At 35.4% G+C, this 72,089-nt stretch overlaps 2 protein-coding genes across 6 annotated transcripts; both read left to right on the plus strand.

Moving 5' to 3' along the window:
* Nucleotides 1–11,272: 11,272 nt before the first annotated feature.
* Nucleotides 11,273–31,503, plus strand: LOC107794854 (DNA-directed RNA polymerase IV subunit 1). 5 transcript variants are annotated; one of them, XM_075240384.1, is made up of 22 exons: nucleotides 11,273–11,613; nucleotides 12,438–12,497; nucleotides 14,314–14,396; nucleotides 14,941–15,030; nucleotides 15,494–15,614; nucleotides 15,717–15,838; nucleotides 16,965–17,000; nucleotides 17,079–17,294; nucleotides 18,682–18,819; nucleotides 18,924–19,019; nucleotides 19,110–20,996; nucleotides 22,795–22,964; nucleotides 23,060–23,126; nucleotides 23,202–23,320; nucleotides 23,511–23,656; nucleotides 24,616–24,875; nucleotides 25,061–25,234; nucleotides 25,470–25,607; nucleotides 27,296–27,552; nucleotides 29,706–29,817; nucleotides 30,252–30,456; nucleotides 31,246–31,503. In XM_075240384.1, the coding sequence occupies exons 4-21, from the start codon at nucleotides 14,947–14,949 to the stop codon at nucleotides 30,450–30,452; spliced, it is 4,344 nt and encodes a 1,447-aa protein (XP_075096485.1). In that variant the 5' UTR covers nucleotides 11,273–11,613; nucleotides 12,438–12,497; nucleotides 14,314–14,396; nucleotides 14,941–14,946; the 3' UTR covers nucleotides 30,453–30,456; nucleotides 31,246–31,503. The 5 variants fall into 5 exon arrangements, with proteins under 5 accessions (XP_075096485.1, XP_075096426.1, XP_075096455.1 ...); XM_075240354.1 differs by lacking the exon at nucleotides 31,246–31,503 and adding an exon at nucleotides 14,010–14,049 and having other exon boundaries at nucleotides 11,544–11,613; nucleotides 30,252–30,835; XM_075240325.1 differs by lacking the exon at nucleotides 31,246–31,503 and having other exon boundaries at nucleotides 30,252–30,835.
* A 33,423-nt stretch (nucleotides 31,504–64,926) lies between these two features.
* On the plus strand, nucleotides 64,927–70,731 carry LOC142161947 (uncharacterized). The gene is made up of 6 exons (XM_075218195.1): nucleotides 64,927–65,316; nucleotides 65,464–66,304; nucleotides 68,785–68,903; nucleotides 69,271–69,643; nucleotides 69,977–70,209; nucleotides 70,519–70,731. The coding sequence occupies exons 1-6, from the start codon at nucleotides 64,927–64,929 to the stop codon at nucleotides 70,729–70,731; spliced, it is 2,169 nt and encodes a 722-aa protein (XP_075074296.1).
* Nucleotides 70,732–72,089: the final 1,358 nt, after the last annotated feature.

Consider the following 72,089-nt stretch of genomic DNA (forward strand, 5'->3'; position numbering starts at 1 on the left):
TGCAGTGATGGTTTTAGTTCTAGTATAGTACTACGTTTTGCAATGTTTGTGTTTCTTGTGTACTGTATAAGTAAAACTGTTGTTCAAATGCAATTAAAATATAAATGTTGTTAAACGATAATTGTTATCATTATATACATAATGCACTATTTACACAAACTAAAAACCTAAGTAAATCAGTGAGTCCCGCAGCCTGTGTGCTTCAGTGCTGCTGCTGGCCTGAGTCGCATCCCCTGTCGCCCGGGTACACTATCTGGATCATCATCATCAAGCCGCCTCTTTATGTGAGGATGTGCAGCAGCATCGACACCACAACTGGCAAGATCGGAAGAATAGGCCGTCGGGCCTTCAGCAACCTACAAAACAAGTACTAAACTTAGCATGTGACAAAGTATATTTATATTGTACGTGTTAAGTCAAAAAATATATTCCCACCGTGGTCTCATCGGCCTCCTGAATATACGCATCAGTGGTGTCCTCATCAAAGCATGTAGTGGCCTCAAAGATGGGCTGAGACGATGCCTTCATAAGAAAGTTAAAAATTAATTAATGGCCGCTCATTAAGGAAAAAAAAACAAATTGAAATTTTAAAGTAATACAAACATACCTACGCCTGTGATAGATCCGCATCAACCGCCGGGGATGAGGCATAACTCAACCTGTGCCCCCCATCCACGTCCCGGATGGGCCGATCCTCAGCTGCGGTAGATGGGCATGCAAAGTACTGGTCTACATCCCCGTCGAATGTACCTGTGATCGACATACTCCTGACGGGGTGACCTGCGATGCTGGCAGAGATAGCTGAAGGTTGTACGAAGGCATGCTGCTGGAAGGCTCATCTTGTTGAGGTATATAACCCGACTGATCATTTACAAGCGCCACAACTCCAAAGTCCTCATCATGTCCCTCAACAGGTGGGTCGACAGGTGCCTCAACGCCCCCTTGCTAGGTACCACCTCATCGCCGTCCCCCGCGACCTCGTGGAGCACCCCTACCTCGTGGGGCGCCCCTCCCTCGTGCCCTACCCCTGCCTCGTGGGACACTCCTACCCCGATGGTAGTCCTCTGGCACCGCATACTGAGCCTCGTGGTCCAACCTCACGACATCTCTCGCCTGAAACAGGGTCCGACGAGCCAACTGTGCCACCCGCCGGCCATAGTCAACGACAGCAAGGATGTCGGTATGTTGCTGCATCTCCTGTCCCAACTGGTAGAGGTGATGATGCCCAATAGCCTGTGAATTATTTAAAATATTAATTAAATAACGCAATATAACAATTATACGATATTAATAAGCCAAAAACATACCAGTGCCTCGTGTCTCCCGGCGTATGGTCTGTAGTGCTCGCCAAGTACATGAATGGGGTTCCCGATAATCGGTCGGGTGTGACGGCGGTACCATGATGCATACATATGAATAGTGTCCTCCTGGGTAAATGAGGTGCTGGCGGAATACGGTCAGCTCGGTGCTCCTCCCAAATAAGGACCTGCTGCTCTAGCCATCCCATATATATATCGTCCAGCATGGCACGGTCATCCCACTGATAGTGTATAACTACCCATCCAGGATCCATAGGTATAGGTTGGACTGAATAATTATGTACAAGTTCCAGGCTCGATATTTGGGGCCCGATAATACCAAGTTATCCTTAATTATTATGCGTGTTAATTTCAACATTTTTAGAATTGTGCATGTTAGCTTAATAAATTAAATAATTAATTATGTTTAAAATTGGACTGATTAATTATGTATGGGTTCCAGGCTCGATATTTGAGGCCTGATAGCACCGAGTTATCCTTAATTATTATGCGTGTCAATTTCAACATTTTTAGAATTGTGTCTGTTAGCTTAATAAATTAAATAATTAATTATGTTTACAATTGGACTGAATAATTATGTATGGGTTTCAGGCTCATTTTTTGAGGCCCGGTAGCACCGAGTTATCCTTAATTATTATGCGTGTCAATTTCAACATTTTTAGAATTGTGTCTGTTAGTTTAATAAATTAAATAATTAATTATGTTTACAATTGGACTGAATAATTATGTATGGGTTCCAGACTCGATTTTTGAGGCTCGGTAGCACCGAGTTATCCTTAATTATTATGAGTGTCAATTTTAACATTTTTAGAATTGTGTGTGCTAGCTTAATAAATTAAATAATTAATTATGTTTACAATTGGACAGAATAATTATGTATGGGTTCCAGGCTCGATATTTGAGTTAATTTTACAACATATAGGAATTTGTTACTTTTGTAAGTTTATTGTTATAATTAAATAATTAATTTTGTAAAGTGTAATTGAATAGAGTTTGCAGTTACTACATACATAAACTACATAGAATCTACGTTAAAAGGCTCTACATTTTACTACGCTAAAAGGCTCTATATTTTACAACACTAACAGACTCTATATTTTACTACAGTAAAAGGCTCTATATTTTCTACACTAAAAGACTATTTATTTTACTACGCTAAAAGGTCACTATTACATATAAAAACAACTAACATAAAATACAAATATGAACAACAAACAAAATAAATAATATTAATTTTTTAACAATACAAATAATTTATCAAATTTTAACAATTTTTTGTACCAAAGCTAATAAATCAATCCGGGTATAAATAAGGTACAAATTTAAACACAAACATAACACAAATTAACATGGAAACACATTAAACAATACAAATATGCATGTACTATACGAGTTTCGACATAAACAAAATTGAAATACCTCGATTTAAGTTTTTAAAATTTGATTAAAATCGAATTTTTGCACCCGAAAGAAGGAATCCAAAGTTTGTCTTGTATGTGGGACCTACACTCCTTGCTCTTTAGGTGGTGGCTGTGGCCCAAAATTATTATTTTTTTGAAGTTTGACGCAGGGGGGAACCAGCAGAATCGAAGGTTTTTGGTTTCCTTCGGTTCAGTGGTCCAAGGAAGAAGAATGGACTATATTTTATTGAAGCTGTTCGCAGTATTATACTGCGTTTTAAGTAAAACACAATATAATACTGCGAACAGCTTTAATAAAATATAGTTGGGCCCAACATCTTAGTAAAACGCAGTATAGTACTGCGATTTAGTAAAATGCAGAACTATACTGCGAATTACTTTAACGGCAAAATTTCCATTAAAGTAATTCACAGTATAATACTGCGTTTTACTCATTTATATAACTTTTTTTTTTAAAGTAGTACAAAAATATTTTTTGTCCATGATTAAAAAGGTTTCAGACTCTCATTTTCTAGATGGGTCGGGATCAATATGCTATTTCGGTGAAAAATGTTTCACTAATTGTTCTTAAGAATAGTCACCTAATCGTTAATTTGATGCTATATTTATCTTCCTTTTTCTTCGTTCTTTTCAACCCTTTTTTTATTTTTGGAAAGCAAAATGATATACTACATGATTTAGACCCTTACACCTGCAGAAAAAGGAGGGACCCTTTTCTTATTAAATTGTTCTTTACAAAATTAGGATTTCCATGAAAGGGACGGCTAGGTTTGTATTGGAGTTTACTGCATTATTTCAAAAAGGTTATGCCGAGTTCACGTGCTTCAACAAATGTTCTGCCATATTTATTAAGTACTTTTCTTTTTTTCTGTAAAATAATTAGTAGTACGTATATTGTTTCCTTTTTCGGATTTGACCGGTTAAGTCAAATTTTGGCCTCATTTGTTGTTTTTTTAAAGATCAACACGCCTGAATCTGAATACACGCCTTAATATCAAGATGTGTATTAAGATTAAGATATCTAAATCTGAATACACATCTGAATATTAAGATGTACATTAAAATTTAAATATTAAATGATTAAGACTGTTTGATTTTTAATATCTAAATATATAAAATTTATTTTTATTTGAAAATTAATAAACATAAAATTCAAATGAAATATTAATTAATCTAATATTCTATCAATAAATATATAATTTTTAAAAAATATAGTAGTTGTTGGTAGTGATAGTTAACGGGTGGTGCTTGTGAATGCCGACTAGAGGCAGTAGTTGGTGGTAAGTTTGGTTGATGATGGTGGTTCAGGGTAGTAGCTAGTGGTGATTAGTAGTGGTGATAATTATGATTGAGGGTGGTGGTGGTGAGTGATGATAGTTAATAATAGCGGGCGATGGTGATAGTTGTGATTGAGGAAGGTGGTGGTGGGTGGTGGTAGTTTATAATGATTGGCAGTGCCTATTATGGTTGTTGACGGTGATGTGGTAGTTAGTTGTGGTAGTTGAGGTGGCTAAGTGTTATTTGTGGTTGAGAATGATGGTGGTGGGAGTGTTAGAGATGGCGGGTGGTGGTAGTCGATTATGGTGGTGGTGGTATGATGGTAGTTGATAATGGTTGGCGGTGGCGACAATTAAAAATAAATATGGATGATAGCATCTTAATAAAATTAAGTCTCTGTTATAGATCTTAATCATACAAACCTATTCAAACTCATTAAGTGGTTCTGAAGTAAAAAAAAATAAACATACTTAATGATTAAAAACTGAATAATCAAGATTCAGACTTTAAAAACAAACACATTTAATGTTTGATATCTGAATGATTAAGATTCAGATCTCCATTAAGTGCAAACAAATGTGGTCTTAATCTACTAGATTGATGAGGATGGCGAATACCAATTAAGTACAATACTTTGTACACTAAAATAAAAATAAAAATAAAAAATAAAAAGGGAAAGGGAGAGAGATTAGAGAAAACATTGTAAAAAGAGATGGGAATATGTCATACTCAAATAGATATGTCATAATCTGAATCGTAACATTACGAGCTTAATTCTTAATGACATCACTATCGTTGTTGTTTAGCTAGATTAGACTTACTTTTCTGTTAACTATATAAAAGAATAATTTAAAAATTGTTACTATACTATATTGAATTTTACTTTATTCCCATGGTATTATAGTAAAAAATGTGTAGTGTGAGATGTTAATAAGAATGAGTTAGCACTTAGCATGTGTATTGGAATGCTTGATAAGAGCTATTAGGAAATGAATAAACATACATTAATCAAAGAAAGGAGCTAAGGATGTCCTTGGTATGAAGAAAAATATTTTTCTTATGAGCTTTATTTTTTTTAATTGAAGAAAAATAATTTTCCTATAAAATATATATACACACACAATATCGGTTTACAAAAATAACCTTATAATATTAAGCATAATAACTCATAATAAAAGGACATAACCGGAATTCTAGATATTAGCCTTATACTCCTATTAGTTTTAGGACATAATACTACCTTTAAGAGTCGTTTGGTTGGAATATGGATTATGCCGGTATAAGTTATGTTGGGATAAGTTATGCTGAGATTAGTTATGCTTGGATTGTTGTTTATTTATTTTTTGGTATGTTGTATTAATAATGACACTTGCATAATTTCTAAGAAGAAGATAGTTATACCAGTGCTAATTACCTCACCCTCTATAAGGTATAAGTTATCCCGGTGTTAAATTAACACCGGGATAACTTATACCTGATTCTACTAACCAAACAGAGTATTAAGGTGGTATTAAATTTTTATACCACCTATATACCTTCTTATACCTCATACCAAATGACCCCTTAGTTGTCTACTTAGTATAATTACTTTCCGGTTGTCTGGTTCATATAAAATTGAACAAGTAAATATCTTTAGTCATGTAATCCTATTACTTTTAGGATATACTCTTAAAAATGTTTATTACTAATTTAATTTGAAAATGTATTATAATGTCATATTACCAATTTAATTTAAGAATGTATTTTATTATCCAAATCCATAGAAAAAAGGACAGACTATATTATTATAAAAGTATAAATATAATATTATTATACCAAAATAGCCCTAAAATATTAAACGAAAGAACTCATAGGTAATAAAATTTGTCTATTAAATTCTTATTAAAAATACGTATGAAGGTTTGATAAAATCAATTTAATCAGAATCCTCCATATTGACAATACATTATCACTTTATGGACTGCATAAAGAGTTGAAATTAAGAGAAAAAATTCCCCCACGGTAATATATTTTTATATTATATTTAAATTATTTTTCTATCCAAAATAATATTTTTTATTATTTTTTTGTGTAATATTAAAAAATACTCAATTATTAAATAACAATTAAAAAATATTTAAGAATATAAATGTGTGAGAATGAGGGGAAAAAAATACTAGGTATATAAATTTTAATAAAGAGTGCTTCGATTTTTAATCTTACGAAGCGGCGAAAGTTGGTGTGGATGATGATTGAGGGAAGCAGTCCACGTTGAATAATAGGACTTTCCGTCAGACGCCGTTCACGTTTTCGGCGAAGCTTTTACACTAAAAGACATAAACAAAGTTATTTTGTACCTTACACCAAATAAGATTCTTTTGCTGCTTTTCGCTAAAAGACATGACGAAAATAGAGTAAACAAAAACTAGAATAAGATTGTTTAATTCCCCAATGATAGTGGATTAAGCAGCTGCTTATAATAAAAATAAATAAATAAATAAAATATGGTGCATTTGGTACCGAGGAAATGTCTTCGTAGATAATATTTTAACATAAAAAGCTTATGTTAATTTCACATTTTAATTGACTTAGATGATAACTTCACAAAGAAATGTTGGTTCCCTTTAGTATAGTAGTATCTCGGGGGCCGTTTGGTACGCGGACTAAATTATTCCGAGAGATAATTTCAGAATTAATTTATACTATATAGGAGGTGGAATAAAATAATTTTAAAATTTGATGGGATAAGGTGGAATATATAAGATGAGATATCCTAAATTAAGTATGGGATTAAATTTATACCGTGTTTGATTGGAGATTGATAGATTTATATCACCAATTAAATACGATATAAATTTAGTCCTACATCTTATCTCACCTTATCCTTCGTACCAAATGGCCCCTTAGAATTTCTTCGGTATGTGTCCACGTTTAAATCCAATAACAAAAAAATAAAATAAAAATCGCTCAAAAAAGAAATTCTTACAATAACTAGCCAAAATCAAATATTAAACTCATTTACTTGATTCTTCAACTCGTGAAAAATTGAAAGAAAAACTTGATACAATTTTTTTAAAAAATCATATTAAGTTTTTCAAATCTTCAAAAACTCAAAAGATCAGCTCTTGAGGTTTTTGAATTTTGGAAAACTGAGTTTTGAAATTACTAAAAGAAAGAAAAAAGTTTAAAAGACTCGTTTGTCCATAGATGTTTTTATTTATTTTTTTCGGATTTTTTTTTCAAAGACGTGTTTGAAAATTTATAAGTTTTTGGAGATTTTTCGAAAATGAGTTTTTCAAAAACCAAAAATAGTTTTGACCACTTTTCAAATTTTCTCTATAATATTTTTCAAGTGAAATGCATGTCTAAACATAATTTCTAATTATAAATACTATTTTTTAATTTAACTCCAAATACTACTTTAAAAAAAAAACTACTCCATAATTTTTACCAAACGCCTACTAAGTGGGCGTTTGGACATAAAAGTTGTAAAATTTAAAAAAAAAAGGATTAAAATTTTTTTTCAAGTGAAAATGATATTTAAAAATTAAAGTTGTGTTTGGACATGAATATAATTTTGGGTTGTTGAAGTTTTGTGAGTGATCTGAGTGATTTTTGAAAATTTCCAAAATGCGTCTTAAAGTAAAACTGAAAATTTATAACCAAACACTGATTTTAAGAAAAAATAAAAAAGATCGATAAATAAAAAATTTCTTATGTCCAAACGGGCTCCAAGTATTTTCAAAATTTAGTTCATACATACATTTTACAAAGTTCGAGAAGACAAAAATTCAACGCTTCAAATAAACGCAAGCAATTTTTAGGTAAGTTTTATTTTTATTTTTATAAGAATAAAGAGGGAAATAAATAAATTGATTGTAGAGAAACAAAAGTACTTTTGGCCGACAAATATCAGAGGTGCAGTGGATTAGACTGTTCTTTTAATAGAGAAATTAGATACCACTAAATGATGTGGTGCAGTAGATGAGACTGTTCTTCCCTTAATTAGAGGTCTCGGGTTCGAGCTCTGGGTATAGAAATATCCTTGGTAGGGAGCGCTTCCCCCCGAATGGTGCGAATTCGAATATAGTCGGGCTCCAATGCGGATACCGGACACCGAATTGGAAACAATAAAAGAGAGAGAAATTAGATACCCTAATGATAAGGTGCTTAGCATTGGTGGGCATCAGCGAATCGTATCTAAACCATTCCAAATGTTTTCTTACATCCATTATACTTTACCTATTTTGTACTTTGACTAAACTCTTTTTATTTTTATTTTCCTTCTCTATTTTTTTTCTTTACTTATTTTAAATATCTTTTTGAAGTTGGGTGAACAGGAAAATGGCGAACAAAAAATAAAGAATGGAGAATGATATGAGTGGCCAATTGTAACGGCATATAACAACATTCTTTTTAGAATTTTGGACGTTACCAAAAAGAAAATACTATAAACCTTATCGAGAATAAATTACAGAAAACTTAAGCTATTTAAAATTTAATTTTCCTCGACTTTGTATAATACAATACAACATATGTATCTCATCTTATGGTTCGGCATTAATTTAAATTATGTGTTTTTTAGGTGTAAAATTTAGTTATCTATCAACATAAATACATAAATCGAATTTTTTCAGATAAATAATTAATTTGTGCAAAGCATATTATAAGGGACCGTCTCGTACATGTGATAAAAATAATAATTTAGGAATATGTTTACATTAAAATGATGGGATTAGCTATTCCATATAGAAGATGAAATAACTAATCCCATAAAATATCCCACCATACCAAATATCTTTCATTTTACCAAACGACCCATAAAATTTTTATTTTATCGTAGTCCAACGCAATTATATATTAGGTGTCTCGCACACAGGCATATAATTGTTCAGTTAAAAAATTATAGTATAGTGCTTCTTATCAATGGGGCAATACAAAAATTAGTACTCTCCGGTCCAAAATAAGTAATTTTTTGGTTGTTTTTACACATATTAAGAAATTCACATTTTAACATTATTTAGCAATGAAATTGACCATATTAATCTTTACTATCTCTTCACATAAACACTCCTAACACATACTCCAACATTAATTATTCCAAAGATAATGTAGGAAAAAATAATTAATTCACTCTTAAAATCTAGAAAAATTACTTATTTTCCACAAGAAAAATTAATTATTTTAAACATGAAAAAAGCCAAAAAATCACTTATTTTGGACCGGAGGAAGTACCAAACAATTTGTGGTAAGTTGGAAATATGAAATAGTACTAGGAGTATCAGTTTGCCACAAAAATTGAGGTATAGTAAATCCCATCATGTCACAATTTCACATGACTAAAAAGGTTATATTACCAAGAGAATCAGTGTGAAAAGTAAACTTTTACTTTTTGACACCGAATCCCAACTCATTTACAACTGTTATTGATGTACCCACTTGCCTCTTTTTCCTCTCAATAAAGACACATTTTTCTTGTTTTTCGTATATGTATTCATCTATAATCTTTTCATATCCTGCGTTTAAGAGCCCGTTTGGACTTTCGCCATAAGAAATTTTTTTATTTTTTATTATTGAAAAAATTTTACGTTAGTGTTTGGCTATAAATTTTTTAATTTTCACTTGAAGATAAATTTTAAAATTTTTCGTAAAATTTGAAAAACTTCAAAAAACTAATTTTCAAAATTTTTCACTCAGATCACTTATAAAAATTCAAAAACAATTCAAAATTATATTCATGTCCAAACACAACTCTAATTTTTAAATACCATTTTCACTTAATTTTCTGTTGTTGAAATTTTACAATTCTTATGTCTAAACGCCCACTAAGTAGAAATGAAAATCCCACTCATGGAAATTTAAGATACCAATTAAACTTCATATAATATAATAAGACAATACTCCCTCAATCCCAAAAAAGTACTATTCGGTTTAATTTATGTGAATCTATTTTCTTTTTAATTATGCCAAACAGAGTGATTCCTTTTTAAAGGCAGATTCAGATTTAAATTCTATTGGTTTAATTTTTAAAGTTTTTAGCATTAAACAAACTTCTGATTAAGAATGAAAGAATGAGTACTTAACACGTGAAGCTATTTGACTTATATTCCTTCTGTTTTAATTTATGTGAACATATTTTCTTTTTAGTCCGTGCCAAAAAGAATGACCCATTTTCATATTTGGAAATAATTTATCTTTTATGCAATGATTTATAGACACACAAAATATATGTGCCTCATTTATACCATAAATTCAAAAATTTTGTTTTTTGCTTAAACACTGTGTCCAGTCAAATATGTTTACTTTAAACTTCACACATAGTCAAATAAGTTCGCATAAATTGAAACGCAATGAGTAATACTTTTTAGATTTTGAGAGTCAAACAAGTTGTTATTTGACCATAACCTTTTCATATACCTTTTAAATTTTTTGAATTATTAATTATTATAACTTATAATATTTTATGTAGTTTTTAAATATATAAATTTTATTCAAAAAGCACTTAAAGATTCTATGAATTGTGCGCTTCACCAAGAATTAGTTGAGGTAAGTTATGCAAATAATATGTAATCGTGCTTTATTAGCTATTTTTGTCCGTATTACTTATTTTATTGTTCAAAATCTCATACTCTAGGTTTCTGAATACTAATCACTCCAATAAATTATCTAATAGCATTAATTTTAAGATATATTTGATTAAATTATCGTATTCCTTAAATAGGTACATGACTTTCATGTGTCAAAATGGAAAATATTTTAAACCTTTCTTTTACTAAAGTGACAAATAACAAGACGAAGAGATTTATATATAAGCCTTTAAACAAATTAAAAAAATTTCATAATAAACATATCGGAAGTCCTACAACTACTATTAGTAACTTTTTAGCTTTTAACACGCCTCTAAAGAAAATATAAATTTCTAGTGTGTTCACTAAATTATCCTTAATTAATTATTATTTTAATATATTTAAATATATAAATAAGAATAAATTTTAAAAAATAAAATTAATTATTTCTTAATTATGTAAAAAAATATTTATTTTAAACTAAAATATAAAGGCCAAAAAATTAATTATTATGGATAGGAGAGAATAATACAAAGAATTTTACGTTTTCAAAGTTATTTATATAAAGGGATTGGAAAGAGTGACATATAAATTGACGCAAAAGGGGTAGGACCACTTTTGTGTTGGAGAAATAAAAAAGGGTTAAAATAGTAATTAAGGAAAAAAGCAGGGTTTAAATATATGACAGAATCTAACCCCTATAACTTTTGTCGTAACTGCGACGCCACTCACAAAAACTCGACGGTTACATCCAAAGCCCACTGCATAATCTCGAACTCTGAAACCAAACCCTTAAAAGTTTTATGCCCTCGATTTTCATATTATTTACCATTTTGTCTAGAATTTGTGTAGCACAGTATTAATTTCTCAACCTATTCCCTTTTCTTGAACCTCTCTGCTTCTAGCTCTTCTGTTTACATTAAAGTCCTTAAGATTTTGCCAGAAGAAAACAGTACTAGTCCTTTCATTTCCCCCCCACCCCCACCCCCTCCCCCACCCCCCAACCAAAACAACAACTGCTCAACCCTGAACTCTCAGCTTTTGGCAAAGGTAAGTGTAAAGCTTTGGTTTTTTTTGGTAAAAATCAAAACTTTAATATCAATGTGGATGTTGATGTTATTATAGTGTTGAATGATCATCTGATTTTTTCTTGATCCTTTTTGTTTCTTTTAATGTAAAGATTGGATTTTTTAATTCTGCTGATCACTTATATAGCTGTATATGTGTAATTTGTTTAGTTCTGTTTCTTGTTTTTTTGCATGTCTTGTATAGTTGTGTTATTGATGAGTAATGGGTAGGGCAATGTGGATTATAAGTTCTTTTTGATTTTCTTATTTGTTTGGATTAATGGGTATTTGGTGTTTGAACTTTTTTGTTTATAGAGGAGGGTTTTAGGATCAATAGGGTTTTAGACTTTTTGTCTTATTCTTCTAGGTAGTAAAAAACAAAAATTTGGGCCCCTTGCTTTACTATTGTGCTTGATAATGGATAATTTGCTTTTCAATAATGAAACATTATGAATGATTGTAATATGAATGTATGTCATTTTGTTGGATGATGTTTTTTCAGTAAAAGGTTTCACAATTAAACTGTATGCGGCATGAAATTTCTGTCTTTAGTTGCACATATCAGCAGTGGCTCTGGATTTTCACTAAGGGGAGTCAATATATACACGCACACACATATATATAAATTTGACCTATCTACACGGTATAATTTCCGGTAAAGGGGTGTCAATTGACTCCCCTTGGACAAGGGGTAGCTCCGCCCCTGCGTATCAGTTGATTTCTGTTCTTTTATTAGGAAAAAGAATCTTTTTTGGTTGGTTACTGCAGAGCCTTGATGAAATTTAGGTTTGAATGCATTATTGTCAGGGATAAAGAGGAGAGGTTTCTTGCTAATTTGAGAACATTGGGTCAAGCCTCAGCTAGCAGGTAAAAGGTGTTCTTGGTATCAGTTTCATTACCTGATTTCTTTTCTTGGGTGGAGGTTAAATTGTTATTTTCTCACCCCAAGAGATTTTTTTTGTCGATTTGGCATGATTTTCGTGTTAGAAAGTTGATTACAATATTTACTTTAATGTTGAGTTGAACGGCATGTGAACACAACTATTTTATTGTTAATTTTGGATTAGATTCAGTTTGGGGCATTAATTGTACTAGCATGTACAATATCTTCCCCTATTGGATATATATGGGCATCCGAAGAGGTTTAAAATATTCTTGGGCTACCCCACTCAGGCGTAAGGGGCGAGTTCATCCAATTCAATTAAGAAAAGCTTAACCTATGTGAAATTAAGACATTAAAAGTTTCTGTTTGTTAGACAAGGCCTGCATGCTGTCTTGCTGTTTTGCTAGTGGCATAGAAGAGTTCTTTGCATGAACAAAATATATTTTGTTAAAAACGCTTACTTAAGCTCATCAAGGTGTGTTCTTAGGTCAAAGAGAGGGCTGACATGATTATTAAAGCTATTGATGTTCTGAATTGGATTTATCGGATACCCTTGCATGCTAAAGCCAATTTATTTTTACGTTATCCCTAGAGTTAACAAAATGGCCAGTGAAATAATAGGGTAAAGATTACATTTAGGGTCTAGTATGTGGTCCTAAAAGGACAATATCGTCTAAGCTTGGTTGAGACACTTGACAGAAACAACGAAGTCCAGTTGAGACTGTGTGAATTTCTAAAGAAGGTGGGAAGACAAAATAAATTTGCTTATTGATTCTCTTCAATCAATCAACTATGTCTCAATTCCAAAGTAGTGGGAGTCTGCTATATAAATCCTCTATATCCATCTGCTCTATTCGGGCTTATTTCATTCCGATATAGGATAGTTCGTTTCTTAACAGAAATTAGGTGCTCTCTAAAATCAGAGGTTATTTGACACTTATCCCTACACTGACGTACAAGTACCTAGCCAGACTAGTATACATTAGACCTAATGAAGTGTAATAATAACAATTACATCGTAATCCTAACAAGTTGGTATCGTTTTTATGATTCCTTTCCATTTTGTTCTGGTCTTGCTAAGTGTACATTGATTCCAAGAGTTTATAGGTCTTTTGACTCTACATTAGACCTACTCGTGCTCTGTTTTCACCTTCAGTCATCATAATGTTGCACCTATCGCCTAGTACTTTTGGAGGTCACGTTCAAATAATCTTGGATGACTTTGATTTTGGTTCCTCTCATTTTATCTTCTGTGTGCAACTTGCACTTTTGTAGGATAACTTGTCCAATATTGTATGATCGGATATCCATCTTAACATTCACATTTTTAAGGAACCCTATCTTTTGATTATGTTGGGGTGTAACATAGTTAGTCTCACGACCATTATATGGAACTTACCCTTTAGTTTGTCAGGTATTGTTTGGTAATTTAGCACTCTTATTATATCATCTTCTCTTAGTTAAGAATTTCATGGGAATTGCTTCTACCATCTCAGGTGAAAAAGGATGAGTATAGCAGCACTTTAGAGCTCTAAGGTCATTTAATTGACCTTAATGAAGGAAAATATGCTGACACCATTTCCAAAAATACCACTTTGTGTACCTTAACTAGCAGCTTCATCGTTACCTCCTTACGTGCTTTTGTCTAAACCAAAAACCTATCTTAACAGTATCATCCAATCACCAAAAAGATATGAAAGTTGGTTCTTCTTGTAAAACATTCTCCCCTTAAATGAAAGAAACAACTCAATTTTAGCATCTGGTATTTGGAAATGATTGTTGGAGATCTCTTTATGGCAGGCTGGCAAGTTAACATCCCAGTTTTGGTTTCCCATTGACTGTCCACAGTCCAAGCCCCGGCTTGGCTAGTCAGGCTTGTGGAGGTATACTTCTTTTATGCTCCATTATGACAAAGTGATTGATATCTATATATATTTCACAAAGCAATGTTATTTGAGGAACTAAGTATTCTAGATATAGGACTTACAATATCAATTCAAAATCTTTGATATGCTAATATGTTTTTTACTTCTGGAATTATCTAATTATCAAATCAAATCCTTTGGGAAGGCTGACAAATAACTCATCCCAAGTATGGTTAGATTTCTTTTAATTTAAAATAGTTTTCCCTGTTCTAAATATCAAATAGGCCATTTATTTTATAAAAAATGTCACAAGGGTTCTGAGCTTTTGGGTTTGTTTAATCTAGTGAGATATAATAGCTATGTGGTCTATGATCGTATAAATGCTTCCAAAACGAATGGTATGTTTTCTTAAACAAAGCTTAATGGGCTTGTCTTATTGCATTGGGGTGGAATTGTTTCGAAGGCATTGCTGAAGTATTTTCTCATTGTTAGATGAATTATGCTTACTTTTGTTCTGTTCTTTCTTTGTAGTATATTCTTGAACCACTTTGTTATTTTCCAGAGTTAGATGGAGCATGATCTTATTGAGCAGCAAGTGCCTTCAGGTACTCTGAAGGGCATAATTTTCAATATCTTATCGGAGACTGATGCAGTAAGTATATGTCAAACTTTTGGTGTAATTCAAATTAGAAAGCATGTCTGCTTCATTCTATTGGTATCTTGCAGTGGATCTAGTCCCACTGGCCAAAGTAGCTTGTCTCAGTTTTCTTTTCTCTCTGTTGCAAAATGGTGTGCGTTCCTAAATAAAGGTTTCATATACTAACAATTACATTATAAACACCCTGCTACTTCAAAATCTGCCAGTCCTCAGTTTTATACCTTGAAAATCTCAAATTGATATGAACTATGAAGTAATCTAAAACACGAATTTGGAGCCTGGAGCCCACATTTCTATAAACTGCTATCTATTTCTTAGTCTAATCATAATAGGCTATGTCAAGTCAAACTAAGGCTTATAAATTTGGAATGGATGTAGTTGCTAATTTTAGACCTTTCTGATAAATTTAATTATCAAATGGAGATTGTCCACATTTATGCCTTTCCTGCTTTTCTAGGCCAAATTGGCAGCTAAGGTTATTGGAGTAGTGAATGAAGTAACAGATCCTGCATTGGGGTTTCCGAATCCAATCTTTGAGTGCTCCACCTGTGGTGCAAAAGATGGGAAAAAATGTGAAGGTATGAGCGGAAGCTGATGATTTGCTAATAGCTCATGCATTACTACTTTCACCTACACTGGAAGTAATTGTTCTAATATTTAGTCTACTACATCCTTTCCAGGTCATTTTGGACTAATAAACTTCCCGTTCACAATACTCAATCCTTATTTCATATCAGAGGTTGCAAAGATCCTGAACAAAGTATGTCCGGGATGTAAATCTGTGCGGCGTGATAAGGTCAAGGTCAGGTACTATACACTCAGTACTGAAACTTGATACCATTTCATTAAAGATGAGAACTTTAGCAGCATAGCTTATTTTTTCAGTAACATATGTAGTAGCTATTTGTCACAAAAACATCTTAGTGAATTCTTCAGGTGAATCACATGTAGGGAAGTAATTCCTTTTTCTAATTCAGTTACTAACAGTAGTTTAGTGTTACTTTTGTTAATGCACTTGCTCCAAGTTCCTACTCCACCATTCATGTTTTAGCTGATGTAATTTGGGTTTTGATAATAGTTAGTTTATGGAGATAAGACGAGTTGGCGTATCATCGTTGTGGCGAGGTAGCATGCTATGCTGGTATAGGGCTGCTTATCGGGCGGATTGGGCGGTTATTTACTCTTAACAGTTTGACTTATCGGTTCGGTTTTGAACACCCCTATGCTGGTGTTCTGGCCCACCGCTCAGCACTATACAATGAATAGATGCCATTTCTTGTGCATTTGTATAAACAACTGTGTGCATTTTCACTTTCCTAAACAATGCTGTCAGTTTTCTGTTCATGTCCTGGTGGAACCAGTCACCACAAATTGATTAAAATCAGGTTTACAGGGGAAAAATAGCACCTTGTATTTAAGAAGTCTGTTACATCTTACTGGTTTGTTTGAGGCATTTCGCCTTTTTTTTTTTTTTTTTTACTTCCGTCTTCTTATGAGTACGGTTGAAGTATTTTGCCTCTTCAGACTTCCCTCTTCTTATGGAATATTCACAGATAGAGGTGGTCATGTCCAGTTGGCTTAATAAATTGGTAGCCCTTATTTCTGTTGCATATAATCTCTTAGCAAGAAGGCACTATGTACTATTATCTGGAAGTAGTTCAGAAGACTTGGAATTTGTTACTCCTGTGGAATGGAGAGAAAACGGATATGAGCTCATTTTTCAAGATGACATTTATTACTTTTGTTCTGGTGTAGAGCTTTATCATATGTTTATTTCTTGCTATTCCAATAGGCAGTAAAGATGCGCTATTTTTCAAAAAAAGAAATTCCAAGCTATTATGGTAGTTGGTACTTCACATTCGACACATCGATATTGCTGCTGTTCTTTTTGCTCCCAGGGTGAAAGTTCTTTGCTTTGCCTTTTCCAGGGTGCTGATACGACATCTGCCTGCAATTACTGTGATGTGAGTCTTACTGGCTGTAAATTATAATATTCCCCCCCCCCTAAAAATTTCTTGACCTGTTATCTGTCTGATAAGCAGGGAATTTTAAGAGGTTATCCACCAATGAAATTTAAAGTATCTCCTAAAGACATGTTTGGAAGGACTGCCATTATTGCAGAAGTGAGCGAAAAGAAGCTTCAGCAAACTTCTGGAGGAAGTTTGGCTTCTGACTATTGGAATTTTATCCCAGATGATGCACAACAAGATGCAAGTTTAAATTCTTCAAAGTACAAAAAAGTTTTAACACATGCTCAGGTAACAAAATTTCTTAAGATTAATTTTTTTGGGGAGGTAAAACTTCTAGTTGCTGTTTTTCGTTTCATGATATATTTTATCTTTCCTACTGATTAGACACAACTTGAAGATTGAATAGCCCTTTGACCGATAAATAAGAAATTACATGTGCTGAAGCCCTTTTTAGTTAGCGTATATCTTTTGCCAGGAAGATGCTGCTGTATTTCAGTTAATATATCCGTTAGAATGATGGCACAATATTGATAGTTTTCTAGATCTTTCCCTCTGCATTTGTAGTAAAATCAGAAGCTTTTTGTTGTTTCTCGCTTGCGATGATCGCCCTGTAATGGAGGGTTAGATGAGGAATGTAGATCCAACTTCTGAGTTTAGCTGAATATTTAGCAATATGTATGTTTTTGAACTTTGAAAAAGCAGCGCATTCATTTGGTCTTCAACCTTTTTATTTTTAATTGTCAGAACACCTAACTAGACACCTGTACTTGCACCAGATTTTAAAGCTGGCCCCCAGCTCTCGGTTTTCCCATTTGAACACCTCTACTTGACGGAGTGTCCGTAAAAAAAATATGAATCGTTCCATTTGAGGTTGATGTATGGAGATGAAAATCCAGAATTAGATTTGGCTGATTCAGTTTAATATCTGAAATTTTTATAAATGGTGAGTTTGGTTGAAGAAGGCGCTTGCAGCTAATGGAGTACATACTATAAATTTCTTTGGATTGTAGTGAAGCTACCGTAGTGCTTGGATGGAGTTGAGCTTTGTAGTTTGAAGAGCTTAAATGGAGAGAAAAAATGATGAAGAGATTGATGGGACCATTCCCTACTGGTGATGATTTTTTGGTAATGATTCTGGGATTTTGGATGATTGTAAAAAAAAAATAAGCAACTGATTTTGGTGATGATTTGGGTTGTTTTTCGGTGGGCTTTAAGCAAAGAAGGGGTATGCATCTGATTGAAAAATTCTGTCAAGAAAAAATGATTAAAAAGAAAGAAGTGGGACCTGCAATTTTACCAAGTGTCAAAACTCAAGAAAAAGTGAATGAGTGGAAGTAGAAAAAGTTATATATCGCCCAAATCTGAAGCAGTTGAACAACACACACTGTCAGAGTGTTTGTTAATAGCCATTTTGTCAAGCACAGGTGGTTAAATGGAAAAAAAGATGAGAGTTGTTGGGGGTGGGGTTTTGGGGGGGGGGGGGCTTTAAAATCCGGTGCAAGTACAAGTGTCACTTTAGGGCCTTTTTAATACTGTCATGCACCCTTGTCAAATACCGTCCAAGCTTTGTGATGGAACAGTGAACCAGCTAGCCTCTGTTTTTCATTAGTGATTTATGTTTTTGCTGTCTTCCCTTCTATTCTTTGGTGCATCTGATTAACATTCTGACTTTTAGGTATATAGCATTCTGAAAGATGTTGATCCAGGGTTTCTTGAAGGACTTCTCAGAAGGAAGAACTCAATCTTCCTTAAAAGCTGCCTCTTGACTCCCAATAGTCATCGTGTCACCGAATTTGGGCAGCACATGATATTTGTAAGTGATTAGAAATGTGTCTTTTCTTGATTGTATCATTGATTTACAGTTTTTGGCACTCAGCTTTCTTATATCCTGGTCATATGCTGCTTTTAATATCCCAGGATGAGAGTAATAGGCTTTACAGAAAGCTGATTGACTTCAGAGGGACAGCAAATGACTTGAGCATGTGTGTTTTTAATAGAATTAAAGTTTCCAAGGCAAGAAATGCAACCATGTTTTGTTTTCCCTTTCTTTTTCAGTTTTCCGTAAAACAATGTTACATTTGATTTGAGCCTTTGTTACTGCAGATACGTGCAGAGAGGTCACTAACCAACGATCCTAATGCCCCTGCTACTGGTTTGAAGTATGTGAAAGAACTGGTTCTGGCAAAACGCACTAACCATGCTTTCCGCATGGTTGTGGTTGGTGATCCCAACATAAAGCTAGGTGAGATTGGTATTCCGTGTCATGTTGCAGAGGATCTCCATATGGCGGAACCCCTAAGTTCACGGAATTGGGAAAAGTTGACTGATCACTGTGATCTTATGATTCTTCAGAAGGGAGCGATTCACGTTCGTAGAAATGGTGTCTTAGTTCGTATTAGTGTAATGGATCAGTTGCAGAGAGGGGATATAATATATAGACCTCTAATTGATGGAGATGTTGTGTTGATAAATCGACCTCCATCTATTCATCAACACTCACTAATTGCTCTGTCTGTTAGGATTCTTCCAATAATTTCTGTTCTTTCAATCAATCCTCTTGTGTGTTCTCCATTCCGTGGGGATTTTGATGGTGATTGCCTTCATGGTTATGTTCCGCAATCAATCGATTCTAGGGTTGAGCTTAGTGAGCTTGTTGGTCTGAATCGGCAGCTGATTGATGGACAGAGTGGTCAAAATCTTCTTTCGTTAAGTCATGACAGCTTAACTGCTGCTCATTTAATTTTGGAAGAAGGAGTTTTCTTGGACCGCTTTCAGATGCAGCAGCTACAAATGTTTTGTCCTCATCAAGTGGGGATGCCTGCTATTGTACGAGCACCATCAAGAAACAGGAGTTATTGGACTGGGAAACAGTTATTCGGCTTGTTTTTGCCATCAGACCTTGACTGTGATTTTCCATCAAATGGCGTCTGTATTAGTGATGGGGAGATTGTGACATCTTCTGGTGGGTCGTCTTGGCTGCGTGATGCCAGTGAAGATCTCTTTTATAGTCTTGTTAAACACCATGGAGGTGACACTCTTGACCTCCTTTATGCTGCACAAGCAGTTCTTTGTGAGTGGTTGTCAATGAGGGGTCTTAGTGTTTCATTGTCCGATCTTTACATCTCTTCTGATCCATATTCCCGAGAAAATATGATTGATGAAGTCTTTTGTGGTTTGCAAGAGGCAGAGCGACTATCTTATGTCCAACTGCTGATGACGAGGTATAATCACGATTTCCTTGCTGGAAGCCTAGAAGTAAGCCAGAAAGCCATGGGTTTTGATTTGGAGTTTATGTCTATCATGCTGCAGAAGTCAGCTTCTCTGAGTCAAGCTTCTGTTACTGCTTTCAAGCAAGTTTTCCGGGATATCCAGAATTTAGTATATAATTATGCAAGCAAGGAGAATTCGTTTCTGGCTATGTTAAAAGCTGGGAGTAAGGGCAACCTGCTAAAACTGGTCCAACACAGCATGTGTCTTGGTTTGCAGCAGTCTTTGGTTCCGTTATCATTTAGAATGCCGCGTCAACTTTCTTGTGATGCATGGAATAATCATAAAGCACATCTTCCTTTTGAGAAAGCTCATAATGTTCCTGAACGTCCTGGTTCTTACATCCCGTGTGCTGTGGTTGAGAATTCATTTCTTGCGGGTTTGAATCCTCTAGAGTGTTTTGTGCATTCATTGACAACCCGTGATAGTTCTTTTAGTGGACATGCTGATGTTTCTGGAACATTGAACCGTAAGCTTATGTTTTTCATGCGTGATCTGTACATTGGATATGATGGAACAGTGAGAAATGCTTATGGGAATCAAATTGTGCAGTTCTCTTACTACAACACAGACCAAATTGCTTCTACATATAACCGTGCTTCTCATGCAATTGGTGGCCATCCTGTTGGTTCATTGGCAGCCTGTGCCATTTCTGAAGCTGCATACAGTGCTTTGGATCTACCTATCGGTGCACTTGAGCCATCACCTTTACTCAACCTAAAGGTTCTCTCTCTATTTCTGCTGATTTGTACTTTTGGGACGGTATACTATGTTATGTGGGCTAAACCAATGTTCTTAACGATGTTTTCCTGGAATCTACAATTTACTAATTTCTATGCCAATTACCCTTCTAGAAAGATGTATCTTAGTAGCCATATCTTTTGGTGTCACCTGCTGGACGTTCCCGAAGTTTTTAAAATTCATTTATAGCAATTGCACCAATTTCCAGAAAAAGTTTCTGTTAGGATCTAAAAGTCTTTTTAAAGAAAGGACTTCAAAAGCTGGCCCAAATACTAACTTATTCAATTGACAAATTGAATTGTCAACTTCGCAAGTTCAACCTATCAAAGAAGTCCATGTGCAGAAATAATTTCAATCACTTGATGCTCTATTCTTAAATATTTGCCTTCGTTGATGATGATGCTGAGCTTCTTGCTATCTCTGTTCTTTTTTATAATGTTGTAATATGACTTGTAGGGTAATTTTCAGTGACAACTTCTGCAACCTCATTTTTTCTGTGTTTGACCTTTGATAGTGGGCATACATTTTAGTCTCTATTTTAGAAATTTTTTGCTTAGTGGCAAATAAATTTGCCAAGTGTCTTTGGAGTGAACTTGGTGTTACTCTTAGAATAAGAATAGTGAAGTTATTTCTGCATTGTAAGTTTGATAGGAAAGTTAGGTCGAAAGATCTTCCACTCGCTTTTAGGATTGACAACTAAACTGATGTGGATACAACAGTGAATTAGTGGACCGTTTTGGCGGGCAAAAGTGGAAGTTCATGCTCAATATTATTATTATTATTATTATCACTAGAGAGGTTCTTCTCTGTGAATTGTGAATATTAGTGGGAAAAGGATAGTGACCCGAGATTAACAAGCAGCAGCTGTAGCTAGATATTGAAAACAGGTTCTAAGAGGAAGAGAAGCAGAAAATTGGAGGAGCAGAAGAATGCAGAGAAGCAACACGGGGGGCTGTAGACAGGAGATAGAAGGACCCACCCTTTATAATCATCGAACACAACACTGAATAAAAGCATATCTATCACTAACATGTTTAACGACATTATTGAAAGTCATACAAAAAAATAAACGAAACCGGGAACATGTAGGTGGAAAGATAAATGATGGGTAGAAGGTCTAGAACTGCTTTGCGGCTTTGTAACTTGGAGCTTGTGGAGCCTGAGTGAACTGGACATTGTAACCAAGGCTAATACGTCTTCATCCTCAAGTAACTAAAGACAATGAACTAGATACATCTTAGAAAACAGCAAAAGAAATATTAGTTACTAATGTTATTGGCCTGTTAAGATGCTCTTGAACCTCTCTGTTGTACTCCTATAGTACGTCAGTGGTACTATTTATTAATTAAAAAAAGCGCTCTTCAAAATAGAATCTGAAATTTAGCAGCATCTTCCATGGTTACAGAAAGTATTTGTTGACCTAAAAACACTGATAAAATTAAAACTAATAGAAGCTTTCTATTGAAATGATCAAAAGAGGAAAAAAATAGAAGCTTCCTAGTGTCTTCAAAAGCTGCCATATACACTTTTTTTCTTTCTTAATTGGGGTTCATGATATTGATTTTTGGTGTCCCATGTAATTGTAAAGCACAAGCTATTGCAATGGTAAAACATCTTGCATGCCTTTCTTGCTGACTTCTTAGCCACTTCTTGCAAGATTATATGAATTGTAATAATGTGATGTTGAGCTGGTTTCTGCTTGTCCCTTTTTGCCCTTTATGGTTTTTTTGTTGCTGAAAGCCTTGTAAAACTTTTCGGTATTCGGATGTGACTTTAACAGAAAATACTGGAAGCTGGAGTAAAGAGTAATAGTAGCGAGAAAACTGCATCTCTGTTTCTTTCGAAAAGACTTGGCAGATGGGCTCATGGTTTTGAATATGGAGCTTTAGAGGTCAAGGGTCATCTAGAAAGGCTTCTTCTTTCAGATATTGTTTCGACCGTAATGATATGGTACACGCTCTTCCTACATTTTCAAACTTTTGCAATCCAGTTTTGTTGATATCCTTTCATTGATTCTTATCTGACTAAAGATTTCTATAATGTAGCTTCTCCCCTGGAACATATAAAAGCACTCACAGTAGTCCCTGGGTTTGTCATTTTCATATAGATAAGGTAATGCACTAAGAAATTCATTTCTTATCCTTTTGTAGTTTTTTGGTTTTGTGCTCTTAAATTCTGCTCTCTCAGGAATATGTGAAGACAAGAAGGCTGAAGCTGAAATCAGTAATAGATGCTCTTAACATGAGATATCGATCAACTAGAATGGAAGCTGGAATAGATCTTCCAAGCCTGCATATAACATGCAAGTAAGATGCTTTGCTTTGGGTTTCATCTTTTAATTGTTAATCTTTTAATTGTTTATCTTTTAATTGTTATTGGATGCATGGAAATGGGGATATGAAATAAATTCACTCTGAATCCTCCACTACCTTATTGTACAGTCTCTTGGTCACTGTTTAGGCATTCGTATTCTCTTATTTCTTGTAAATGTTGTAGGGATTGTTCCGTCGCTGAAATGCAAAAAGCGAATTCCAAAATTTGCATTGCAGTTGCTGTGGTTGAGACCTCAAAAGATTCTTTTTCACTACTGGATACACTTCGTGATTTGGTGATTCCATTCCTTCTTGAGACTGTGATCAAAGGTTTAGATCTGTTTTCTGCTTTCCATATTATTGCCTAGCAAGCTGATGTCCTTGAGCTATGTACTTGTTAATTTGTTACTATCCTTTTTTGTGAAAAGGAGTTTTGACTTCTGCTGTTATTGACAAAGAACATGGAATCTGTTCCTGGCTGGCTATGTTCCTGGTCATTTTTTAGTAAAAAGGGATTTCCTTGTCTTTCAGTATACATTTCAAGTTTATGACTTTTGAATCCATTCCCATTCAACTACGGGACCTGATCTGAAAATCTTTTAGTGATTGTTAACTAAATTTTGGTTTAGATGTTTATGTTGTTTGGAAACTATTATCTCTAGGGTCTCAAATCATTTTACAAACATGTTGGCCACTTTAATGTGGGTTTAGAAACCATGAAATGTACATGCTATTTAGCTATGCTTTTGTCCTTATGACTTAGTCTGATGTTGAATGATATTGCTATAAAGGTGTAGTCAAGTGATGAAAGAGAATAACATTTTTCTTGCATGGGTTTTTATGGAAGGAAAAAGGGAGTTGCTTGATACGGGCAATATCAGGGTTGAGTTAAAGGTTAAACAAGAGATTAATTCACAGCTTTTGCAAAGCTAAAGTTACAGGAAAGTTTTGACATCTTGGACATTGAGTTGTTTAAAGTCATTTCTGTCATTTAATCCTGATCTTCATAAAGAAGAGTGTAATTCGCATGTGAATTGTCACGCGTCTGTGGCCTCTTTAGATTATTGAAGTAGTTGGATCCCTTCAGCCAATGATTGCGAAAAAGATTAATGAATGGTATCGATCACAAATGAGAGGACATTTGAAAGTGACTTCAACTTTGGACATTTGTTCTATCTCTAAAAAGTTGTGGCCCAATTTCTTCTTGTGGATACCTTTTGTTGTTCTGGTGAGCTGCTATTTTAAAGTATTTGATTTTGTCTTTTATCTTTGATGTTTCCTTCTTTTAGGTTTCTCCGCATTTAAAAAAGTTGATATCTTATGGAGAGAGTTGCCAAGTACATCAAAATCTTCCAGAGGCTCTACCGGGGAACTATATTTGCAGGTCTTTATGTCAGAAAGTTGTGATCGGAACAACTTTTGGAATGCACTTGTGGATAGTTGCCTCCATATAATGGATTTGATTGATTGGGAGTGGAGTCATCCCGATAACGTCCATGATCTGACTGTAGCCTATGGAGTTGATGTAGCATGGAAGTACTTTCTACGTGTGAGTTCTGGTTACGAGATTCCTTTTTTTTCGTCTAAATTTTCGACAGCCTTTTTTTTGTTGATATATAACGCAACCACATTTTCTTTACTCTGATGTTAACGTTATTTCCACTTAAGATTCCTTTTATTCTTTACTACAAGAATAAAATGGTACAATTCTGACAACAATGAGTTAAAGTGCAGAATCTGAATTCTGCCGTCTCTGAAACTGGCAAGAAAATCCTTCCGGAACACTTGGTACTTGCAGCAGATTGTCTCACAGCTACAGGGGAATTTGTTCCGTTGAATACAAAAGGTCTGGCGCAGCAAAGAAAGTGTGCTGGTGTTATTTCACCATTTATGCAAGCCTGCTTTTCGGTAATGTGATTCACATTTGACCTTTGTTCCGCTAAAAGAAAAGAATTTTGATAAAATTTATGTGTTGCCAATTTTCTTACTCTTTTTCCCCTTATTTTTTTCTAATATTTTACTTCTCATATTTTAACCAGGAAAAAAATATTTTACTTCTCATATTACAAGTGATAACAGTTAATATGTCAAGGAGATGTATCTCCAAGTTTTGAAACTTTTCTGCGTGTTGAACCCAATGCAGCATCCCGGGGACTCTTTTGTTAGGGCTGCCAAGACAGAATTAAGTGATGATCTTCAAGGAAGTCTGGAAGCATTGGCGTGGGGAAAAACCCCTTCCACAGGGACTGGTTTTTCATTCGACATTATCTATTCTGGAAAGGTATAAAACCAATTTTCTTTTATTGAACTTCACATTTGTTGATTTTTTGTTTTTTTTTGTTGTGGAATTACCAAGCTGGTTTATCAATTATATTGCCATGATATGAACTTAGATGGATTAGCGTAATTTTGTTGTAGGAGAGAAAAAAATTAATAATATGATTCTTGTCTTTGATGGAGTTGTTCTGGTCATGCTTTTAAATGGAAAATAAGTTCTAACAAATCTGGCAACTATACAATCCTAAAGCAACTTGGGAGAATACACATGTTTATTGTTCAATATAATCATCTCCTTCGTATTCCTTTTTTGCATGCATATTTATAAAAGAACTTCAGTCTTCTCACCAAAAAGAAGATATGATTTTCACAGAGAATATAGTGCATATTATGTGATACTTTATTAATGTCTCCTTTTATTTGTGACTCTATATATAAATAGAACGATCTCAAAATCCATTATTGACATTGTTGAGTTATCCCACATCGGTGGGATTTGAGGTCCTTGGTCTCCTTATATGGTCTTGGGCAATCCTCATCTCATAAGCTAGATTTTGGGGTTGAGTTAGGTCCAAGGTCCATTTATCATGGTATCAGAGTCAAGTTCATCCCAATTATTGTTACCGATATTGGGTGAGTTAGGTCCAAGGTCCATTTATCAGACATTACATGTGAAGTATTACCACATAAGTTGAAAATATTGACCTTAGGGAAGCTGTTTTTTTGTAGAAAACCATAGTTTTTTGTAGGTTTTCTACCTTTTTGGTATACTACTTGTATATGGGAGCTTTTGTTTTGGCCCAAACATTTAATGAAATTTATTTTCTATAAAAAAGGAAGCTGGATCTTATTTACCTGATTTGCTTTTGGAAAGAGCATTGCTTGTATTTTTGAGTGACCTAGCTAACACTTTTGCTTTGGCAATTTTTTGAGGATCTTATCCTTTCCTCCATTTGCGGTTTTAATCATCTTTGGATATTTTTCTTTCACCCCTTGGTTCCATGCTAATGATATTCTAGTCGATAACTTTCCAAAGAAAAAACTGTATTATAAGGTAATTCTTATCTTTAATTATCAGATGCAGTTAGCTTCCCCTTTTGCCTTTACGAAATGGTACCTTGTTAATGATAAAGGCACACCGATGAAATAATCATAAAAGAGGAGAGTCATGAAATGTGACACATTACAGCAGCTTATTGTACATAATTATGACATTTTATTAGTATCTAATAGTGTATCTTACCTAATAAGTGAAGTAAACTCGCTCCATTGTTTGGCGTATTACCTATAACTCTATAAGCCTGTAAGTGTTTCTTGTTGTTCGAGAGAGTGATCTGTAGCTTCTCGGTCTGGGCTGGTAAAGCTACTTTACTAAGCTATTTCATTGTGTTCTAAGTCCAAAGCATCTATCAAGCATTTGATTGATCGAATCTGTAATTTTCCTTATTTTAACTTACTGAACATGCTAGAACACTTTGAACATTGAAATTTTATTTTATATAGTTTATATTTCTTCAAACATTATGTGGCATATCCTGGTCTGTTGCATATAGTTTTCATTTCTTAATGTGAATAGATTCGTTCCAGTCTTGTCATTTGTCATCTTAATTTTATGGATCTGATAGACCAGGATAAGTGATATGATAAACCAATTTAAGACTTTGACTAAAATATCCGGACCTTTTTCATCAGGGATATGAGCCTGCTGCACCAACAGATGTGTATGCTCTGCTGGGCAACCATGTCACATCAAATAAGCAACAGGTGAAGGTCACTCTTGACGAAGACAATGAAACGGCTGACAAGGCTCTTGCACGACGTCTTTGTAAACTTGATGATCTCAATACAAAGAGATGTAAAAGCCAGTGGTCAATTGCAAATTTGAGAAGTTTCCTTTCATTCAACGGCATAAAGAAGCTCTCTCAGGCATTGAAGCAAATGCTGTCCAAGTATGTCAATGCTTCTCTTATGCAATTCCTTCTTCGTTGATAAAGTTTAGTTTTTTAGACTGTTATATTTGGAATTTGCGTACTTTTTCTCGTATTTCTTTGAAATTAAGTTTCAAAGTCATCGGAATGTTAATGACTCTGATTAGTCTATGCTAATATGAGTTAGTCTGGTGGGAGAATATATCCGAGCATCTAGTTACTTTAGAATCTGATAGTAGATACTAACCAATCACCAACGAAAAAAGTAGTTGAAGAAGAGGAAAAACAGAATCTATCTATTAGCTGCAGCTTATTGACTATGAATTGTATTTCTCCTCTTCTTTATCTATGTATATTTTATCTTTACCTCTTATAATAAGGTTATTCTTTGTTAACAAAGCCGAGCTGTTCCTCAGGACAACACGTGAACCCAGCACAACAGAACCTCAAATCTTCACCTTTGCGTAACCTTTGGGTTTCTAACAACCTGCTTTAAGCTCATTAGTATGTCAAAATGAGCCCGTCTAACTTGTTAAACACAATGACTTCGATAGTAATTTGGTATTTTCAGTTGCCTTTCTTCTACACCAAAAGAAATTTAGCTAAAAGATTTTGTCTTTGCTTTCCTGGTTCAATATTTATCTCTTGAGTATTAATAGGTGGTTTTTTTACTACATAGAGATTGTGTTGTTATCTAGAGATTGTTTTTTTTTGTGCTTATCAAGTTAGCATATATTTTGATATGTAAATTTGCTAAATTGTTGGTCAGATAAGTGAAGTTAGATGCATTGATATACATAATATTCTTATCTATTGAAATGATTTGCTTCATATTATTTTTAGATGACGTGTAGTAAAAGATATGATCTTACAATACATGGGTTAATGAGCAAGTTTGAAATGATCCAACCATTAGTATTAGATGGATTGACACGTGACAACTCAGATATTTGATCAGTAGCTTCACGGTTAAGATTTTCGACGCATGACCCATAAACGATGAGACCCGACCCATTGTCGCCCCTAGCTCTTCATTACTCTCTTTTTATCTTTCTCCGTGGCTCATTAGAAACATATGTTAATTAATAGGTGCTTTAAAGCCAAATACGAATCTTAGTTTGAATTAGGAGCATATTTTTTTCCGTAGAAGCAAAATGGGCACTCAGGTTACTGATTTCTCATTGACTATCTAAGAAGCCTTCTACTTCTTTCTCTTCTTTCCAAGCACTCTCCTCTAGCTTTCAGGATATTCTCCAGCTGGCTTAATCCACCTACTACTTTAAGCTAGCTAAACTGCCATTTATAATCAAGTGTTTTCTTCACCTAAGGCTTCTCGCCCCTTCCCCCAATAGAAAAAGGAAAAGAAAAGATAAAAGTAAGGAAACTAAGCAAAGGAAGAGAGAGGAAGAAAAGGTGAGCAAAATTCCCTTCCTTTTTTTGGTTTTTAAAGAAAGATTGGAGAGAGAATGTGCTATGGAGTAATCTTTTTTATATTGGATTGCGCGTGAATTCTTCATGCATGACACAATATTCTCCATTTTATCTTTTTTCCTGCTGGGATCAGACAAGGGAAAGAAAGTTATTTTCTCTCGTTTTCTTCTACCCTCTTTCGATTTTCCTTTGTTTTCTCTTTCTTTCCTCAGTTTTCACAAGTAGAGGCTTATTATTTAATCCTTTGACCATGTTTCAGACATTGTGGCTTCAAAACCTCTCCTTTGGGCCTGTATGTCTACATATATCCCTAAGCCATTGTCATTTTAATTCACAATGGTCCGTGCAAGTTCTAAGTATGGAACTCTATTTTTCTGAGTCTTTCACGTTGAAGTATCATTATTTTAAATTTGCAACTAACTTATTCCTGATAAACTGACTACCTAAGCAAAACAGAAAGCATTATACTTGCCAAGACTTTTCGGTGATGTCGGGCTATATGCGCCAGGCTGAAATCATTCTCTGAATTCATATTTTACGTGAACAACGTCACGCATGCATGATCTTCAATTTCTCAGGAGTATGCTTAAATCTGAGGAAACCCATTATTTTGCTACAATTTGTTTGTTCACGTATTTTCTTTCCTTTTCATGTTGCTTACCCACCTTGTTGCATTTCTTTTGTGGGAAGTGACTTCTCTATTTCAAATTCCTCACTAACTTATACTTGTTAAAATGGTGCAGATATGCTATTGATCGCGAGTTAAGTGAAGCAGACAAGTCCATAGTAATGATGGCATTGCATTTTCATCCCAGAAGGAGTGAGAAGATCGGAAAAGGAGCAATGGAAATAAAGGTGATATAGATGAAAGTTATTCATGATTATTGAGAAATGCTAACTAAAGTCATGAAACGAATGCCGATGAAATTGCTAGAATTACTTGGATTTTCTTTTAAGTTAAATCCACCTTTTGATGGTGAGGTGTTTGATATTGACCCCTACTTTTTATTGTTAATAACCAAAACGATAGCTTGTGAAGAAGGGGGACATAGTATCCCACCTCCTCAATATCGTATGAAAGGGATGAACATGCTCATCCCTTTACTGATGTTAAGCCTTAGATAGTTTGTGCCTTATATGAGTGATGTACAATGTTACCAATGTACTATGGGTAAGACTCCTCCCATTTACGTTTGACCTCGCGATACTACTATGTACTAAAATTACATAAGCAAAAATAGAGAAATACATGTGGTATATCTACTGATGGTCTTTCCCTTTTATCACAGATTGGTTACCACAAAGAATATGAAGATTCCCGCTGCTTTATGTTGGTACGTACAGATGGAACAGTTGAAGACTTCTCGTATCGTAAGTGTCTACAACATGCTCTGGAACTGATCGCTCCTCAAAAGGCAAAAACCTATAAATGGTTGAATGGAGCATCATGTGGTCCCACTGCCTCAACCTTGCAAAATGAGGTCAAGTAAAATGGTAAAGGCCTTTGATAAACTAAAATAAAGACGTGTTATATTCACTTGTTTACGGATATGTATGTATAAGGTGGTGTATGTAAGTATCTGGTACAAGTACATTTTTGCCACTTTTGAACAGGCCACACCCGTCAGACAAGGTAAGTAGGCAACTGAAGTATTCGTGTAACATAGTTGTACTAAATACGCGAACCAATTTAGGATACCCCGTTATCTTATGCTTCTTTTTGCTGCTCCCACTAAGGTTTGTTTGCCTTTCATAAGGTCTAAGGCAAAGGGAAATTAGTGGGAGTAGCAACGAAAAGCTCTGAGGGGCTATGCATTTCCTTTGTTGTATCAGTAGAATGTTTCATCAATGAAAACATTTTAATCTTCTAGTATCCCCTATTTTCTTAGCCTAAATTTCTCTTTAGCTTCCATTTGTTGTGTTCTTAAAAGTCTGATTTAGGATCATACACCTAATTCAATGCTCCTTGAGCCGAGGGTCTATCTGAAACAACCTCTTTACCTTCACAAGATCGGGGTAAGGTTTGCGTATACACTACACATTATCATCCATAGATCTCACTTGTGGGATTACACTGGGTGGTTGTGTTATTGTTACTCCTAATTCAATGCTGATATGATCTGTCATAGGGATTTGAGAGGTTCTCTATGTTGTCTAAGTGCGGAGAATTCCAATAGTTTTCTAACATAATTAGGTTATTGTCCCTACCATATGAACCAAAGTAATTTTTAGTCTAATCGAGCTAAAATAGTTATAGGGAATTTGAATTTTGCTTTTTTGCAGGAAATGTCAGCATTGTTAACCGTTGGGAGCTCATGCGAAATCCATTCCCATTAATGTGGACTTAAGTTTTCGTATATAGTAAAAAAGGTAATCCGATGCACAAAGCATTTTGCGTTTACGCAGGATCGGGAGGGATCACACCTCAAGGGGTGTGGTGTAGATGACCTATCTTAATTTTTTATTTTTTTACCAACTATATGACCTATGTTCTCTTTTCTTGGTAAATTTTGCTCGAATCAATATACGAATATATATGAATATGGTAGGCTTCATATTAGAAAGTTACTATGAAATATGATTGATGCTCTAACAATCATATTTGTACCCAAAGGGTGCTTTTTTGGGTGTTATTTGTACATCATTGCCTCTTTAAAATTTATAATCTAAGAAAATGATTTTTTTAGATATCTTATGTGTAAATTACAGATCTCTTGCGTGTAAAATAAATTTTTCATGTGTAAAAAAGGGTAAGATTATAAAATTAAACACAAATTTGTTGACCCGAATCTTAACTAGTTGAAGCTCTATAAACGCAAAAAAATTATTATAACATAGTTTGTTGTTATAATATAGTAGTAGTTTATTATTTTGGTTGACAGCAACAAGAGAGTATCTTAGGCTCCATTCAACCATGCAGTCACGTATAAAACACCATCACGTGGGAGACTTCACTGACACTCTAAATTGAAGAACATGAATAATTGTCGGTAACAAGACAAGGGTCAACTATGTTATAATCATTTTTTGGGTTTATAGAACTTCAACTAATTAAGATTCCTAGTGACGAGGCCCTAATGTTATAATACTAGTACTAGTTAAAGACATAAAGTGGGGCTCTCCATGTTACAAAATCGAAAGTTTGAAACTCCAATCCTAACATTAGTTAGCGCTACACATGTACTCCTAAAGTGGAAAAAAACAAAAAGAAGAAAGGGATATTCTTTTTTAAAATTAATTAAGTTGTTCGTCGTAGTTTGATTTTTTTATTGGACAATATGATGTCTGAAAATTATAGACCTGACTACAGTTAAACCTTTCTATGACAACATCCTTATATAACAAGTAACAACACTTTTTTATAAAAGTCAAATTTTTCCGGAATCAAATCTCATGTTTTCTTATAATATATGTTTTCTATAACAACAATTCGGTATAATATTCAAAAATAATTGGAACAAATAAGATTGTTATAGAGAGGTTTTGACTGTAATTTGGATTTATGTTGTAGGATGCCCTCTACGACGAACTTTGGTGCCTCATATCACATTTTCAAGAAATTTGATTAACAATGGATGAACCTTTATCATTCAGAGGTGTTTGGCTAAACTTATAAGCTGGTCAAACTGACTTATAAATTAAGTGCTTATAAGCCAAAAATAAGCCAAAAGTCATTAGTTGGTCTCCCCCAACTTATCAAATTTCAGCTTATAAGCACTTTAGGTTTGACCAAAATATTTACTATTCTATCCATAAAATACTTCTTTTTAAAGCAAAACCCTTCGTATACCCAATTCTTCAGCTGCTTACAATTAATTTCAGTACTTTTAGCCAGACACGTAACTGTTTATTTTTTAAACCAGCTTCAGCACTAAAAGTGCTTTTCAACACCTAATGCTTATCAGATACTCTAAATCAGCTAAGCCAAACGGGCTCTCAATCACTTTCTTTGGTGGTTAATAAGTTGGTTATTGACAATCATATTCTCATAATATTCGAAGTAAAAGTGGACGTGACTTATGAAGGAAGAGATTTAAGATTTTTTAAGTCTGCGTATTAAAAGGGAAAATAATGATCTTTCACGTAATCACGTACTTGGGACGAATAAAATTGAATAATTTGATCATTTTCTTTTTCACGTAATTGTAATTGCTTTTATTCCAATGCCACGAAAGTTTGACAAGGACAATACTGCTTTCTAATTCATAAATAAATGTCATTTGAATCAAGTTGTGAATATGGTACGAGAGCAACTACTTCCTACTAAATATAATGGTTTTCTCTGCTTGCTTGTTTTTCGTTTCTAGTTTTAATAGGGCAATAAATTTAACGATTTAACTTATTATAAAACTAATAATGACATTAAAAAAAAACCTTCTCCCTAAGTTTGGTTATATAAAGTGATACACAATGACAGAACCAGGATTTTCACCAAGGGGTTCACAAAATAAAATAAAAAATTAAATATGCGGAGAAGCCAAGGGGATTTAACATCTCATATATATGCACTAAATCATTATTTTTAACCTTATATACACAGTGTAATTTTTCGGTCAATGGAGTTCGAATCTCCCTTCGGTCACTCTAGCTTTGCATACATGTAGTAAGAATTAGGGGTGTTCACACCGAACCGGGAAACCGCACCAAACCGAAAAACCAAACCAAACCAATTAAAAAACCTGACTAGGTTTGGTTTGACTTGGTTTGGTATTGAGTAAAAAAACTCGAACCAAACCGACATATAAATATATAAATTTTATTTATATTTGTAAGACTTTATAGTGAATTTTCTTTAGAAAATATAGAAATATTTGAGATCCTCTCATGTATTAACATTGAAAGCGTAAATTAACGAAAAATTATTGTTAGACGACTAAGAAAATAACTATCATGTGTTATTAAAAAAATTCTCTCATTAGAATATTTTAATAGATCATATGTTTGTCAATTTGTTTTTCATATTTACTAAACATATATTCACTTATGAAAGTTTTATCTATAATTTTAATAAAGTAGGATTTAAATAATATTCGTGTAACAAAAAAAATCCGAAAATCCGAAAAACCCGATAAAACCGAACCAATCCAAACCGATATAGTTGGTTTGGTTTAGTTTTGATAAAAAACGAACCAACCCGGTCCATGTACACCCCTAGTAAGAATTAATTTTGTCTGCCTTAGCTGAGGGTCTATCGGAAGGAGCTTCTATTGCGTTTTTATTAAAGGGGTGTGAATGGGAAGTGGAAGAGGCACCTTTTGGATTGCACCTCTCCATATCACCCTTCCTTTGTCTATAAATTTAGAGACTTGGCCTCATTTTTCAAACATGAAAAATCTGAAAATGTCTCCCCTCTTTTCTACATTGTTATATTATTTTTCAAATAAATATAAGTGTCAAGTGTGATTTGCTTCGTTTGTTGAGTTCGCTAAAATTCTATGATTTGTAATACCGCTATCACAGAATAGTTATTCCATTCTATCCTGGGAGGAATTAATCCATATACCTTGGGCAACATTGAGGGGATTAAATTTCTTAAGGACACATTGTGAATTCAGTGGGCTCGAAATTATTTTACGATTTGTTTATTGAACTAACGTCTGTTCGTTTCTCTGATTTTCTGATTTTGAACACATTAATACCAACAACTTCTCTATTTGTACAAGGTAGAGATAAGGTATACATATACAGTTACACACTATCCTTACCATGTTGGACTCCTGGATTATATGGCATCTGGGCCCAAAAGGAAAGACTTATAGTGCTTATAGTGTAGCTTTTATTTATTTTACTTGTTTTTGTGTAATTGGGCTCCTTGTAATTACTGAACTAGCCCACTTTATATTACCTGTATTTGACTTGTATTTGGGCCATATATAAAAGGAAAGGAGCACCCGAATCAGCCGATCGGGATTATTCTCTCTGAATCAAATCTAGAAAGTTTCCTCTTTTCTCTTTTCTCTCTCATGAACCCTAACACTAATTCCTCAAATCTAGATCGATTTTCTCATGTTCTCATGGTATCAGAGCGGGATTCCGGTCGATCTCATCTCCCTCTATCTTCTGATGTTACCCTCATTGAATTTCGTTGAGGATTTCAATCTCATGGAGGTATTGATTTCGTCTTCTACATACTGGTTTTGACGGATTTCTGGTTGACTTTAACTTCTCTCGGCGTTTTCTGAGTTATATTTGCTGCTTGAGTGACTGTGGAAGATTATCTACAAGTTCCCGTAGTTGTCGTCAAACTCAAAAATTCTAGGGTTTCACGACTTCATCTTATTTCATCATTGTTGTTTCGTTGCTGAGAAGTGTTGTTTTGAAGGTCGTACTTCCGGTCGCGAAGAAATCGGTAACTCTATGTATCTGTTTCCTTCTGCATAATACTCATAAGATAATTGTGTTGAATGTTATAGTAACAATGGGATCTACTGATGATAATGGGTCTGGCACACGTGAGTTTATTCCCAAGCCCTCCAATCCTTTATTTGTTCAGTCATCAGATATTCCTGGTGTTTCTCTTGTACCAGTTCCCTTTTCTGGGACAAACTTTGGGGGTTGGAAAAGAAGTATTATTTTTCCCTGTCTGCTAGGAACAAAATTGCGTTTGTCGATGGTAGTTTACCTAAACCTCCAGATAATTCAATAGAGTCTAATCAATGGGATAGGTGTAATAACATGGTGATTTCATGGTTAACAAGTTCTTTATCCCCTAACATTGCGGATAATGTCCAGTACTCTGAAACAGCTAAAGAAATATGGAGACAGTTAAATAAAAGATATGGAACAGTAAGTGGAACTAAAACCTTTTAAATTAAGAAAGAACTTGCCTCTACCTGTCAAGGCTCCCTAAATATTGCATCATATTTTAACAAGTTAAAGAAATTGTGGGATGAATTGAGGGTTGTTCGTAAAAACCATGGAAATCACTGCACTTGTGGTGCAAAAGAAGGTATTCTCAAAGAGGAGGAAGAGGATAGACTTCATCAGTTTCTCATGGGACTTAATGAAGTCTATGTCGGTGTCAGGAGCAACTTGCTCATGATGCAACCACCTCCAATACTAGACAATGGATATAATATTCTTCTTCAAGATGAAAGGCAAAGGCAGATCAACTCTAATTCTCAGTTTGGTCCTGATTCAGCTGCCTTCACTGCCAAAATCAACCTTAATAATCATTCTCGTCCCAACACAAATTATAAGTCTCCTGGTTCCAATACTCAGAGACAATATGTTCAAAGAGTAAATTTTGATCAATCCAAAGGGAATCTATTCTGTAAATATTGTAAGAAGAGTGGACACTTAATTGATAAGTGCATCAAGCTTCATGGTTTTCCTCCTGATTTCAAATTCACCAAAGGAAAGAAAATTACAGCAAATGCAGCAGAGCTTTCTTCTGACTCTTCTTCTCTTTCTGTTGTTAGGACTACTAACAATGATACATAAGGTTTATTGGTACCTTGTTTAACCAAGAAGCAATATTCTCAGCTAATGGCTATTTTACAATATTATCACCAGCTTGATTCTGCTCCTCAGTCTGACCTCATGGCTTCTGCCAACTTTGCTGGTAAAGTGCTCATTCCAAAAGTAGTGACTTGTTCTCTAGCTTGCATGTTGAGTCAGTCTTCACCTCATAAATGGATAATTGATTTAGGAGCATCTGACCACATGACTTATAACAAATATCTTTTAACCAACATTACACCTTTGCCTATTTCTTACCTTGTCACACTTCCTAATGGATATAAAGTTAAAGTTACTTGCACTGGGTCTTTTTCTTTATATCCTTCCATCATTCTTCCAGATGTTCTCTACATTCCTTCTTTCAAACATAATCTGATTTCTGTGCACAAACTTGTTTTGTTATTGAGATGCATAGCACAATTTAGTTCTGACTTTTGCTTGCTACAGGGCCCTTCTCTGAAGATGCCTCTGGAGCTTGGTAAACTAGAGGATGGGCTTTACAAGTTTGTCTGCACTACTGCATTCTCTTCTTCAGCTCAAAATATTTCTACTGTGCATTCTGCCTATAGTTTTCCATCTTTACCTTCTACTATTGTTATTCCTAGCTCTAGTTCATTGTGTAACTCTAGTTCTTTTCAAAATGCTTTGTCTCCATCTGTGTCATCTTGTAATGAAGCCACATTGAATAAAATGGATATTGTTTGGTATCAAAGACTTGCACATGTTCCTTTTGTTAGAATGAAGGGTATTTCTGCTATATCTTCCTCTTTATTTTCTAAGCAACAATTTCCTTGTGAAATATGTCCTATGACTAGACAAATCAGACTCCCTTTCCCTGATAGCTCCATTCATAGTACTCATCCCTTTCAACTTATACATGTGGATTCTTGGGGACCCTACCACACTCCTACTTATTTCGGTTCTAGATATTTTCTACCCATTGTTGATGATTTTTCTAGATCCACTTGGACTCATCTAATGGGTTCCAAAAGTAATGCATTTTCCTTGATTAAAGCTTTTGTGGCCATAGTCAAAACTCAATTTCACATTACTATCCAAACAATCAGGAGTGACAATGCCTTAGAACTTGGGGGTAGCCATTCTGCCATCTCTTACTTTTCTGATAATGGCATTATCCATCAAACTACTTGTCCTCATACACCACAACAAAATGGTGTAGTTGAGAGAAATCATAGATCTTTACTTGAGGCTTGTAGAGCTTTGCTTTTTCAATCCAAGGCTCCTATTAGATTTTGGGGGGATTGTTTACTCACAACAACTTATATCATTAACACACTTCCATCTAGGATCCTTCACAATAAATCACCCTTTGAAGTCATTTACAATCAAACCCCTTCTTATTCTCACTTGAAAACATTTGGATGTCTGGCCTATGCTACTGTACCAATTCCTTATAGGGATAAATTGAAAACAAGAGTAATGCCTTGTATCTTTCTTGGTTATCCCTTTGCCAAGAAAGGTTACAGACTTTATAACCTAGAAACCAAGCAATTCCTTGTGTCCAGGGATATTGTATTTCATGAAGATGTCTTTCTCTTCTCTTCTTCCTCCCATGTTTCACAAACTCCTGTCACCTTTCCCCCTCCTTCTCCTCCCTCTCATATTTCAGATTCTTTACCTCTTACTTCTCCCACTCCTGATCCTATTCATCCCAATCCTGACCCTACTTCTCCTATTTCTATTCCTATTTCTGCCTCACCTTCTCTTTCTCCTGCTCCTATTACTCCTCATGTTTCTGATTCAACTTCTCCATGTGTTATCCCTTCCCCTGTTCCTACTACTGCAGCTCCTCCTCCTACTGCTGGTCCACTCAGAAGGTATGACAAACCTCATACCCTTCCATCCCACTTGACTGATTATGTCTGCCAATTGCCTCCCTCATTCTCCTGTACTAGTACTTTGACTCCTCATGTAAGCTGCACTTATTCCAACTTGGCAAGATGCTATGAGGAAAGAGTTTGAGGCCCTCGAGGCCAATCACACTTGGTATATTGTAGCTTTGCCTAGTGTAAAGAAACCTATTGGCTGTAAATGGGTCTATAAGATTAAGTATAAAACTGATGGTACTATTGAGAGGTATAAAGCTAGCCTTGTCATTAGGGGTGACACCCAAGTTGAGGGAGTGGATTTCAATGAAACTTTCTCCCCTGTTGTAAAGATGTCCACTGTTAAGTGTCTGATTGCTGTTGCAGTTAAGAGAGGTTGGTCTTTGTTCCAATTAGATGTTAATAATGCTTTCTTGCATGGTGATTTAGATGAGGAAGTCTATATGAAGCTTCCTCTCGGCCTTTCTGTCACTACTGCCTCCTCCTCTTCTTTTCCTCCCTTAGTCTGTCGTTTACAAAAGTCCCTCTATGGCTTGAGACAAGCCTCTAGACAGTGGTATGCCAAGCTTTCTCAAGCCCTCTACTCTAGAGGTTATGCTCATTCTCTTAATGATTACTCCTTGTTCATTAAAGGCTCTTCTGGTAATATGGTTATCATTGCTGTCTATATTGATGATATTATATTAACTGGGGATGATCTTGCTGAAATTGCTGCTTTAAAGTCATTTTTGGATGCCCAGTTCAAAATCAAAGATCTGGGTACTCTTCATTATTTTTTAGGGATTGAGGTTTCTGTTTTGCCTGATGGTGTGCTTCTTAATCAAAAGAAATTTTTCTATGATATTTTGAAGGAGTTTGATTGCCTGGAAGTTGCCTCTGTTGTTTGTCCTCTAGATTTGAACTCCAAACTGAAAGCTGATTGTGGTGACCTCTTGACTTACCCTGAAAGGTATAAGAGCTTGGTTGGGAAGTTGTTGTTCCTTACTCACACTAGGCCTGACATTTGTTTTGGGGTGCAACACCTTAGTCAATTTCTTCAGTCTCCAAGAGTCCCTCACATGGCTGCTGCTCTACACATGCTGAGGTACCTCAGGGGCACCTTTGATCTTGGCCTCTACTACTCTACCTCTTCTGATTTCACTGTCTCAGCTTATTCAGACAGTGATTGGGCAGCCTGCCCGGACACCAGAAGGTCTGTTACTGATTTTTGTGTCTTTTGGGGTGATAGCTTAATCTCTTGGAAGTCTAAAAAGCAGCATGTGGTGTCTTTATCTTCTGCTGAAGCTGAATATAGAGCCCTCAGCAAGGTGGTGGCTGAATTAACTTGACTTGCACGAGTTCTCAATGAGTTTGGTGTTCAGGTCTCTTTCCTTCTTTCTGTATTCTGTGACAACCAAGTAGTTGTTCATATAGCTAAAAATCCTGTTTTTCATGAGCGGACCAAGCATATTGAGGTAGATTGCCACTTTGTTCGAGGGAAGCTTTCTGAAGGCTTCATTCAGCTCTCTCATGTTCCCACTTCACAACAGCTCGTTGATGTACTCACAAAGCCTTTAACTGGTCTGCTTCATCATCAATTTCTTCGCAAGTTGCAGGTGTTCTCCCCCTCCAACTTGAAGGGGGGTGTTGGACTCCTGGATTATATGGCATCTGGGCCCAAAAGGAAAGACTTATAGTGCTTATAGTGTAGCCTTTATTTATTTTACTTGTTTTTGTGTAATTGAGATCCTTGTAATTACTGAACTAGCCCACTTTATATTACCTGTATTTGACTTGTATTTGGGCCATATATAAAAGGAAAGGAGCACCCGAATCAGCCGATCAGGATTATTCTCTCTGAATCAGATCTAGAAAGTTCCATCTTTTCTCTCTTCTCTCTTATGAACCCTAGCACTAATTCCTCAAATCTAGATCGATTTTCTCATGTTCTCATACCAGATCTCATTTGTTAGATTATATTGGGTATGTTGTTGTTGTATATAGCAAGAATTAAGACACGTGAAAAAGAAAATGATCTCACTTATAATAATCTGACCTAAAAGGGAGAATGAAAATTAAATTCATTCAGAATTAAAAAGAGCAAGTATGAAAAGAAAAAGGGCCAAACATATTGTTATTTTGTTAGAAGAAATATGGGGGAAATTAGGCATAGATCTAGAACCTCGTGTCCCTACAAGATTTTATTGAATAGACACAATATTTGACTAGTAAATGGATGGAGCCAAAGCCACTTTCTGTTCAATTTAAATAATCAACCTACCACAAGTAAAGGGAGGAAATGTAAGGTGGCAATGATTTCACTGACTTCTAATCAACAATTATAATTGATGAGAATTCATCTAAAAGAAAATTATTGTGAAAGAGAGTTTGAAAAAAAAAACTCAGTTAATTTAACTCTTTGAAATGGGAATATTAAGTAAATTGGCTATTGGAAATTGAATATATTCTCAAAAATTAAATTTCAGATGGAAGAGAGTGGAACTTTTTGATCCTAAAGGACTAAAATTCTCATACAGTTGTTAAGGATTTTCTTATTTTAATAATATCCTATAGTTAGAAACAATATGAATTTGAACTATATATGTACAAAAAATAATTTTTTTTAGAATAATATCGTATTCATTTAAAGAAATATAATGACTTAATATTCTTCAATCCTGGATTCTGTTAAGTGTCTATTTACAAATTGGCGCTATAAATGCTTTAATTTTTTCGTATTGCTTTACGAATTAAAGAAAAAGAATTAATTCGTCTTTCAAGTTAAGAATGTCTGCTATGGCCTATGGAGGACTGAAATTTAATTAATCCCAAGGCAATTTTCTTGATATACAGTTATATGAGTACGCGTTCTTATTCCATTGAACTATAGTTATTTGATAAGGACAACCACAGGGCTTTCTTAGTAATAAATAAAATCATTTCTATCTTTACTTTTGTCATAATCTTTTTACTAATTGTTTTTGATATGATATGAAAGCAACAAACTCCTACCACCCCAAAAAATAAAAAGTTAGGTCCTGCTAATTATGCAATGTCTTTTCTCTTATTGCTAGATATTTTCTTCCCTAATTCTAATATTCAAAAGAAAAAACAGGTGAGGTGTGCAAGCTAGACTCGAGTCTTATGGGTTTTGAGTTTAAGAACGATAATTTTAAGTAATAATGACTGGATTCTAATTTTAATATTTATATATATTCAAAAAATTTCTTAACACAAAATACACTCTTGAACAAAAGTGTAGCTCAACTTCTGCCTCCGCCCCTGACGTTGTAATGCGCAACGCTTAGGTGAAGCGTGAAAGGCAAGCTACTTTGATGGTTCTTCCGTGCTAAAATTAAGTTAATATAATATGAGTCAACATTTCAATTTTTTAGATATTAAATTGGTTAGACAGATACTATATTTGTTCTTAGCAAAAAAAACCCAAGATATGTATTCGCTATTAATTTATGATAACAAAATGAAATTAACGATTAACTTGACAGATGTTTTAAGGTGCTTATCCAAATGAGGAAAAAATTGTACTAAGATATATTTTATATGATGAATGAAAAGTGGCAAACGATAATATAATAATGTAAAATCGATCAGTCATTCAGATCAGAAGTGGCAAATAATTGTACGGCCATAATTGGCAACATAAATAATGAGATCTACATGTAAGATTGAACTGTTCATATGCAAAGAAACCTTTATCACTTCATATTTATATTTTTTTCCAAATCTGCAACTATAGTTTTTTAATTAAAATACGATATTTTGATAGACTAGCTCATCAGAGTTACATGTGATAAAAGTATTGGCGATCGCGATATCATATTCATAGATCGGATCCTTGTGACTCAGTAATGTTTCTTGTCTGTCTTTTAATATAAGGATGTTGGATGAATTATTGTCATTTCAAATAATAGTTGCATGAAAAATGGAGTAATAAAAATATGCTTAATTTTGTTTAGTCGAGTTGCATGGGCTTGTCTTTACGTAGGCCGTAAAAAAGCCTTGAAAAGGACTGCAAAACTGCAGAATCTATGAAAAAATGACACGTGTATGGAGCATTTTAGATGATAGTTCATCTATATATATATATATATATATATATATATATATAATACACATAAAATATACAAATTTTGTACACGATTACAGCTACCGCACATAAATAATTTCGGCGCCCGGGGTGGCGGTGGGGGGTGGGGGGGTGTAGAGCATGAAAATCGGGTTCACTCGGAACCTAGTAGCTTTTGTTCATACATTGTATATATACTAAGAAATTCATTAATTATCTATAAATATTATATTGTGAACTCATAAACTAATGTATATTAACTTGAGATCGTTGGAGAAATCTGTAAACTTTAAATCCTGAATTCGCCTCTGATTTCGGCCGCGGGATAAAAGTGATCTTTATTACCCTTCATCTATTAGTTTAAGCCTGGTTACTAGAAAACTTGGCACGAAATTGAAAAGAAACCAGAACTTGTCCTCCTCTCATATATAATTTGTGTCAAACTAATAGATTTATGAGATGCCCTTTTATAAAATTTCTAATATACTTAAAGATCATGGTTTAGAAATATTACAATTTATGACTATGTGCTCTACAAGTTAAATTATCTTGGTTTAGTGCAAAATCAGGTGCATGTAAATTTATTCCACACTAGCAGGAACAACTTCTTAGTAGGAGAGTAGGAGCTAATCAAATTAAGAGAGAACAATTTCAGCTATTGAATCGAACTATAGTGTTATGAGTTCGATATCTTGATCTCATGTAGAATTAACACATTTAGTTTGAAAAGAATGAAAAAATATGAGTCAAATCGTGATATTTAACAACTTATTACATATAATGAGATGTAATGAATTTTTTTCTTTTGTATAATTAATTGTCAAATATGCATCATTAATGTCGTAACCTCAAAAAATAAGACTTGTTATGATGTCATTAATTATGATAATACTGCAGTTAATACAATCTCCAGACTTCACTTATGAGATTACACTAGACTGTTATTGACTCCTACACGCGGTAGCGGGTTTTGGCTGATTGGAGGCAGGGTCATTGGAGTTTAGCAAGGTAGCTACTGGCATTTGCAGCACTGCTTCTCTCTCTCTCTCGTCATTTCATTAGTCTGTATTAGTACACTTCAGACTTTCGGTTGTATTTATATCCTAGTAGATGCTCGTGACTTGTGACACCCCGGTTTGGGGTGTGTCTGGTTGTATTTCCGCTACTTTTTATCATTAAATCATGTTAGACTGCTTTTATATTGTTTAACTATTTTAAAAAGGTGAATTGGGTTTAGTTGTCTGGCCTTGTCTTCATGAGAGGCGGCATCACGACCGGGTCGGGATTTGGGTCGTGACAAGTTGGTATTAGAGCCTAGGTTACATAGGTCTCATGAGTCATGAGCAGGTTTAGTAGAGTCTCGTGGATCAGTACGAAGACATCTGTATTTATCCTCGAGAGGCTGCAGAACCTTTAGGAAAAACTTCACATTCTTGAATTCTTATCGTGCGCCCTTGATTCAACTTGAAATGTAACTCTTTGAATTCCTTCCACGCGTTTGTATGCGCGCATGAGCGCTCAGTATCAGATGTACATCGATGGCTTGTGATTCCCTGATCGAGGGGCGAGATGTGATCTTTGTGTGTTGATGTTGGCCCAGTCTGGAAGGCTTGCGGCCGGATATTTGCCTATAGCTTGAGCACCGAGGTGGTGATTGTGTGAGCAAGTGTTTTTGAACTTATATGTTCGGTAGTGTCCCTATTAGTGGGAGTGATGGCTGGATAACTATGTGATGAATATGTTAGTATAGCAAGATATATCCATATGATTTGGAAGCAACGAGAAGGGTCTGTTGGAGGATAGAAGAACTATTAGGTGCTTGAATTCCATCTTGATTCGAGGTATAGCCCCGAGATATAGGCGTGTGAAGAATCTTTTCATGTTTCCCAGTTGTGAGTGAAGTAAATTTCATGTTGTGGTATGAGTTCAGACTCAAGAAGACTAAGTGACTGTGTACAGTTTATGACGGTGGAAGGTATACAAGAATGTTAGTTGGAGGCAAAACAGGTGGGTTATCTCCTGCGGAGTGTTCTGAGGTCGTGTGATCCTTATGTTGTCTATTAGAAGATCTCATTTACAAGTGAAGTATATGTGTTGAAATTTAAATTTGGATCGCTTAAGAGAGAGGGCTTAACTGTTGCGAGAGTGAATGCGAGATTTGCAGAAGAGTTAAAATTCAAGATGATCTGTGTTTTCACAAGCTTATAAAGGATTTGAGTTTAATCTCACTATGGTATTATGGCATAAATAAAGTATAAGTGTTATGAGTTATTGAGTGTATTTTGATCTATGGCTTCGAGCAAAGTTGGGGAGTCTGCTGTTGAATAGTTTATTGCATGGCTAGGTGCTATGTCGGTTCTAGTTTGAGGCGTTCGAGTGAATTAGTTATGGCCCGCGGAGATTGAGATCGAGGATGGTTCGAGTAAAGGAATTTTTTTAACAAAGGTTATAAGATACTTCACGGGTGTGTGAGAATCACGAGATGTCTTGAATCGTTGTTGGTAAAAGATGCTCGGTGTCAGAAGTGCTAATGAGGCACAGGTTGTTCGGGTCTTTTGCTCGGGCTAATTGCGGTTTGAGTAGAGTGGATGACTCTCGGGAATGGTTCTAATGTGCTCAAGATTTCGCATGTAATAACTGGAGATTTTCAGATTGTATTTTTGGCCAGAAACTGAGGTTTGCATTTGGAGGGTGTTAAGATCTGTGGTATTGCTATATCAATTATGGGCTTCTATATATCAGTATCAGGAAGGTGAAGGTAATGGCTCGAGATTCGTAGGAGGCCTCTTCAGGTTAAGTATTTTGAACGTGGTACTTGTGGGAACATCTAAGAAAGTATTCAGCGACTTATGAGCCTTAGACAACGTGGTTTTATGCTTGGGTCTCGCGTGGTGAGTCGAGGTTGAGGAATTGTGGTGTTACAGCAAGAGGGAATATCAAGTTGAAGATAAATCAGAAGGAAACTCGGATAGATGGGATAACTTGGTAGTAGGCCGGATCGGTATAGTAAGGATATGATTAGTTCCTTGGGTGTGTACGGGGTAATGAGTTCCTACAGGTATTTCGCCGTAATGCTCTTAGGTTTTGATGGCTTGCAGAGCTTGTGTCACACCCCTTTTCTACCCCTAAAGATAAGATATGTGCATGGATTGTGGGTTAAAGAGTTTTTCCAATTAAAGTTACAATTTGAAATAGAGATTATTTTGTTTACAGAGTCGCCACTTGGAATTGATTTTTGGGTGTTCCAAGTCACCTTTTATTTGAATCCCTATTCAAAGGAAGATTTGACTCTTTATATCGGCCCCGAAAAACAAAGTTCGGGTAAGGAATTCTGTTGACCGGGGAGAAGGTGTAAGGCATTCCCCGAGTCCTGTGATTCTAGTACGGTCGCTTTATCGACTTAAAACTTGGCTTGAATTAATTTTGGACAAACCGTGATTTATATGATTTTCATATTTTACCTATCCGCTTCGATTTCTTGTTTTTTAGAATTATTACAAAAAATGATTTGGATAAATTATGTTGTCATAACCACGCTACGCAAACAAATGCGTGATCGAATAACAACATTGATTAACTATCATAATTGCGCCTCGCAAGCGAATCCGAAATTATGACAATCAAATTATTTGTAGTACTTTTGAGAAATTTGAAAAAAAATTAATTCTTGAAAATTATTAGTCAACTCTCGCGCTACGCAAGCGAATCTGCGATTTCAACAAAGGATTAACTAAATTAAAAATTAACTAAAACTAATAGGTATGGTATGAGATTATTAAATTAATTTATTGAGTATTAAACATCACGCTACGCATGCGATTCTGTGAATGAAAAAGTTAAAGCTCGCCTAACATTTGCCTACCAATGATTATTTTATTAGACTATTGAATTAAGCAAGCATTGCTAGTGAGAAAAGAAAATGCTGATTTTAATTATTGCAAAAACAACATGACCAGCACTTGAAATTACTTGGCAGTTGACCGTCTTGAAAGGATATGGGCCGACTTAGTCAAAGTATTGGGCCTCACAAGGTTTCAGGTTGTTGGCCCAGAAATTAATTGTTCTTGAATTAATCCCCGTGGCCCAAATATGTTCGGATGGATTAATCACTGGCCCATGTCCTTTATTCATTTTCTTTAAAAATTACTTGGCTCCTAATTAGTTCACAGATTTAGGCCTACATATCACAATGATTGGAAAGTACAATAATAACATAAACACTTAATCATAAAAAAGGAAAAATAAAAAGAACTACACATGAGATGAACTTTCTTTGCAATATTATCACATTATCGCATCTTAAACTACTTTAGCGTGGAGTACCCCATTTTAATTATATAACCTAGAAACATAAGTGAATCTTCCATGTTCCAGTTGTTTATGGTCTTAACTATTAAAAAAAAAAGAGTTAAAAATGGCTAGACTTTTAAAGAGAATCCACCATAATAGAAAACATATTTATTAAAATGGTAGAGTAGTAAGAAATAGACTTTTTAAGAGCAACTATTTTCTTGCTAACTTCAGATCTTAAATCTTGGAAACAAAGATGGATTCTTTTCAAAATTCTACATCTACAACCTACCTGTTAAACACAAAGACCAATAAGAGTTTGCTAATAAACAATTTTGCATTTAAAAATCCATCATTAGAGTATGATAAGCTCATTGGAATCAAATAACATTCCCCTACTGTATTCCTCCATTTTTAATTTTGAGATACAATAGAAATAAAGTTTTCCAGGAACAATTGCAAAGCTTTTATACCTTCGTTATTTAGGCCTATAAGAAGGCAAGTTCATACAAATGGATTTCAGCATTTAAACATACACTTTATCGGTCACTTAAGACATGTTTCAAACAGTCCAACAAGATTTAGAAAGCTAAAACAAACGCATGTTTCATAAATTCATTCAAGATTTATACTCTTAAAGATAAAGGGGAATACCTAATGCGGAAAAATGAGAAGAAATAACGAGAAAACTTTGATACCAAAGCTACTTGAAACCAACAAATAGAACCAGCAACAACAACAGCAGAAACAACAGCAAAGCAGTGCTAAAACCCAGAGGAACAACAGATTTTTGAAAGAGAAGGGACCCAACAAAGCTCTAAGTGTTCTCCTATTTCTCTGAAATGATTTTACACTCAAGATACTACTCCCAAATCTCACAATTTAAGCTTACTATATGGATGTTCAGCTGTTAATTTTGCTCTCAAGTTTTGGTTCTTTTTTACAGTGTGTAAAAGATGTATCTTTTTTTAGAGTCCAACTCCTCCTTAAATGAGAAAAGAGCTCCTCTTTTTATAGGGGGAGGAAAGTCCTTGGGACAGATTTTGTTTGGCCAAAAATCTGTCCAAAATGATAGGTTTTTGCCAAAAATCTGTCCAAAACCAGAATTTTGGTCAATGAATAGTTTTTCTTACCAATTGTGGACAGAATTTTGGAGTATTGTACTCCAAAACAGTCCGCAACAATAAAAGCAAACAAACCAAGAACCCTACACTCAAGTATTCTCTTTTCTTTCCTTTTTCTCTTAATTTCTCAAACCAAATTCAAAGTTAACTAGTCCACAAAGAGAAACCAGATTCAATCTAGTTGAAACAAGTAGTAATTCGAATAAGATTAGTTAAGAGTCAACTAATAGGGATTAATCAAGACTGAACCATATAATTACCTATACTAAACAACTACTTCGATCTTAATCTAGTTAATTGGAACTAAAACCGGATCTTTGAACACAAAAACTACTAACTCAAACTAAAACATGATAACGTATGAAAGACAAACTTGAAAATTGCAATCCAATAGGTGACTCAAGCTTGACGACTAAACGAAATCAATACAACTCAACCATACTAACTAAACGATTATTCTAGATTATTAGAAAGAGCAATTATTCAGCTAATCACAAAGTTAAATTACATGTCGAGCTACTGAAATGACAAACAAAAAACTAAACAAATATTCTTTGCGAAATTGAACTACTGCTTCAAACTAGTAAGATACAGAGATCAAATAATCAAAGCTAAACTTTTAACTACCACTACTAATCAAACCTAGACGATTACAATCAAGCGACAAAAAAAATCAAAAAAAGATATTATATGAAGTAGTCGATCGATTATTAGAACTTAAACCCAAACAAAACTATCAAATCAAATAAGAAAAACTGGAAATCTAAGAAAAGAGAAAAGGATTAGGAATTTTACCAAGCTCGAGCACTCGGGCAATGGCGGGACAGTGGCAGTGGTGGACTCGAGCGAGTGTCTAATGTCGATTATTATCGAAATCATAACTCCGGAGAATTGGATGCTAGTTTCGATGAAAATCGACAACAGAAACTCACTTGAGGCCGATGTGAAGAGAGAAACGGGAGGCAGTGGAGGTTGAGGGGTGGCAGTGACGGTGACAGATCGGTAGTGGGGGTCATCGAAATTTCGGGTTAATACCAATGCCAAATGGTAACCCTTGCTGAGCTCTATCTATGTATGTAAAAATTAAGTGGAGAAAAGGGCTCAATATTCTCAAATTTATGAAAATAGTTGCGTCCAGGGTTTCGGATTTTCTTAGATTTATGGAGATTGGTGGAGGTTTGGAGGATATGAGACTTGTATTTGTGTAGAGAAATAAGAGGAGAAGAGGATGATGTTGGATGTAGGGCGTTTGGCCGCCGGAGGATGGCGCCGCTGTCGTGGGGGACGGCCAGTGGCGGCGAAGAAGAAGAAGAGTGAAGAGGGAGAAACTAGGGTCTTAGGGTTTGGGGGTTATAGGAGAAATGACCAATTTTTCTAATTTTAGAAGGCTTATATACCTCTTGGTGGGACAAATGAGGGCCATTGGATCAAAGATCATGGATGGATGAGATTGATCTCCGAGTTACTAAGTGAAACGACATAGTTTCAAGACAAAACTACATAGTTTTGGAGCTCTTTCTTGGCCAACCACCTAATGGACCGGGTATGGCCGAAATGGGCTCAAATTGTGGGCCAATTTTGGCTCAATTTTAATTAAAATACACTAGTCCAATCCTTACCCCATTTATCAAACCATTAATCAACTCTTAAAACCTACACACACACACACACACACACATATATATATATATATATATATATATATATATATATATATATATATAAAAAATAAGAAAAATATGGGGCAAAAATTAGGCATTTACAGCTTGGTCGAGTTAGAAAGATTCAGTCCTAGTAGGTTTGGTTTGTGCAAAGGGAACTCAGAGATTTATTGATGGTTTCTACCTCGGTTGGAGAAGTATATTTTCTGTGGGCATGAGGAGCATGGGATGTATAGTGATTTTCTTCTAGATAGGACCAATGAAAAGTTCTTGACTAGTTCAGTACGTAGATGTTTGTGGCTCGGAAGGAAGATGATGTTCTCAGGTTATCCTAGGATGGTATGGCATATGCGGTATGTTGTGGAGGATTGAGATTTGCGGGTGGAAGATTACGATTCAGTTCTGAACGGAAAGTCATAAAAAAATTCTTAGGCAGCACGGGCAGTTTCAGATGATTAGAGGAATGAGCTTCAGATGATTAAGGGAATGATCTTCAGATGATTAAGGAAATGGTATTGCTAAATGGAGTGATTTGACGAGGGCATGTGTTTCAGAAAAGGCAATGTGATTAAGTTGATGGTACTTCGGTAATATTGCGGCACTTTCTTGTTAGATCAACTGTTGATATTCGAGCTTGCTTTGTGGTATAGGGGAATTTTAGAGTATCTTTCGTGGAATGATTGGGTATTTGAGGTGTGGTCTGTATTCGGACGACAAAATTGGGATCAGGTGTGCTGAGTCATGTGCCATATGGATAGGGAGACATGGAAGTTCTCACATTCAGGCTATGAGGTGGTTGTAAGTCGTGTGTATCAGCACTGTTTAGTGACTAGCGGGGTTTGGAAACCCGAGCGGATCTTTTGTGCTTGGTATGTTAGATTTTGGGCGTGATATTGGGTTCAGATTGGTTGCCTCCATGTTGTGTCATTCTGGACTATTGCGCTAAGGCGGCGCAATTGGCTATGCTGGAATTACCACAGATTAAGTGACGAGGTTCGACGGATTATGTCCTAGTGGAGTGATTTTATATTTCGAAGACCCAACGGACGACTGAGAAGGATTGTCTTTCTTATGTGGGCTTTCATGATAGATGTCTGTGCAGAGGCTTCTACCATTGATTCAGTTTCAGTGGCGAGGGACTTTTCGGATGTGTTTCTTATGGTCGGGCATGTCGCCAGGCAAGGTTGTTGATTTCGGTATTGATTTGATGCCGGGCACCATATCGTATGGCACCGGTAGAGTTAAGGAGTTGAAAGAGTAGCTTCAGGATTTCCTTGATAAGGGGTCCGTTGACAGGCCAATGTAGATTTGTGCTCTAACTTGAGTCAGCTTGGTTCGCTCCAAGTTGTAATGTTGAGGGATGTGTTGATTCGATTGTTATTGAGATTATTAGTAATTTGGGAGATCTATGAGCTACCTTTCTGTGTTGTGAGGTGTTATGATTTGTTGATTACAGATACATATGGTGCAGTTCTATTGAAGTTTCATAGTGGAAGTCGAGCGGGAAGAGTGATTGGGTGTTGCTCGGTGAATGGCGTATCGGTTATGTCCTTTTGGGTTTGTGTGGTGTATGTTATTTGCTTCGTCGTGGGGTATGATGATTGGCTTTGGTTCTAGACATCAATTGCGCGTGGTCGTCAATTTCGAGCAGAGTGACTTAAGGTGTTCCATGTAGACCAGTGTTTGGATAGGGTCGCGCATTGTAGCGAAGTTATGTGGAGGTATGACCTTACGGGTTAGATTCATGTGTCCTGTTTCTATGATGTGAGATGGGTTCTTAGCCTTGTGTTGTGGTGGTGCTGGTGAGCTTGCGGTACAACTCTTTCATTTGAGTCATTTTCATGATTTGAGTACTTTCAGATTGTTGCTTATTGGTGCGCGTATTGCTCAAGTTGGGGCCTTAGTCTGTACTGAGGTATCATGTCACCTGAGTAGTTGTGTTGGATTAGATGAGATTGTTGGGATCTTTAATGAATACAAACAGATTCGATTTCAGCATGTCGGGAGGATAAATATCGAGGTTCGGCTCAGAAATTTACTATGGTCCTTGCCAAAGGAGAAGTGGCCTTATGAATGTTTGATCTGAGAAATGGTTATGGTTTATTGCATGTTTCAATTATCATTGGCAGTATATGGAAGTGTTGGAATGAGACTTTAGTTGATAAGAGGTTTTCTATCGGTATTCGGTTGTTATGTGCAGCTGCTGTGATTAGAAGTTATCACTGCGAGTGTTTGAATTATGTGGTATATCATGTGATTGCACCTGAGATAGCAGATATGGTTTGTTACAGCTTGTTCACTTTTATTCACAGTATAAATGTGAGATTCTGATCGTATTGAAGATTTTAGAAGCAGAAATGTGGTTCTATGGTTTATGGACTAGGATGGATTGTGAAATTTCAGTTATATTGTGTTATCAAACCTATATGAGATAGGGTGATGTGGTATCACCCCCCGAGTATGTGCATGGTGAGGTTATTCAGCAATTGGTTGGTTTTTGGAACAACTCTGGGCACGTTCGAGGACAAACGTATGTTTAAGTAAGGGAGAATGTAACGACCCTACCGGTCGTTTTTTGCACTTTGCTCGCCAGTTCTCGGCCATGATTTGTCCCGTGTGATGTAATATCTTATGTAAATCGTTGGTTTTGGGTTTCAGGGTAATCAGAATGAATTTGGGAGAACAGTTCTCAGTTTAATGCTTGAAGTTTGAATGGTTTGACCAAGATTTGACTTGTTTGTATATGATCTCGGATCGAAATTTTTATGATTTGTTTAGCTTCGTTGGGTGATTTGGGACTTAGGAGAGTGATCGGAATGCATTTTGGAAGTCCGTGGAAGGTTTAGGCTTGAATTGGCGAAATTGAGATTTCACCGTTTTCCGGTTGATAGGTGAAATTTTGATATCGGGGTCGGAATGGAATTATGGAAATGGGAGTAGGTCCGTTGTGTCATTTGTGATGTGTGTACAAAATTTTAGGTCATTCGGATGAGGTTTGATAGACTTTTTGATCGAATTCGGAATTAGGAAGTTTTGGAATTCTTAGGCTTGAATCCGAGGGTGATTTGATGTTATTTTGAGCGTTCTGAAGGTTGTAACAAGTTTGAATTATGTTATGGGGTGTATTGGCATGTTTGGTCGGGGTCCCATGAGGCTCGGATATGTTTTGGATGAGTTTTTGGAAGATTTTGGCGTTTTGAGCATAAACATGTAATGATCCAAAGGTCCATTTTTAGTTCTAGAGATCGAAATTTGATTTTGAGACTTCCGGAATTTTGATAATGAATTATAGGAGTGGTCTGGAAAGTTTGGTCTAATTTCATCAAGTCGCGATTGGGTTTTTAACGCGAATCATGAGTTAATTGTTTATCGAGCGAAATGGATATCGCGTTGAGCAAACGAGCTCCGAATTGAGTTTCGATTGAAGTACTATGTTCTTATCATTATTTGTGACTCATAGGAACAAGAATCATCGAATTCCGAGTTCGTATGATGAAGTTAGAGCATTTTTAGTGAAATTAAAGACTACTGGTGCATCAGATCTGGTGTGCACCTTTTAGCAACCAGATTGGACCTTTTAGCGACGAGAATTAAGCCTTTAGCGACCAGAATCAGATTTATTAAAGCTGTTACGTGTTTTTAGGTCATTTTGACCTTTTTTTGGTGAAAGAACACGGCTTGGGGTGATTTTTGAGCAAGAAATCATGGGAAATATTGAGGTAAATTATTTGTGATCATTTCTACTCCATAGTATTGAATTATCATCGAATAATCCGACTAGATTACATGTTTTTGAGGTGTAAATTGGGGATTTGGACCTAGGGATTGGAAAATAAGATTTGAAGATTTGGAGGCCGAATTGTTATCGAAATTTAGTAATTTTGGTATGGTCGGACTCGTGGTTGAATGTGTTATATTTTGTGAGTTTCGTCGGATTTTGAAGCGTGGGCCTGGGGGCCGGGTTTGAGCAATTTCGGGTTTTGATATTAAATTAGATATTTTCGAGTGGGCTTCGCTCCCTTAGCATATTTTACTGATTTTGTACTAATTGTGGCTAGACTTGGAGCATCCGGAAGTCGATTCATGCGGGCGAGGCATCACGGGCTAGATTTTGGACCGGATCGAGGTGAGTAATGATTGTAAATGATGTTCTGAGGGTTTGAAACCCCAAATTGCACATCGTAGTGCTATATTGAGGTGAGACACACGCTTGATGACGAGCGTGGGGTTGTGCACTATTGGGGATTGTGATTTGGTTCGTCCCGATTAATGATTTTACCACGTATTTGATTGAAAACTATTTGCTATCATCATTATTTGGGCTGAATGCCATATTTGGGCCTAGTGCCAGCTATGTGAACTTCGAGGATTTTTGTTGATATTTCCTCACTGTTTTGACTTTATACTTGAACTCAGTCATGTTATTTTCTATTGTTTTCAAAACTCAACCAAGTTTATTTTGCTTTAACACTTGAAATGATATTTCAAATAATATTTTGGGTTGAGCATCATGTTTTACTGTTGCCCGAGTGACTTATGTGATTTTGACTGAGTAAGGCCGAGGTCCTGTATGGTGAGGATACTTTTGGATCGGGTTGCACGCTGCAACAGTGAGATACTAATTTGATTATGAGGCCGAGGGCTTGCGATATGTGTCACACCTCTTTTTCCGCACCCGGGGGGCGCAGGGGGAGTTTTTCCCAATTAAAGGACAATCGAAACGGGATTGGTTTAATTATTTCAGAGTCGCCACTTGGGAGATTTAGGGTGTCCCAAGTCACCAATTTTAATCCCGAATCGAGGAAATGAATGACTCTATATTACAGTCTGCGTACCAGAAATCTAGATAAGGAATTCTGTTAACCCGGGAGAAGGTGTTAGGCATTCCCGAGTTCCGTGGTTCTAGCACGGTCGCTCAACTGTTATATTTGGCTTGATTATCTGATTTTAAATACAATATGAACTTATGTGCAAATTTTATCTTTTAACCGCTTTATTATTATTGTTTTTACAAGAATGTGAACGTCGCTTAAAACATATGTCTTTGGACTGCGTCACATGAAATGCGCCCACAATCCGGAACATATTTTATTTGACGTTTTGGGATTTGGATTTGGGTCGCATGAAATGCGCACCCAAGTTTAAGAAAGTAAATTATTAAACACGCGCCTAAAGAGACTATCGCGTTATTATTTTGCGGAGGCCGTGAAATTCGCTAAACGACCCTCCTGAATTCTAAGTAATTTTAAACAAGTATTTTCTGAGGGCCCCGCAATTTGTGTTTTTATTCGGCGAGGCTCATCTCATTCTTATTTTTTTTAAAAAAAAGGAATTTGCAACGTCATGGACATGCATCTCGGGCCACGTCACAATCAATGTGCCCGTGACTAGAGACATATTTCGACTCCGTTGAGATTTGGATTTGGGTCACATAAATGTGCACCCGAGTTTAGGGAGATGACATTATTAAAGGCGCGCCTAAAGCGACTAGCGCATTGTTATTTTGGGGAAGGCCGTAAAATTCGCTAAACGGCATGTCCCGAATTCTAATTATTTTAATATATACATTTAGAGGGCCCCGCAGCTTGTGCATTTTTCGAGGCTCGTCTCATTTTTATTTATTTATTTATTTTTATATATTTTTTTTCTTTAAAAGAAAAGGTAAACTTAAGGTTACTACATTTTTACTTTATCTATTTAAAGAGTTAATTCAAAGTTATTAAAATATATTGCAAGCCATGCTGTACGCAACGCACTAGTGGTTCACGACAAGTTCCATTTAACTATGTTCCGAATTGGAGCCGGGTCACATGAGATGCACCCCCGGTTCCTTTAATCTAATTACATGCAAACCAACAATATTGCCACAAATTACTAATTTGACGCTATTTATAAACTATCATTCTTTTCCCTCTAAATCTAGTTTAATGAAATATAAGCTACTAATCTAACAATAAATGGCAAACGTCTAACAATTAGTGATAAACAAAAATATAAAACTAACAACAGAACATAACATTAACAAACAACGATAAACTAGCATGACGAGATAAACTTCACAATACGGCAAATGTACTACTACTAACTCAAATTCATCGAAACAAGACATGGAAGCAAAGAACACACCGAGACAAAAAATAACATGAATACTCACGTTTAACAGCAACGTCGAGTTTCAACATCTCGACCTCGCCAAAAATGGACATCAACAACCTCGGCGTACCGGACCTCGACGAACCAAAGTCGACCTCGACGGAACTCATCCCGGACAGAACTTCTGGGCTATTTTGTTGAACGTTTTCGTTAGGTTTCAGCTTGTGCGTATGTGTGTTTTCTTGGTCAGTCATGGCAAGGAGGAAAGGTCGTTCATGGCTGGACGTTGCAGGCAACCGTTTGGACGTGGGGGTGCGACTGGATGGTCGCCTTGGCGTGGTATTACAGGTTGGTCGCCAGGGCTGCTAGGGGTCGTCTGGGCAGTGGCGTTTGGTGGTGGTGCTGAGCTGGGTTGTTTGGCGATGGGAAGGTGGCGGACTGGAGCTGGAGCTCCGACGATGGGGCAGTGGTGGTTGACGACGAGGGGTCAGCTGGGGGAAGGTGATGGACTGGTGGTTTTCGTGGTGGTTTTGGGTTAGGGTTGGGGTGGTTTTCGTCACGATGGGGGAGGAGAAGTGGTCGTGGGGCTGGTTGGAAGATGGTGGCGACGAAGGGAGGAAGCTGACGGACTGATAGGTTGACGATGGTGGAGCTGGGGGGTTTCTGGTTTTTGCTAGGGTTTTGTGGTGAGGAAGAAGGCGATGGGGCTGCGACAGTGATGGTGTTTGGGTCCTTTTGATGGGTTCCGGCATCGGGGGGGGGGGGGGGTGACGCTTGGTGGTGTTGGGTTTGGACGCGGGGAGGTCGTGGTTGTTTGACGGAAGGGGGAGGGGAGCTGTTTGCGACGTGATGGTTATGGAGGAGGGAGAAGGGGTGGTTGATGGGCGTTGCTGGGGGAGTAGGGAATGGAGTTTTTAGGGTTTTAGGTCTTCTTCCTCTTTTAGGAAGAAGACGAGTGAACAGTAGTATCTCCCTCCCAAAAAAAAATTCAAAGTCCTCCCTTTCCAAAAAATTAGTCCGTGTATTTGACATGGGTTTTGTCAAGAAAAATGAGCCCACGCGTGGTGGGGTTCAAGGTTTATGTCCCCCACGCGTGGTGGGGTTCCCCATGTGTCCTGGACACGGTTTATTATGGGCTAGGTCCGAAAATTAGGCCTAAAACTGGGTAGTTTGAACCCGAATATTATTCTTTTGCCCGGACCCGAGAAATAGGAACACGTTGCTTAACTAGTCCTATGTAAGCAAAATAACTACCAAAAATAAGACTAGTATTTAAACAAAACTATATTATTATTTTCATAATATTTTTTTTTCAAGATTTAAAATAACTACAAAATATTAATAAAACTATTTTTTTGTAATTTTCGTTTTTTATATAAAGATAAAATATAAAGTAATATTTTTGCATTTTTTCCAAATTAAAATGACTACAAAACCTTAATAGAATTATATTTTTTTTGTAATTTTCGAAATTATATAAAGTACAAAAAATAAAGTGCAGTTTTTGAAAATTTCAAGTTTATGAGGGATACATAAACTAAAATTTATATATATATTTTTTGTAATTTTTTCTTTTTGCGAGAAAAATAAAGTAAAATAGTCAAAATAGCTATATTAGTCCTAAATTAAATATTTAAGCTAAGAATGTAAAAATTCCCGGGGAGGGTCAAAAATCACGTGCTTACAATATGTACGCCACTAGGTGTCTTGTTAATTGATATGAGGCCAAGGGCCTAGATTTGATGCCAAGAGATGACTTGATATTGCGCTTGGGCCATAAGGGGCCCCTCCCGGAGTCTGTACATCCCCAGTGAGCGTGGGTACCCATTGTGATGTGAGATATAGCCCGAGGGGCTGATATTGTACTATGTGATAGCCCGAGGGGCTGGTATTGTATTATATGATTGCCCGATGGGCTGGTACCGTTCTATGTGATTGCCCGAGGGGCTGGTATTATTCTGAGATATTGCCCGAGGGGCGGAGTTGTTGACATTGTGCCCGAGGGGCGAACCTTTATGTGTTTATCTTTCATATTTACTTGTCATTTTACCTGCTAAACTACGGTATTTGTGCCCTAGGGGCGGATTTCTGTGCTTATCTGCACTAACTGTTTTGCATTCATTTGCGTAACTGTTGAAAAAGTCATTTTCAAGAAGTTTAAATTGAGCTAAGATGTTTTAAGAGATTTTTTTACAGCTTCATTGCTTTCTTACTGGTTTTTGAACTGTTTCTATACATCATCTTGATATGCTTTGCGTGATTTCTTACCATTCACACTTTAGTTATGATTATTACTCACTGAGTTGGAGTACTCATTTTACTCCATGCACCTTATGTGCAGATTCAGGTATTTATACACCCGGTGGCGGGTTTTGGCTGATTGGAGGCAGGGTCATCGGAGTTTAGCAAGGTAGCTGCCGGCGTTCGCAACACTGCTTCTCTCTCTCTCTCTCTCTCTCTCTCTCTCTCTCTCTCTCTCTCTCTCTCTCTTTATTTCATTAGTCTGTATTAGTACACTTCAGACTTTCGGTTGTATTTATACCCTAGTAGATGCTCGTGACTTGTGACACCCCGGTTTGGATTGTGTCGGGTTGTGTTTCCGCTACTTCTTATTATTAAATCATGTTTAGACTGCTTTTATATTGTATAACAATTTTAAAAAAGGTGAATTGGGTTTAGTTGGCTGACATTGTCTTCACGAGAGGTGCCATCATGACCGGGTCGAGGTTTGGGTCGTGACAAGAAAAGAACTGATGAGGATGGTCAATTGATATCAATTTTCATAAAAACTAAGACATATAACAATCTGTTTTTATGAAACTAAATTCTGATATAAAGACATTTATTAAGGGTTATTAGAAATAGTATAACAATAACATGAATATTATTTTACAAATGAATACTAAATTAATACACTAAGGGATCATTAGCATTTTTCACAATGAATAGCAAATACTTGCTTTTCTTTTTTAATTGAGATTCAACACTTAAGAAACAAAAACACTCTAAAATTTTTGGTTAATTAAATTGAATTCCAACCAAAATATAAAAAGGAAATAAGCAAACAAAATGAAAAAAAAACTTATGCGGGGCGGACGAGGCGGGGCAGGTGGACGAGGGTCTATGTGGGGGTGGATGGACGCGGGTGAAAATGCTATGCGGGGTGGGGCGGGGCGGTTTAGATCTTCTAGGGTTTATGCGGGTTTGCCCCGCGACCACACCGCACCGCACCACACCACTTGCCATCCCTACCAGCTTAATAATTTTTCTTCACTAAATACAAAATAAGGCGTGGAGAGCAATAACAACTGCTGTCTGCGAAATTCCAATCGTGGTCACGGTGGTACTTTTGTGGCCGCACTTTTCTGTCGCGGTCCACGTTCCATTGCTCTTGGCCCAGTCTTGGTCTTTGTTCAAGTTTTGACTCCTTTATGAGTGATCATGATTATTTTGGCTCATTGTGAACAATCCCTATAAGCAAGCATATTACATTAATTTTCGGGAATACCTTCACGCATTTTAGGCTCAAAATACAAGTAAAAGAGAGCAAATAATAGGTTAAAATGCCCACTTATCAGAGATACTAGAGTCAAGCAAGGACATTGATGATAAATATTTAGTTGACTCTAGTGTCATTAGTGTTGAGGATGTAGACAGTCCCAATGTTCATGTAGTTGAGCGCATTGGTCCACTCTCCAAGTATTTTTTTCACATTATGTTTGGATGATGATATAAACATAGAGCCATCCGAGCCACTTGAGGAGTCAAGGAATAAGGAACAAGATGCCTACATTCTGAAATTCTTCTTGCCAGAAAGTCAGGAATATACATCTCATCTTAAGACCAAGAAGTGCAGAATAGTACATTATTTTATTGCGCCAGTTAGATTTGTTCCTCCACCCCTGGAGCATAGCCGAAAACTTGATGTCAAATTGGGGGTCCAATTCATATATTCGAAGTTGAGGCAGAAAGTGATTTACGTTGTGCCACGATGTTAAATCAAGCGCTTGTTGAGAGGCAACCCAGCTTTACCGCTTTCTTTTATTTTTGTTTATTTTATTACTTTTATTATTTTTATAGTGTTATTTTATTTTTTAGGATTATAAGTATAGGAAGAAAAGCCAATGGAAATATGCAAAAGTGAGCCAGATAGTTGGAACTAGTGTGAGGTACCCGTACAAAGGACCATGCATGGGGGAAGACTGAGTACCTCGTGAGCCGCTATTGCGTCGGCCTTTGGCCTACCAGGGAGTTTCTTTTACCCTCTTATTAGTTATGATATGCATTGGGGACAATGCACAATTTTAAGTGTGGGGTGAGGAGATTGTCTGAGTGACTTTCTATGCTACTTTAACTGTGTTAGTTTAATTGAATAATGCTTTTTAAAAGTTAAAAAAAAAAGATTGGACTTTTTCCGTCGATAGATCTATTAGATAATTTTCTTGAGGGATTTAAGTCAAAAGGAAAAAGACAAAAAGATTTTTTTGTAGGTAGTGTAGCAACTCCCCCTTGGTTTTTCTTTGTGTCGCGATTCTTTTTCAAGGGTTTTATTTGAATCGGGTGTAACTAGTTTTATATTTTTAGAAATATGAGCCATTGTGCTGTGTTTTGAGTTGAAGCAATATCTCTTGACTTTGTTATGCCTTAATAATAGTAAGTGCTTTAGTTGTGACGCTTAGGCTCAGTTTTTGACTTTTGTAAAAGTACCTTAAATTGTATGATCTTAACTTTGCTTAACTGCTTTGACTAGAGTGTCTTGATGAGTCCAGTCCTGAGTGAGTTATGTATCATGTGTGTGTAAGGTTTTGTGTTATTCTGTGCGTTGCATTTGATATCTAGAACTTGCCCCGTGTGTCTGCAACGCGAAATAGTAGTTTTGTTTAGTCTTGGAAATGATATAAACATTTCTTTGTTCAGACATATATATATTTTACCCGCCTAATTATTATGTATCGTAGTTAACCCCTTTGAACCTATAATCCTATTTTTTTGGTAACCACATTACAAGCCTTACCTCTTTATTTGAATTGAACTTTGTAAAAGTTAAAGTGTGGGATGGTTGGTTTGGCTTTTGAAGTGGAACTAATGAAATAAGGAGAAATGTACATTGTTTTGAAAAATTAAGAGCCACTTGAATTGAAAAAGAAAAGACAGAAAAATAGTTGTATTGACATATTCCTTGCAAGTGGCAACTCTTGATGTAATTATGCTTAAAGAAGTAGGGAGTTGATGTATATTGATGTGAATGTGGAGTTATGATTTGACATAAGTGTGGGGTTAAAAATGTTAAAGTGTATGTATTAAAGTGCTTAGGGAGGTGTAGTCACTCTTATATCTAAATGTATCCTACCCGTCCCGCAGCCTACATTACAACCTATTAAAGTCCTACTTGATCCTAGACTTAATGAGCTCGATTAGTAGAGTAGTACACTACGAGCAAGCCTATGACGCATCTGTTGTGGCACATGAATGTCGTTTCTGAGAGTGAGTGAATTCTTTCTATCTTGAGTTCCTAATTGTTCTTAACTTTTATGGTGTGTGGAACTACTCTCTTTTGTCGTGTGAGGGCGCTTAATTCATGAAGGAAAGGCAATATTGTGGACCTCTATGTTAGAGTAAGTGAGTAAGTTGTGAATAATGCGTGGTACTTGTGAGTCAATTCTTGAGGTGAAGATGTTACACTATTGTGCTTAGTCTATTTTAAATATTCTTGGTGTGATGAGTTAGGAGAATTATTTAAAAAGGTCGTGTCTATATAAAATGTAGTTTGATTGCTCGAGGACGAGCAATGGTTTAAGTGTGGGATGTATTGACATATGAATATGAAAAAACAAAGAGATTGATGTATTTTAGTAACACTTGATACGCAATTGATCATACAACCCATTATTTAAGGTTAATAAATATGGAGCGCTTCATATTTTATTAAATATTATATCCCGTAAGAAAATTCCAAATATTTTTGGACATTTTTTAAAGAAAATTCTATATAAAATCTTAAAAGTATATATAAAAATTATATATTTATATGTCGGTTTGGTTCGAATTTTTTACTCAATACCAAACCAAATCTACTAAGCTATTTTAATCGGTTTGGTTTGACTTTTCGATTTGGTACAGTTTTCCGGTTCGGTCTGTACACCCTACTTCTATCCATTAATTTGTTACCCTATTTAATCTCTTTTTTTCTCCTGTTCCTTAATTTTCTTTCCTAGTGCTTATCCATAAGAGATTTACGATTTCTAATCTCTAATATCACGCAATCATCTGTTGCTGTGGGAAAAATCATATTCTTTTCTTCTTAAATATTTTTTTTTCTTTTTCTTTTCTTAATTTTCTTTAATTTGCGCTTTTGCAATTTGCACAAAGAAATCTCTCCCTATCATATCATAGTGAAAAAGATAAGATGTGACCTACTTCTTATTTTAATACAAAATTATGGAGCATTAATTAAGCAAGGGTTAGAATTAATAAAAAATATTAGATATAAGGATTTAATAATGAAAATTGATTGTCTACTTGCTGTGAAGTTTATCAAAGGCACACCATCATCCTCTTAATTAATAATTAGAGCTGTTATTCAAGGTTGCAAATTTTTTAAGAGGCGCAAACATATGTATTCTAACAAATTAAGGTAAAAAACGAGATGAAAATTTTCTAGTATGGAAAGTAACAATCAAGAATATGGAGTTTTTGCTCTTGTCATTATATCTTATGAGATAGTTTAGTATTTCTCAATATGCCAAAAACAAAATAGTGAAAAGATAAGGAAAAGAAAGACAGTAATTATATAATTTAATAAGGCAGTAATTATATAATTTAATTTTTGTCTTTTTGTCACGTTAGTAGATTTATGTGCCCCAGCTAATCCTTTTTCTTCACTAAATACAAAATAAGGTAGTCTACACATAACATGCATTCGAAAGTTCCAATTACATAAGTAAGATTTGCTACTTTATGTATTTCCCAAATCCCAACCACAAAACAATATTTTATTTTCAAGGAGACGAACAAAGTTAAAACAAGTGGCGACAAATTACTGAATAATGGGTCAACTTTTTCTTCTCCAAATTACATTTACTGAAACAAATATTAGTTGACCTTCAAGATTTATGAAGTTTTATGGAAAGAAAAGAAAATTTAGAAATGTGATAGTTGATATTTTTCTATTATATAGAAGAGAGAAGGGAAGGTCGACCAAGGGCATCATGGTCATTTCAAAAATATAACTGCATTGTTTGCTTGTACAATAGGCTCAAAAGCCTGATTTTTTGTTTTCTAATGACTGGAAAAAACAAAAGTAGCGTGGCCCAAACTATTGAATTCTTCAGATGGACCCCACTTTCCATTATCTTTCTTTAAATGCACTACTTAATTATTGTTACTCTTCGATTTGTTTAAAAGCAGACTACTTCACACCTTCGAAGTTTAATTTTTTTTTTCCAATTAGTACTTTTAACTGAAAAAATTATCTGTTTGGTAATTATATAATTCAACGCTCATTTGGTTAAAAGCATACAATGGTTACATACATTTATATATAATAACAGTTCTATTATCTCCTTAAGAAAGTATTATTTTATTTGTTTTATTTATTGACTATTTTAGGTATAGATTTTTTTTTTTAAAAAGGCAATAAATTATGTAAATTTTTATTAAGGTGTTCTTATATTAGTATCAATTTATATCATTTTATACAAGTCCTCATTAAATTTCAATTTTAATTGGAATACTTTATAAAATTAGGAAAAAAAATATTTAAGAATAAAAATATAGTTTCAAGTTCCCTTTTTATTATAGAATATTGAATATTGTTCAAATGGCATAAAAATGATTCCCTCTATAAAAAATTATTTGAGAATAATCTGAACAAAAGATTAAGACAACTAATTTGGGAAACTTATAACAACTTATTATGCAAAAAGAACATGAAAAACTCTTTCTTCCAAAATGCTCTCGGCGCACGTTAGTTAATCGTACGTCGAGCTCGTAGCTATGGCGAGAGGAAGAGATAGAGGAAGGGGAAGACCTCAGAAATACCCATTAGCAGCACTAGAAGTGATATTAACTACGAATCAGCCATTAATGGAGAAAATTCCTCCATTAACCACTCTTCCTGCTTCACTTCAGAGTTCAGCTCAAATTTTAGATTTCAGCAAAGGAGCAGCTGCATGTGCAATTGGAACAACTTCAAGTCAATCAAACGTAGCTAAGAAGCTAGATTTGACAATTACATCTCCTAAAGAAGTAGTTTCAGAAGGGATCGAAGTACAATCCAATGGAATAGTAACTACGCAGATTCCAATCCAGATACAGAGTAACCTAGCTAATAAAGAGGATGTTCCGGTAATGAGGAATGAACAAAAAGAAAATGTTAAGGCCCCATGGACAACACTATTCCAGAAGAACATATTTGCTTCTAATGGCATGTCACTTTCATATATACCACCATTATAAGTAGATGGTGAACCTGTGGTCCAATTAGACAAGGTAGAGGTGGAAGAAGAAGAATCTAAATGGAAATGTGCTTTGATTGCGTATATTTTAGGAGATGGACTAGGGTATAATGCGATGAAAAGATATATTGCTATTCACTGGTCTCATGTTCCAGAACCTGACTTATTTTACCACGAGGAAGGCTACTATATGATCAGATTTAAGAATATGGATGATGCTCATGAAATCCTTTGTGCAGGACCTTATTCCATAGCTAGTAAACCTATAATTCTAAAGCCATGGACCCCGAATTTTGATTTTATAGAGGAATTTCCTACTTCCATTCCTTTGTGGGCTAAATTCCCTAAATTACCTATGTCATGTTGGAGTGTGGGATCCTTAAGCAGAATAGCAAGTGTGATTGGGAAGCCTATTTTTGCTGATGAATCTACAACAAAACAGACTAGAATCTCATATGCCAGGATGCTTATTTAGGTTAATGTTACTCAGGAACTACCAAGTGAAGTGTGGGTGATGGAACCAAATGGGAAAAAATTCCTACATAGTGTAACATATGACTGGAAACATGCCTATTGTGAGAAATGCTTAATAGTGGGACACAGATGCTCAACTCAGGTCAAGACTGGTATTCAAGGGCTTCCTAAGAAGGGTAGAGTTACTCAAGAGTGGAGAACTAAAGTACCAGCTCCTGTTAACCTAGTAGAGTCTGCACATATTCAGAAACAGGAAGGCCAGCAAGATACTAATACCAAGATAGCTGAAATTCAGCAGACTAAGGAGAAGACTCAACCAAAGGGTGATCATGCAGGAAAGAAAGATAGAGGGAAAACAATACAGAGTCCAGAACTGAACATTGTAAACTTTCCTCCATTAACACCTATTCCTGTTAGGAATAGATTTGAGCCAATGTTTAATATCAAGCATGACATACCACCTAGTGATAGAGGTGGAACAAGTAATTAATGATGAAGTGGTTGTTCTGGAACATCAGGGGTGTAAATAAAAGATATAAGCAAAAGGAAGTTAGAGAATATATTAGAAGTAACAAAATAAAGTTGGTAGGACTAGTAGAAACCAAAGTTAAAGAAGAAAATGCTCAAAAAATATCGAAGTATATTACATCTGGCTGGGATATATTGACTAACTACAGAGAAGCTAAGAATGGTAGAGTATGGCTGTTATGGGACACTAATCACCTCATGGTTACTAGAGTCAGAGATGACCCTCAAATGATCCACTATCTAGTACAAAGCAGAAAAGGGGATATTAAAAGTTATCTGACTGTTGTCTATGGATTTAATGGGCTGGAACAAAGAAGAGAATTATGGAAGAATCTTCAACAAATTGCTACAACTGTCATTGGCCCATAGTTGGTTGCAGGTGATTTTACTGCTGTATTGTATACTAGTGATCAACTGTCTTGTAATCCAGTTAGCTTTGTAGAAACTCAGGATTTCAGCTCATGCCTGCAACAAACAACTTTATCTGAACTACCTTGGTAGGGTGAATACTACACTTGGACAAACAGACAACCTGGAGTTGATAAGGTTAGTAGCAGAATTGACCGAGTTTTTCGGAATTATGAATGGATGATGAACTGGAATCATGTGGAGACAATCTATGATCTTCCTCAAATATCAGATCATACCCCTATGTTGTTAACTCTAGCAAGCTCATCTTGGACTGGGAAAGTACCATTTCGATTCTTCAATGCATGGACTAATCATCAGGAATTTATTCAAATAATGACTGAAGTGTGGAATACAAAGAACTCTACTGGTACTATGAAATCTATATGGTATAAATTGAAGGCATTGAAAGCTCCCCTAAAAGCTTTGAATGTTAAGGAGTTTAAAGGAATCAAACTGAGAATTGAGGCAGCTAGAATGGAACTTAAAGATATACAAGAACAACTCTCAAATAAGTACTCAGACAGTCTGTTGAAAAGGGAGAAGGAGACTCTACTTAACTTAGAGAACTGGTCTATGATTGAGGAGAATATCCTGCAGCAGAAGGCAAGAGCTAAATGGATCCAACTGGGAGATGATAATACAAAATATTTTACAGCTGTTATGAAAGATAGATCACAGAGAAAACAGATCAATGAAATCACTGAAAGGTATGGAGATAGAGTTACTGATCCTGAAGGCATCACAGAAGAGATATTGGATTTCTACAAGTCTCTTATGGGATCAACAACAAGATCACTTCTAGCCATAAACAGATTATACATGTCCAATAGTCCCAGACTAACTCAGCAACAAAGAAAAGATCTATGTGCAGATGTTACTGATCAGGAAATTCTAGAGAGCCTCAAAGCTATTGGAAATGATAAGGCACCTGGTATTGATGGCTACAATGTTGTCTTCTTCAAGAAATCATAGAGCATTATCAGTAAATAAGTTACAGATGCTATTAAGGAATTCTTCCTAACTTCTAAGATGTATAAGCCAATCAACTGCTCTACACCTTATTGGTTGGCAGTTGAGTTGTACTAGCTAGTGACAAAGGAAATTAGACTACCAGGAATTTTGATGACTTATTTAGATTGTCCTTTTTCAAATTGGGACCCCTGAAAAGAATAGGAGATGGAAGAAGCTAAGTAAAGAACTACTCACTGCCAACAAATTATTGCATTAAATATAATGAAAAGCGGTTGGTTGAAACACAAAAATAAGAACAATACTTGGTAAATGCAGTGACCTCAAACTCAAGAGTTTAACGTTGTTGGGGGAGGAGTCCACTGGAAAAATAGTGGTAAGTTTTATTCCTCTCATTAACTCCAGCTACTCAAAATATGAATACAAGAAATGATACGTGAAATGAATTATTATGAATACACATAGATTCTCGTACAAGAAAATATGAACTTGAAGTTCAAGTGATGATTAATTTATAAATTATTGCCAGACGCATTTGCTGACCCAAAGCTAAATGTCATATTTCAGCTATTAATGCTCCAAATAGAATAAAGTCCATGAGGGACAGAGTCTATGACACGCATGAAGCGTAACAGACCAATCGGTTCAAAAGATAAAACTCCTTGAAGAAGGAGACGGGCAAAATGGTCATAATAAGGAGGCAAGTGCTCTAGAAGAGCACCACGACATAACACTTCGTAAGACCTCATGTGAGAGGCTCAGGTACCTGAAAATAATGAGATAAAGAGATATCAATAAGTTATGTCTTTATTGTGTAATAATTGAACCGTTATAAAATGCTCGTCGACGATACTGTTAACATAATGTAGCGCTCAATATTATTAATATTGACGAGGATCTTGAGCTCAAATCTGTCATGAAATTTGGACAGATAAAAGATTGTCCAAATAAAAAATACGCAATGAAATTGGCTTCACTTGAAAAATGTGAAGTTGGACGGATAATCCAACACCTGAAAGTATAAAGTCAATTGAGGTATAAATGTGTTCTTGTGCGAAAGGTTCAAGTCGATAGACATAAAGACGACTTGTGGCACAAGAAAATTAGTAAATATCCTCACATTGATTATATGGAGACATGTTCTCTTATAGTGGATATAGTCACTTCAGGTTTTAATCTGGCAATATATGAAAAATTTGATATGTGTATAGTGGATATCATTGAAAAATTTAAATTGTCTTGGAGCATATTAAGGTTTCCAAGAAATTTATTAAATAAAGCTTCAAAAATTCTTATACGGATTGAAACAATCAGGGCCCATGTGGTATAATCGCCCGAGAGAATACTTGTTGAAAGAAGGGTATAAGAATAATTCAATTTGTCCTTGTGTCCTTATAAAAGGATATGAATTTGAATTTGTTATAATCGCCATGTATGTTAATGATTCAAATATCATTAGAACTCCCGGAGAACTTTCTAAAGCAGTAGACTGTTTAAAGAAAGAATTTGAAATGAAAGATCTTGGAAAGACAAAATTTTGTCTTGGTCTACAAATTGAATATATGAAAGATGGAATTTTTGTCCTTCAATCAGCATACACTAAAAAGATTTTAAAGAGCTTCTATGTGGATAAAGCACATCCATTAAGTACCCCGATGGTTGTGAGATTACTCGATATAAATAAAGATCCACTCCGACATCATGAAAATAATGAAGAGCTTCTTGGTCCTAAAGTACCATATCTTAATGGAATTGGTGCGCTAATATATCTTGCTAACACTACAAGGCATGACATAACTTTTTCAGTTAATGTCTTAGCTATATAGCTTCGTTCAAGGAGAAATTGGAATGAAATCAAGCACATATTGCATTATCTAAGGGGGATTACCGGTGTGAGCTTATTTTATGGCAATAATTGCAATACCGATCTTGTTGGTTATGTTGATGTGGGGTATTTATCTGACACACACAAGACTTGATCTCAAACATGTTATGTGTTTACATGTGTGGCACTGTCATATCTTGGTGATCGACTAAGCAATCAATCGTGGCTACTTCTTTTAATCATGCTGAGATAATTGCTATTCATGAAGCAAGTCGAGAATGTGTATGGTTGAGGTCTACTATACATCTTATTCGAGACAAATGTGGTTTGAAGTGTGATAAACTACCCAAAGTTTTGTAAATGGATCCAACTAGGAGATGATAATATAAAATATTTTACAGCTGTTATGAAAGATAGATCACAGAGAAAATAGATCAATGAAATCACTACAAGATATGGAGATAGAGTTACTGATCTCGAAGGAATCAAAGAAGAGATATTGGATTTCTACAAGTCTCTTATGGGATCAACAACAAGATCACTTCCAGCCATAAACAGATTATACATGTCCAATGGTCCAAGACTAACTTAGTAACAAAGAAAATATCTATGTGCAGATGTTGCTGATCAGGAAATTCTGGAGAGCCTCAAAGCTATTGGAGATGATAAGGCACCTGGTATTGATGGCTACAATGTTGTCTTCTTCAAGAAATCATGGAGCATTATCAGTAAACAAGTTACAGATGCTATTAAGGAATTCTTCCTAACTTCTAATATGTTAAGCCAATCAACTGCTCCACCATCACTCTAGTACCTAAAGTTGCTAAACCTGCTACAATCAAAGAATATAGGCCAATTGCATGTTGTACAGTGTTATATAAAGCGATCTCAAAGGTTCTAGCTGCTAGACTTCAAAAGATCATGACATATATAATCTTTGAATCTCAAGCTGGTTTTGTTCCTGGTAGAAAAATTAAGATAATGTGATATTGACCCATGAGTTAGTAAAGTCTTATACTAGAGCCCAAATATCTCCCAGGTGCATGATTAAAATTGACCTCCAAAAGGATTATGATTCAGTTGAATGGATATTTTTACAACAGGTGATGAAGGAGATTGGTTTTCCTGATAAATTTATAAAGTGGATCATGGAATGTATCAAATCAATTAGCTACACTGTACTTATTAATGGAGAAACTACTAAACCTTTTGAAGCTACTAAGGGTCTTAGACAAGGAGACCCTATCTCACCTTTCTTGTTTGCTATTGTTATGGAGTACTTGAGCAGATCATTCATTGAAATGGGGAAGGACAAGCTGTTTCAATATCATCCTAGATGCAAAAAATTGGGCATAACTCACTTGAGTTTTGCTGATGATCTTCTTCTTTTTTCCAGAGGTGATCTTACTTCTATATCTACCCTGCACCAATACTTTTCTCAGTTCTCAAAGGCATCTGGATTACAAGCTAATATGGGTAAACGCTTAGTGTATTTTGGGGGAGTGAATTAGGATGTTAAGCAGCACATTTTGAACTATCTTGGATTTGTACAAGGGGAGTTACCTTTTAAATACTTAGGCATCCCTTTGTCTTCCAAGAAAATTGTATTGATCCAATGGCAACCCTTAAGTGATAGAATCACAGGAAAGATTTTATCTTGAACTGCAAAAAAGCTCTCTTATGCTGGTCGAATACAGTTAGTCAAGTCTGTCATTTTTTGTATCCAAGCATATTGGGCTCAGCTGTTTATTCTGCCCACTAAAGTGTTAAAGATGATAGATGCTATGTGTAGAAGCTACATATGATCAGGTAGTAATACTATTTCCAGAAAGAGCTATGTGGCATGGGACAAAATGTGTACTCCAAAATCGACTGGAGGTATGAATATCATTAATCTGATGCTCTGGAACAAGGCTGCAATTGCTAAAATATGCTGGGATTTAGCTCATAAAGAAAAACTATGGATTAGGTGGATCAATGCCTACTACATCAAACATCAACAGATTCAGACCATGCCTATCCCAAAGCAAGCTAGTTGGATGGTTAGAAGAATAATAGCTTCCAGAGATGTCCTACAACAAATTCAGAGCACAAAGGATGACAAAAGACCATCAGACATATGTATCTACAACTACTAGGAGACTTACCAAGAGTGAATTGGAAGAGTTTGGTATTTCAGAATTCTGCTCGACCAAAGGCTATTTCCAGTCTATGGTTAATGTTACATGGGAGATTGCCTACCAAAGATAGAGTAGCAAGCTGGGGAATGAACATTGATCAAAGTTGTGTATTATGCCAGGGACATCTAGAAACAAGAGATCATTTGTTTTTACATTGTTCTTATGCAACAGAATTATGGAGTAGAATATGGGAATGGATTCAGGAAGATCAAAGAAACTACAGCAATTGGCAACATCATCTTCAATGGATCATCAAGAAAGCAAAAGGGAAATCTAACCAGGCCAACATCTGCAGACTGGTATTCACAGAAGCATCCTATGCATTATGTCTGGAAAGAAATAATCGTATCTTTGAAAAAAGATATCGTCACTATGAAAGTATAGTTTGAGAGATAGCCTATATTTGTAATGTTAGAGTCGAGCCTAAAGCTAAAATCCAATTACAGAAATACTTATTAGTATAGAGAGTAGTAGCTTGTACAGTCTTTTTGAGTAGATTAATGATGTAGTGATTTCGTTGAGATAGTCAGCAGAGTATGATGCTGACTATAGTTTTGTAATGATCTCACTTTGGTGATTAATACAAAGAAAGTTAATTACCAAAAAAAAAATTGGGATTTTTTTTTCCTTATTACATATTAGGCAGCATAAGAAGTATCATTATGCAGGATTATACCTTTCCCTCTTTGATTAAAGTTAGTTGGGTACTTCCTCTGTATTCAATAAAGAATTCAACATTATGGTAAAGAAAGTTATATTACACCCTAGCATAAAATACAAATTTTCTTGTTAAAAATTGTGAATAATTAAAAATTATGATTATTATTTCAAAGAACAAAAAAAGTTTTTTCGTCAACTATTTGGAAATAAAATAAATATGCTTTATTATTCAAATTTTGATTAATATAAACAGAAAAAATAATACATTAACATAATTGAAAATTCTAAAGAGCAAAACTATATATATTCAATTTAAACAATGAGAAAATATCCCGACTTATTTTTTAATTGACTTTTCAATCATTTTTTTATAATCAATTTTAAGTTTGGTGGTGCAGAACTATTTTTTTTAAATAAAAATGTGTAGAACCTGTGTAGAAATACTCAACATTGTACTTGAAGTATTACAATCTTTGTATAATAAAGTGTTAGACTTCGACAAGTATTACAAAGTGATTGGTATAGGAATACAATTTCAGAAAAATTAAAATACACATAACACAAAAAATAAAAAAATAATACAGGTAAATGTGGTTCTATACGTTATTACACAAATACCTATCTTCTTTTTTCTTTTCCTAAAGACGAATAAAATGTGTAATTATCAATAGACCAAGAAATATTAAAAGAAAGAAAATAAGAAAAAAAGAGCAACAATTGGGCCTGTGCATCGCATAGGTATGTCATCTAGTGTAAATAAAAAAAAAGGGAAAAGGGCCAAAATTGTCCTTGAACTATTAGAAATAGCTCACACTTACCCTCCGTTTGTTTTAGGTATTAAAATTACCCTTGCCGTTTATGTAAATGCCCGTTAAAACGTTAGCCTTGCCATTGGAGTTGACATGACAGTCCAACTGGGTTAAATTTGCATGCATGACCGTCCACCTACACAATTTAGCATGACAAAAAGTTTATGCTTTATTCTTCCTTGTTGAATCATAATCACTAAAAAGAAATCAGAAAATTAATTAAAAAAATACCAAAATAATTTTTGGTTGGGGTTTATGATTTGATTAAAGAAC

The sequence above is a fragment of the Nicotiana tabacum genome, chromosome 1 (genome assembly GCF_000715075.1).
Source record: "Nicotiana tabacum cultivar K326 chromosome 1, ASM71507v2, whole genome shotgun sequence".
NCBI classification, from domain to species: domain Eukaryota; kingdom Viridiplantae; phylum Streptophyta; class Magnoliopsida; order Solanales; family Solanaceae; genus Nicotiana; species Nicotiana tabacum.

Bases quoted from the DNA above. Each gene is read 5' to 3' on its own strand.
- LOC107794854 (XM_075240384.1), top strand. From the start codon at position 14,947: ATGGAGCATGATCTTATTGAGCAGCAAGTGCCTTCAGGTACTCTGAAG. The intron at 15,031-15,493 runs GTAAGTATATGT...CTGCTTTTCTAG, and splicing joins TCTTATCGGAGACTGATGCA to GCCAAATTGGCAGCTAAGGT. The intron at 23,127-23,201 runs GTAATGCACTAA...CTGCTCTCTCAG, and splicing joins GTCATTTTCATATAGATAAG to GAATATGTGAAGACAAGAAG.
- LOC142161947 (XM_075218195.1), top strand. From the start codon at position 64,927: ATGAAGTGGTTGTTCTGGAACATCAGGGGTGTAAATAAAAGATATAAG. The intron at 68,904-69,270 runs GTTACAGATGCT...TTTTTACAACAG, and splicing joins GGAGCATTATCAGTAAACAA to GTGATGAAGGAGATTGGTTT. The intron at 70,210-70,518 runs GTTAGAAGAATA...CTTATGCAACAG, and splicing joins CAAAGCAAGCTAGTTGGATG to AATTATGGAGTAGAATATGG.